The sequence below is a fragment of the Oxyura jamaicensis genome, chromosome 1, assembly GCF_011077185.1.
Source record: "Oxyura jamaicensis isolate SHBP4307 breed ruddy duck chromosome 1, BPBGC_Ojam_1.0, whole genome shotgun sequence".
NCBI classification, from domain to species: Eukaryota; Metazoa; Chordata; class Aves; order Anseriformes; family Anatidae; genus Oxyura; species Oxyura jamaicensis.
Window position 1 is genome coordinate 107,325,206 of NC_048893.1, and position 72,089 is coordinate 107,397,294.

Genomic DNA, 72,089 nt, shown 5'->3' on the forward strand with positions numbered 1-72,089 from the left:
CATGACCCACCCACAGCACAGGCTTCCCAGCTCTATCCCAGAGCTGAGTGTAACTCTGACTCTGACTTGGCTTCTGAATTAGACTAAAACAACCAAACAGACGTGCATTTCAACCTGTCACACATCCAAGGACACATGCATGTATCGTTTGATTGCCTCAGTAAAGTTTACGTCGACACTATCAACCACTCCTGGTGAGACAGGCAGACTCCTCTATCTGCACTTTATCAAGAGGAAGAAATTAAGACCTGGACCTACAGGGACTCAAAAATAAATGGATGTTAAGTGCCTCCTGCTTGTGAAAATCTAGCCTGAGGCTTTTTCCACATCTCCCACCCTGGCTGTATCTGTGTGAAGTGAAAGTACTCCTGTCTCTAGCTGCTCTCCTTTTCCCCTTGCCAAAAGCTAACACCTGCCGGGGTCTACCCAAATAAGTGCACAAGTTACTTCCCCCTCACACAGCTCAAGGAAAGTGGCATGGGCTAGCCCAGACTTGTTGTCTCATGGTCAAGGAAATCAACTGAGAGCATGAGTTCAGGTGATGGAGGGGACACGGAGCACTTTAAAGAGGTTTTGGTGAGCACAACTACCTCCAGCTACCTGCCCGGAGCTCTACTGAGAAACATCATTGAGGTCTGTGGGCAAAGATATTACTGTAACACCCACAGCAAACCTGCGTGGGCAAGGGCGTCCTCTTCCTCCTCTGTCCTGCTCCTAGTATGCCCCAGCCCAAGTGCTTCACCTCACTCCAGCTCCCTGCCCCAGGGTCAGAGAGGAGAACATGGAAGAGCACTGGATGTAAGCCCAGCTGTCCTACATCCCAGGCTGATGTGCCTCCTTCTGCTCATAGCAGAAAGAGGCAAAGGAGAAACCTACTGATCTGCTGCTAATCTTAGAAGAGCCTCATCCAAACCACACAATACTGGCTTCAACTTCACAATAATCTTCCAGCCCAGTGAAAGCGAGTCTTCTCCAAGCACCATTTACAGTCAAAAACTATGCGGTTTCTTGTAGGTGGAGACACAGTCAGTGCTTGGCTCAGCACACAAGGTTTCTGGTCTTCCTAAGCGTTTGCAGTAAGCACCTCAGGAAATGGAGAGCACCTGGTATTAATGATGTAACCTCACTGACAGAGGAAGATACACATGCACACAGACACAAAAGCATTTATAGAGGGTGTAGGTTCTCCTTTGTAATTTCTCAGTCTTTTATTTCAAGCATAGCAGCTATGGTATATCTTCCTGCTTGCAGTGGCAAAACATCTGAAACCACACACAGAATCTTGCACAAAAAGTGAATTTATCTCTTGTGGCCCATCTCATCAGAAACAAATAATAAGTATTTCAAGGCTTCTGCAGCTCCTGCAGCCCTCCTTGAAGAGCCTTGCTTTCAGATCAAGGAAACTGCCTTGTTCAAAGGTCACAGGGGGAAGTCTGTAAAAGAACAGGAATTCAAATTCAGCTCACTCAAATCCCAAAATGACTATAAGTCTTTAATTAATTTATTCTATGTAGCAAAAATGTTATGCATCTTATTATTTGGAAGTAGGGCCTTCTGGTTTTTATATTTCATCATAAGCATCGGCTCCATAAATACTTTCTGCATGGGACTAATCCTACGCAGTGTCTCAAGTCAGACTACTAAAACACATGTCTGCAAGATCAGGGCCTAGACTTGTTTTCAGTCAGTACTGTAAGGTATGATTTAGCTTCAGAACAGCTAAGCCATATCTCGGAAGGCTTTAGGAGGAAACCTAAAGGTTTGCCAGAACCTGAGCACATATCTGTCCTCCATTCTTTTCAAAGTCTCCCAACAAGCTCTATTAAAGCAATGTGTATTAGCTCCACTGAAACAGGTGACAAGAAACAAAAATGTATGATCAGTGATATCACAAAGTGCTAATTAAAAAAAAAAAAAAAAGTAAATTCTGCTTTATATGTGCTACTAAACTATGTAGCTCTTTTCAGTTGTTATCACTTGTTTTATGCTTGCTGGAATAAACTTAGAAAGAGGATGGTCATGTGAAGGCAAATTAACTGCAATTCAGTCAGAATGAGCACGGAACAGTAAACCTTGATTACAGCACCAAGTTTCATCATAAATAACGAAGAGAGTATAACTTACCAGCAAAACAGCAAAATGGATTAAAACTTAGCAATTTATAAAATGAATTTTTAGCAATTTATAAAATGAAGCTTCTAAGGAGCTATTTGCAGTCCTTTACTGCCATCTACAGCCTTCTGATAATGGTAGGGCTTCTAAACCAGCAGGCACATGTGGATCTTGATCCCCCTAAATGTTGAGTGTTCTGTGGCCATCAGATATTTTTTTTCCAGGAATAATATCATAAGCAAAAAGATCAAAATATTACTCATTTTGAGTCTAATGTTCACACTTTTCCAGCCTATTGTGCTTTATCTCACCTCTCTGTTGCTAATTGCTAATTGAATATGCATGTCAGACCCAAAGTGATTTAATATGCCAGAAAATATTTAATATGCTGATAAAAGAAACTGGTTTAGAAATTTCTACATACTGAACATGTCTTTGTTACATACTGATTTTTTATATATAAGTATGTGTTATTATAGTTATAGCACTGAAACAGAGTTTTAATAGAATGTATCCCTTGATATCTATTGCTGAAAAAATACAAACATCTTTTCTTGTATGCAAGTTTCCTGGATTCTAAAAACATGCTATAATACACTTTTTCAGTGGTGATGCCCATCTCTAACTGTGGTCTGCTCTGGATTATGGAAACATATCAGCTAAAACTTACTTGGTTTATTTTACCATCAGGGTTCAGAACATGGCAGAGTGTACAAAGTTATGTCAGCTTAGCAAGCCACCACATACCAGTGGTGAGCAGCCACAACAAACCATGATCTTCCATGAAACTTCCCCCACTGTGTGAGGTAAAACAACAGCCTGAATGGTCATTGATACAAATGAGTCTAACACAGGTGTGTTTCAGGCAATACCTCTTTGCCATGCACTGCATCTCCTCAGACTGGGAATAATTTAGTAAGCCATGGTAACTAGTTTATGTGGTCAATCCCTTCAGCTCTTTTAGAGTCAATCTGTCATGGCTGAGGATTGTAAAGAAGAGAATTAACAGGGTTTTTGCAGGGTCGGAATCATGGCTAGACCAGGAATACTCTAGGACAATCATAATGACTTTTCCTAGCCAAAGAAAAGTCCAGGGTTAAGAAGAGAAAATAGACATGAAAATGTGGTTTTGGAAATAATAGGCTGTTTTATAGAAATAAACTAAACGGAGAATAATAGTAATAAACTAAACTGAGAATATTTACTGGCTGTCAAAGAGCAAATAAGGCACTTCAGAACACCAGGTTCTGCCTTGAAGGGAGCAGCTCAAGCTCATCTGCACCATGTACATGAATGTCTCTAAGACCTGTTGTAGCTCAAGTGTAAGTCAGACCTGCCAGAAATTGAGTGACTGGTGGTTGGCTTAACCTTGTTTCTGCACATCTTGTCCCTCTGTTGCTCAGAGGTGACAGTCAGTCTGTAGATACCGAACACAATGTATGTGCCCACAACACGACAAGCTGTTGTTCCTGAAGTGAGTAGCAGAGCTGGGAACACCAAGCTGCTGTGGTATACAGCTGCCTGACCGGACCAGCCTTTCCCAGATCAGTGGTATCACCCCTCCCATAAGGCAGCAGCTCTTGGCTCCTGCTGTGTTCAGAAGTCAGCAGCGAGAGAGTTGTGACCTGCTGTCCTGCACAGATGCTTTTCTTGAGCTGCTGTAGCACCCTGCTCTTGTCTCTGCCCTGCTGCTTCATGTTTAAAATCCATCCACGCACCCTCCTAGGGACTCTTGCTTCTGGCACTAACCCCTGCCGTACAGCAAATATTCAAATAAATTGTTTCAATGTTTCTAGTACAGTGTAAGGACTTGGTAGGCTTTGGTCTGAAGTAAAGAATGAGCCTGAAAAGATCCATAATTTGAAGACACTCATTCAGGTTGATTAGCATTTTCTGAAAGATTGAGCACTGTCTCCCTTGCAGTGCATGGGCCAGATCCTGTCTTCCAGACACTTGCAGCTATAGCCCTGTTGATGCAGCTGGGGAATAGCTACTGGGTCAGCTTTATCTTAAGAGCCAAACGCTTCTTCTGGTGTCTGTTCAAATCACAGTGCCTAATACTAGTTCCAGGAATCTATTAAGAGGCATGGGTTGACCTAGAGGCATATCTGACACAGAAAAAAACATCACATCAAGAAAATCATCAAGAAGGATTGAAAAACTGGGATCCAGTCCCACAATGGCTGGGGTCAGGAACCCTGGCCTGAACACTTGCAGGTCCCCAGGTATCAATGGCAACAAAAAATATACATTTAATTGTTAGAGCAAAGGTCTCTGGAAAATTTATACGCTAGCATAGGGATCAAATAGGGAAATGGGAAGAGAAAGTGACCCATGACTTGTCTAATACATAATGTTTTTATTGCACTGGCTGCTTCAAGCAAAAGGTACGTAATAGTACATCTAATCCCTGCTGCCAGTATGTGTCCTTGCAACTGTTAGTACAGCTAAACAGTAGCCAAAAGTAAAGATCAAGGACACACCAATATTTAAAAATAAATAAATAAATAAATAAAAAGAGGTAAATTACATTCCCTGACACCAGTTTTTATCTTCAATATATTGCCCTCTCTGAAAGAGTCATTGCAAAAAGAAAGGAGGTTTATGGCTATGTACATAAATGTGCATATGGAAAACATGCAGGACAAATTGCTCAGGTAAATTAAGAGATTATGTTACCGGAGATGTTATAGTTAAGAATCATACCATACAAATCATTGTGCAGTGCTGTGGCAGAATTTTCATGTAGCCAGACTGACATCTTGTGGCTTGTGCAGAACATTTAACTATGCACCTGAGAAGAATTAACTTGTAAATTATTACAGCATGGGGAGATATTTTCCTTTTTTTCAGCAGAATAATATGTGGCTCACTCAAGACATTAGACGTTTCATTATTTAAGGTAATAGATAAACTAACTCTCATTTCAGTTTCTGTTTTTGCATGTAATTGTTAACGTGGTCTCCATTTGCAAGTCCCAGTCTTGCTGTATTGAGTTGTATTTAAAGTCAGTCACTCAAAAGATGGATCTAGCAGTAAAATTTGTAAATTTGGCTCAGCACTCATGCCATTTTGAAGATTACACATAACTGTGGATCATTGTTACTTTTCTTCTTTTTTAGTGTCAGAGTTAAAGTTTATGAAACACCAAACCAGCCCTTTTTGGTCAACAGACAGCTGCCCTTACATCAGTCTCTAGTGACCAGCAGTAACTGCTTACAGAAGAATATGGTTTTGCCCAATAAAATTCAAAGATCTGACAGATCTCAACTTTACAGTATTAGTGAGACACCATCCTCACATCACTTATAATCCACTCTGACTGCCAAGACCATAAGATATTTTTTTTCTTTAGCCTGTAAGGCAAAGAGAGCAAGGAGATCGAGGATGATGTTGGAGCAAGGGCAAGGAAGGACTGCTGGAGTTCTGTCCAGGAAAGACTGGGTAAAAGAGTGTGTACAAAGAGGGTCGAAGGGCCCATCTGCACTGTTCCATGGTAGCCAGCACAGCAGATCCTTAAGCTACCAGCAGCCAAGCCAGCAACATGTGCAGCCTCCTGCCCCTGCTGACTTCAGGGCCAGGGAGCTCAGCTACTCAGCTCTGGGCATTGAGTTATTCCATCTCCATTGGGCCACCCAGCACCACAGTGGCTCAAGATGAACTCTGATCTTTGCACTGTGCTCCACTTTGCTGTACAGGATTGCTCAAAGCTGTCATTGCACCAGGTCTGGAACATCAAGCCCAGTAACCTTCAAGGGCAAGGAAGAGTTAGCAAGCATAAATAGTAAAACAGGGTGAAAATTGAAAGTAAGAAAGACAAAACCTGACATAAGAAAGCCAGTAATCCTCTCCTCTCTGTTTTTCATGGCTCCATGGAGATAAAAGCAGCTCTCAGGCCTGCAGCATTGAGTTAAAGCTCTGCGCTGACACTTGATACAGTGCTGAATGTCCCCAGTGTCCACCGTGTGAATTCTTACAGACATTGAGGAAAACAGGGCTTGCTTGTTATGAACAGTTCAGAACTGCTAATACAATAAATACCCTGTACCTTAGGAAAAGGGTCCTCCAGAGAACAATTCAAAGCAACAGCATACATAAAGCTGTGAAATAGACAGAGCTGTCGTCTCTTTCTCTCTCCTTGGAGGATGCAGAAGGAGCCAGGAGACCTCTCTCCTGACCCAGGACACTTGAGTGACAGTCCCTGAATTTAAGGACAGATGTCCTAAAAATGCTTACAAGACCTTGCAGGTTTGACCCCAGGACAAGCATGTCGACCATATGCCTTCAGGCATCCCCCACACAGGAGCTGAGTGTTGGTGTAGTCCCCGATGACAAGTAGCACCAACACAAGTAGAATGCTCTGCTAATACAAGCTGGACTTTCCACCCACCCCACCCCACCCTCCACTCCCCCTCCCCCCCTCCCCCCCCCCCCCATTTATTTTTAATATGAGAAAATAGAAATGGAGGAATTAATGTCACTGTGCTGAGAGAGGTATTTCTTAGGGCAGAATGGAGCCACGCACCCAAGTAGCTCGAATGACTTCAGCTGAAGTTACAAAGAAGAAGCGGCCCAAGCAGAACTTGAGCAATAAACTTAGTCGAATCTCTCCCACACAGCTCCACTCATGTACCTCAAACACAGGCTGGATGCAATGTCCTTTCTGTCCCAGATGGGATCTGCTTTTCATCAACAGCTGACATTCACACCAAATTGTAGAGTTTAACATTTATCCCTAAACACATAAAGCCTGCTAATAAAAATGGACTGGGAACTATTTGGTTACGGTTACTAAGGCACCAACAGGCAAGAGTGGGAGTTCACATCTCCCAGCCTCAGGCTGTTCCCATCGTCCCCGACACGCTGCTCTCAAGCTATCTCTCCTCCAAGCTTCCTTGCACTTTAAACAAATTTCCACTAGCCTCTGTCTCTGAAATGTCCAAAGTCCTCTCGCAGGAAAGAAAAAGGGTAGGAAAGATGCTCCCTCAACATACTCCCTTCTTTTTCCCACAGTGTGATTCTGAAAGAGTGGAAGTGTATAAAACTGGATTATTTAAATACAGTGCAGGGTTGTGAGTGTGAGGGGATACCTTGTCTGTGTGAGGTCTGCCGGCTCTGCTCTTGGAGTTTCTGTAGCCACATCTGAAACCGTGCCTGCTAGGCACTTGTTTTCTCCTACCTTTAAAACCAAGTATAATAGAGGGAAGAAGGCAAGGTCATTCCATTGCTTATTTCCCATTTGTCTTGATAGTCCCTTAAAATATACACATTATCTAAAGACTGAGAGATTCGCCTGACTTTATTGCTAGGCAGCGGGCAGTGTTTGCAATACAGACGCCTGCATAGATGCAAAGTGCTCAGTCTTCCAGACTGTCGGGTCAACACATTTTGTGGCTGGTAACAACCACAGAGAGTAATTATGAGCAGTGACAGTGTAACTGATAACTAATTTCAGGAACACTTTGTTCCAATAGTGGCAGCTAGCACACAGGTACGTGATTACAGCAACCCTCCCTACAGGTCTTCAGCACTCACCATATCTAGAGGTGTCAGATTATGGTAGATGGCATCTGCTTATCATTAACTATGGTTGCAAGAAATTCTTGAGACATTTAGCGACAGGTCTGTATTGAGATCCATAAACTTCTCAAAATCTGAGCAACCATGCCAGCCACAATTGTCAGCACTGTCACTGCAGAAGCCCAAATCAAGTCACACACTCAACGCTTCTTCATAGTAGGGTTTGAAGCTGCAGAGGTCAGTTTTAAACTGAATAAATTATTCTGAAATATTACTGAAGCTGCTAGGAACTATGGCTGTAACTGCAGCAAGTTTTTCAGGATGAAGCAATAGTTTTTATTAGACATACTGATAAAACTGGAATAAACAGGCAAGCTGTGAGGCACCCTAGCTGAGATTCTTCTGAGCCAAAAGGGACTTATGTGCCCCAAAGCTTGTCCAGTTTTTCCCATCAGTCTAGCAGAGACCATACTTCTCCACAGAAACCTTCTCTCACTTATGGGAGATCTTCCCAGCAACATGATTACTGTTAGTGGCAGCACCACAACAATTCAAGAACTTCTTCTGGTCTGAAACCACAGACAAAATGGAGACACACAAGCTCTTTTTCAGAATGACTGCTATGAAAAAGGCCTCTGCTCTATCTGCTTCTCACCACAGTCCCCATCTTAGCTAACTAGACCACTCTGTAGCAAAGCTTTTTCTTCAGCTCCCTTGATAAATATTACAGCACCAATGGTAGAGGACATAATTTTTAAATATCCAGACCCGCACTGTACCTATCTGCGAAAAGACAAAGCTGTTGAGATCTGGTCCTGTCAGCAAAGTCAGTGCCTATACATCTAAGAGGTAAGACAGTCTGGGGAAGAGAACAAAGCCTAATAAATCTGTAGTTGGCAAACGCTGACTCTTAGAGCCTCATGAAGATGTTTAGGTAGGCTTTGCAGGCTCTAAGAAGTAAGCTCATGAATGTGGTGTCTAGTACTTGTCATATGTTATTATTGTATAGAGTATTGCATAGGGGAATAATTACGTTTCCTTTGAGATACCATGAATTATACTGGTCTGACCAGTATAAGGGACAGCATGCTGTTTTTTTGATCAATGAATCATCTGACCAGGTGAAGATATCCTATTTCTTGTACTATAAATGTGTACAGACTTTCCCTCACATGGACTTGAAGAAGTTAAGCTCAGATTAGCCCTGGATAAAGGAAGAGGCAAAATAAAGATCTTCAGCTTCCCTCAGCACCAAAGTAAAAATTGTTACTGGGAAGATCCACCGGCAGTCAGCACCACCTCTGTGCAGCCCTTTCAGGGCTGTATCCATTACAAGCAAAGCCCCAGGGGTCAGATCCAGCCTCCTCTATGCTCCCCAGGTAAGTGGCATTGGTATTTATTGGAGTAGGTTTTCAGCCAAATACACATGGAGTTAATTAATGCAGCCCACATTGCCGTTAATGACAGCCAAGCACCTAACCCTCCACATGCAGCACATCGAAAACGTTACCCTATGAAACTGCAGCTTCAGAGTTATTGTACTTCAGTTTGTACAGTTTCCCTTACGCTGCACTGAATGGATTTTCATTCTGTGTCCAGGAGCATTCCAGTTCCTCCAGTAGCAAACAATAAATGAATCTTAGGAGGCTCTGGTGTACTTAGGAGGCTCTGGTGAACCTATCAAAAGAGGCAATTTATTTCTGAACTTGGCACTCGGTGCAGCATGCCTTGTAAATGTCAATTTGTGTATGTGTGAGCATCTGACACTACTCAGCAACACATGGCTTGGGCCAAGAATTTGACTGATTCTGGCTGATTTGCAAGCCTAAAAATATTCTCTTTTATCAATATCCATTTTTGTGATTATTTGCATGCTAAGAAAATTCTAAGCAGGCAGTGGTTTCATGGATCAATCCACAACAGCTCTGTGGAGATCAAGTACGTGATGACCTGCCATAAACTGTGTGATGACACTGTCAAAGTCATTGCATAAGAAATGGCCCATATATAGGCATACTTTGATTTTCACTGTTTGTCTGTTCTAATCCTGCAGGAATCAGAGATATTTTAATCTCTTTTATTGTTTTGTATTCATTTACATGCGGTGCCCAAAGGCCTCTGGCAAGCAGAGAGAGCTATATAAGTCAAATGCATTGTTGTTACTACTGCAGTTCCTACCATGGGCCCAGTTCTCTTCCCATTGACGTCAATGGCAAATCTTCCAATAACTTCTGTGGGAGCTCAATTAAGCCAAAAATCCATGATCACACCCTGTTTTGTTTTATACTAAGAGTACTGTGGGCTCCAGCTGAAAATTTTAGCTCTTATTACAGTATGGGAAACATAGGGAACTCTGTAAGAGTTGTTGATAATAAATAGGTGCATTTACTTGGCAAGCTGCTCCATTTATCATTGGAACATGGAAACAGTGGGTGCCAAAAAAGATCTTCAGACATACCAAAAAACCATGAAAATCTCTAACTGTTTTTAGAACAACTCAGAAGAGTTATGTGGGTTTATATGACAGTTTTGAACTTCATGAATTATCTGATAATGCTGCACTGTGGTAAAGCAATTCAATACTCAAACTACCCCATTAGTTTACAGCTTGGGAATACTATTTTTACAATTTCATCAATCCTCTTCATTTGGTGAATCTCAGTACTGCCCTACCACTTTTAGTTTCACCCACTGAGCCCCTTTGTTTATTTCTTTAGTGTTCATTTCTTTCCTTCCTTTCCCTAGCCTTATCACCCTTTTTTTCCTTCATTTTTATACTCCTATGCTCACCACTTTTCTTCTGTGTTTGCCGCCTCTCAAAGGCCCCTCTCTCTGTTAAAAAGGAAACTTAGCCACTTACTGCCACTCAGCTCTTCACACCTGCAAAACTTTTTCTGCCAATTGCCAGCTTCTGTCCTTCAGGACCAACATATATATGCTGCTCCTAACTCCCACTTTTATCACTCCTCCATTTTATTGATTCAGATTTTGTTCCTTTTCCTTAGCACTTCAAAATGTCCCACCTAAATGTATTGTTTTTCCACAGTTTCTTTTCCTGACATGGAAGTTCCGTCTGCTTTTTCTGCTAGACTCTGCAGCCCATAAATTGTATTGACAGCATTGATCTCTTGAAATCCAAAGGGTAGGTCAAAACAAGTTGGGTGGAAACCCAGCTAAAACTCCAAGTTCAAAGCATGATGGCTAATTAATGGCTCAAAACTGAACTGACAGCCAAGGCATTCCTTGGGGGTTTATGCGGGAATCAATGTTATTTAACACAGTTATAAATGATCTGAATGATGGGATTAAGTGCACACACCAAGTTTGTGGATGACACCATACTGAGAACAGAGGTAGATATGCTGGAAGGACATGAGCCACCACACAGAGAGACTTTAACAGGCTGGAAGAATGAGCCAACGTGATTGTTGTTTAACATGAGGTTAAAATGATAAATGCCTGAGGTTTAATGAAGACAAATGTGAAGTCTTACAGCTGGGATGAAATAATCCCAACCAGCAGCCCAAGCTGGTGAGTTGCTGCATGCGGAGTAGCTCTGTAGAAAAAGCTATGGGAGTCTGGGTAGACTGCAATCTGAGTGTAGGCAAAGATTGCAGTCTGCAACCTCAGCAAAGGCAAACTGTGTCCCAAGCTATATCAGGAAGAGTACATCCAGCAAGCCAAGGGATGCAATTATTCTTCTCACTTGACATTCATCAGGCCACACCTGGAATACTTTCCAGTTTTGCTTTCTCCCTTCTCGAAAGAGACATTGAAAAATCTGAGACAACCTGGTAGCTAACAATCACTGATAATTAGAATGCTGGAAAACTTGATGCAAAAGGAAAGATTGAAGGAGTAGGGCTTTCAATCCTAGAGAAAGTCCATGGGGAATATAATCACAGTCTTCTAACACCTAAGGACACTTAGAGAAATGGGCGCTAAGGGACATGTTTTAGTGATGGGACTCAGTAGGTCAGGTTGAGGGCTGTTCTTGATGATCTTGAAGATATTTTCCAACCTAGATGATTCTGTGACTCTATGATTCTAAGAGGTAATTTTAGAGAGGTAGAAAGAGGTACGGAGAAGTATGCACTTCACATGGATGCACAACAAGGCAAGATGAAATGGGAACAAGTTACTACAGGAAAAATGCCATCTAGATAATATATATATATATTCACTATGAGAACAACTGCACATTAAAAAAGGTTGCTCAAAGAAGTGGTGGAATCACTGCTCCAGATTTGGCTTGACAGGGCCAAACCTAAGGTCCTGTTTTCAACAGAGGGTTGGTCTAGATGATGTCCAGGAATTCCTTCCAGTCTAGGATATTCTGTGAAAGCGTCAAGGAACAGAAACCTATCAGATTCTGGATGTCTCAGAATGAGGCTTAGAAGCCAAGCCAAGGCAGGCAGGTGATAAAATAGACATAGGAAATGTTCAGTAGGTGAAAGCAGGTGAAAGTAGACAACTTAGTACACTTGCAGAACAATGATCTCTCTAGGCTCTCCTCCCTGATGAACTCAGGGTTTATCTCTGACAGGAATAATTGAGAAATGGATGAGTTGTTTTTCACCCTACCACAGTGCCCAGGAAATTCAGCCATGGAGCAACACACTGCAGGGTTAGATATTGCCCAGAGAGCAAGAGATGGTTGCTGTCTGAAAGAATTTGTTCATGTATAAGACAGTGTAAGCCAAGAAGCAAATGAAACATACAGACTCCATGGAGAGTGCCAGAGACATAGTATTAGTCAACATGACAGCATTGCTTGGGAAACAGCTCTGGGAAACAACAGCTGAATAGTTGATGGCGAGGATGTGAAGCTTCAGTCAGCAGCAAGTAGCACTAGATGCAAACTGAAGCCTTTGCACTCACTGTGAGCTGAGCTACCAACAGCCTTGCAGCTCTCATCCTGCTGCTGAAAAGTTTCTGGAGCATGTGCTGATGAAGGCCTAAAGCTTCATTTCTGGTGGCCCTGAAACATCCCTACCACCTTACAGCCTCCAAAGGCATCTTGCAGATAATACATGGATGTGGGTTAGTATGGGCCATTTACTGAAATCTCTGTAGCAGCAAGGCTGTGGTGGTGGCAATCCTATCTGAGAAATGTATGCAAGTGTTCAAATTGTGTGAAATGTTATTATTTATTTTTTTCCCTAATTCCTGGAAGGTCTGAGGTCTATCTATGAACCAGCAGAAAAGTCAGACTGCAAATTAGGGGAAAAGGAAGATTGTATTTAATGTTGCACAATGATGTCTCAGCATATGCCACAGGCACTACACCATTCTTTATGCTTCACCACAGACTTTCAATAAATTACTTTTACAAGTTACTTTCTTTTGTAAGTCTACAAAAGTGATGGTTGCATCAAGAGACTTCAGATTTCTGGCTGAAGAGGACTAGGTCTGTGCCAAAATCATTGTGCTGAAACACAGGGAGTGCAAAGTGCAGGGGATAGCTAGCAAGGTGCTTGAAAGGATGTAGGCATATCCCCTACCCATTTTTCTGACAAGACTGCTCAGTTGCTGCTAATAAGGACAACTCCTGTCACTCAAGGAGGAGCTGCAGGATCCACCTTCACATGTGCTACAAAAATTTCTGCCAATGTTGGCAGAAGGCTTAATGGCACGGTTAGTGCAAGTCAGCATTTCTTAAATCCAAGCAGATGTCTCCTTTTAACTCTCTGCCTTATTGCTGTGCAACAGGTCATCTGAAACAATCATGCAACTTCCACCAACACTGAACAGCATTAATTTTTCACTTCTGAGGTATTTTCAGAAACAAGAAGTTTCAGGAAGCACATCACTTGAGATACTGTGCAATCTCCTTTGCTGTTAGGAACACATTTTAAATGAACGACCAAGTGAACGACTGTACACATGGCCTCAAAATTATCTGTGTTTTCTTAGAAGCAACATCTGCAGGTTTAGAAAAAAATCAAAACAGCCACACAGGAAGAAAACACTGCTAACTGGAAGAAAATAACTTCCAGGACAAAAAACTTCATGACACTGTATTAATGAGTTTAGCAATTTGTACATGATCATCATCATGCTTTTAGTAGGTTCTTCTGGGAAACTAAAAAGAATAAAGATTATTTGCCATTATATAGCCGTATAAGAAGATTAGCAGCCCTAGTTATTGCAGGCCACTTTAGATGTGTTTACTCAAAATATTGCTTGTTTTTATTTTCATAACATTTCTGAGAAGCAGGGAAATGAATCATAAAGAAGTTAAGTGACTTGCTTAAAGTGAAATTAAAGCAAAGGAGAGCCTTGAACCCTCTTGAGTGCTACATTAACCACTGCACCATCCTACCTTACACTCTAAGATACACTTGGTGTCACCTCCAGCATGTAACAAGAGTTAGAAAGCTATTCTGTAAAATGAATATATTTCTGCTTATATTTAGTCATGGTATTTTTCTTTATCCTGAAGTAGATACTTATACTAATTTCTACCCTTTGTAAGTGCTGCAAAGCCACATCTGTTAAGAAAGAATGAGTTAGATTCTGCTTTGCATCATGTATCAACATGTTTTTCTGTTCTCCATCATGGCTTAACAATTTTCTGTTCTGTATCATGAATCAATACATACCAAATGCAAGCCTATAATCCACTGTCTCTCCAGACAGCCTCTGGAAGAAAGAGAGTGAAAAAGATTAACTAGAAACAGAATTTGAAGAATGTGTGCTTGCATAAATGCAAAACAAGACATGGTTTGGCTGCTGGAAATTTATGGTGATAGTGAGGAAGTCAAGGAGAATTCAGCTTGGATTTCAAGAACGTCAGAAGTCTGCTGAGCTGGCAGGTGGACAAATATGCCTTGTAAACTCAACAAAATTCCATAAAAACTTCTGTTACATAGACATGAGGCCATATCTTGCCATCTTTTCTGTGTTATTTTTCAGAATATGACCTCAGTAGTGTAGAAAGTCTTCCAGTGCCTATTTTGCATTCAGTTTTTTTTTTTTTTTTCTCTCCCCACTGGAAAAGAAACAAAGTAAGAAAGATTGTGATTGCACATATAAATGTTCGATTTGTTCTTTCAATGTTACAGGATAAATTCACACTTTCACAGCTGCAAGTCTGGGGCCAGAGTTTTGGGTTTTTTTGGTTGGTTGGTTGGTTTTGTGTGTTTTTTGTTGTTTTTTTGTTTGTTTGTTTTTCTGCATGGCTGAGCTTTTAGGACAGCAGCACATCTGAAAACCCAACAAAGATGGAAATTAATAGTAGACAGAGGTGGAGACAACTGCATTGGAATAGGTCGTACAGTTTTCCTACGGGCACAACAGCAGACCCATGAGAAAGTCAGGAAAACAAACCATAATGTTTAAAAAATATATAAAATGATAAAATAAAGCACAAGCTTTACCTTCAAATCTGTATTGACCCTGACGCCAGCTCCTCCATTAGGAGCACTTCAGTTTTATGTCATTGAGGGCAGGGGAGGGGTGGAAAAGATAAATATTTATTTGTATTAGCAGACATAGTATGTCAATTATATTTATATCCTTTTTCTTTTATACTCACTTCGATGCTTACTCAAATGGTAGGAAACAAGAGCAAACACACTTCAGCTCATGGTAATTACAAGCACAATATAAGTTGCCATCCATGATAAATTAGGGACTTAGTCACAAGATGTTATGGCAGGTGCTCAGAGAAATAAACATTTTGAATACTTCACAAACTGTCTTGGGGACATGGAATTCCCTGCTCCCATCCCAAGAGTTCAGATTTCTATGAGCTAATCAAATCATGGTATTTTTTATAAAGATATCACAGCAATGTGGTACATTATGTGGTGGTTTTCTTCTGTGCATAACCACAGATTGCCACACATTGCAAACAACTACAAATTGTAAGAGCTGCTGCAAGTATTTACAGTATTAGTAGTTCCTCAGACTAAAGAACCCTGAAATATGGGATCATATAGGCTTAAAAATCATCTTTTGAGAAGAAGAAGCAACCAGTGGACTCAGCCGACAGACACTTAATACTTTATTGTACTTTAATCAAAGTCCAATTAGTCACAAGATAAATTCAAGCAGATTTCAGCAATAAAATTGATGTTTTGGTTTTGTCTTACGCAACCAAAGAGCAAAAGAATAATGTTTTGTTTTGTTTTTGGAAAACATTTTTTGTTTGAGTTAAGGAACATTTACAAAATTAACTGCCAAATTTGAAACTATTTGAAAAAGAGAAATATTTTAATTGGCTTTCAAAGGTTTTCTGATGTGGCAAATTTGTTATCTTTTCCATCCAGGCATTTAAAACCATTGTCTGACTGAGAGTTCTTTCAGGTACTGCATTAGCACTGTCATTATTATTACTAATGTAGTATCTAGACTCTTGTAGTAGTTCTATTAAATGTTTTCCTGATGGTAGACAAATATTGCCACCAAATATTCTTTAATGCTCTCTTAGTTGGTGTGCATTAAAGATAAATAACTATCAAATGATACATGTGACTTCATCTAATATTCTTGGTAAAATATTTATTATGTCTGTGGCTATATGCTGGTCTCGCTCTTTCTCCCACTCTTTATTTTTCACAATTTAGTGATTAATGGTTAAAAAAGACAAAACCTTTGCCAATTTGAACAAATAGTTCTAGGGACTTGATACATCTGGGCACAATTCCAAATTCATGGAGGCGCCAGTAAACTAATGAAGAATGTTACTCATCTGTTCTAGCCACACAAAACCAGGATTTCATCTAGTACAAACTACACGGGGTCAAGCACAGTCAACATTTCGTTTGGAGTTCTCAAACTATTCCTGGGTGTTGGTGACTCACCAGGCCAAGTTCAGTGTGTCTCAGTTTGGTCCTACGATGCACTACTCTGGTACATTAGTTAGAAAAGACGTAGATTTTTGAGTCTTCAAGGCCGATAAAGATTACGGTATTTTTTTTACAGTTGTTGTGAGACAAGCTCTGCTAAAGACAGCTGTCCTAGACAAATTCCAGCTCTGCATAATTTATGCCCACATAAGTGACCTATAAAGATTAAGCATATATGGTTTAATTTTTTCCTTCCAGCACTGGAGCTGAACCCTGTAGCTATGGTAAAGATAGCTGAGGTACTGGAGACCTACCAGCACAGCTGATAAATGCAGTGTTTTGTGAATGAAAGCAAGGGATCTCTCCTGCAGCCTAGAACCAAACAGGTCGTGGTAGTTTTGCAAAGGCTAGGGATGCCAATTTCCACAGCCAACAGTGCATCCACAGATGATAGGGCTTAGGGTCACACATGGCCACCCCTGACCAGAACAGCGCAGCAAGGACGATCAAAAGAAGGAACACTTTGCATTCCAGTCAGCTGGGACTCTTCTGTCTGGAAAAGATGTCTGAAAGTGAAGTCTACAAAATCACATTATGACATGCTTCCTCTACCAGTATAGAAAATATCAGGCATTCAATGAACCTTGTAGGATCCAAGTTCTGGACAAACCAAAGGACATGTTTCATCATGCTGTGTGCATGCTTTCTGCAGAATGTTGTGGATACTAAAGTTTTACATGAACCAAAGGGCAGACAGCAAACACACAGAACAGAAAGCCACAGTTAAGGATTTGTAAATACATAGAAACTGCATTTGATGCAGAAATCTGGAAGTTGGGGAAATATTAAGTAGAAGTGCCATATGTGTGTAGACTACTCTCATACTCTTCTCCAGGCATCTGGTTTAAGCTCTGTCAGGAAGAAAACCTGAGACAGATCCACCTTTGGTATGACTCTATTGCTTTTGCCATGACTGTTCTGGAAAAATAGAAAACCCTTCTGCAGCTGGTGGTGCAAACCAGCTTCGTCTGCTTGCAGTGTCTGGCACAGCTGAGCACAATGCTCAAATTCATCTCTGCCATCTTGCCTTGATGATCTGAATCTTATTAAATACCATGAAATAAGATGCAGACAGTGAGGAATGGTACTAAAATCTTCAATGTTAACATTCCTGATGAAGCATCAAGTAGACACCTGTAAGAGTTTAATGGAAACAATGTGATAAATTTTAATCACTTGCAGATCCTGACATTTAATCTATTTTGGTTTCTATTAGATATGACACCATGATAAAACTTTTCACCTGTTTGGTAGCAGACATAATCTTGGATAATTGGATATCTTAACAGTTGTTGGTACAAGTATCTGTCTCCATTGGTTTGTAGCTGGGGGTTTAAGCAACGCCTGCTGCAATGCTCCTTGCACATCATTGGTAGGTCAGCACATACATACATCCAAGCACAGTGCTGGATATTTCTTCTGATCTCTCTGAGAGCAGCTAGCTGCAATTGTCAAGGGAATATTTAGGATGGTGTACTTTGCCTTAAAAATGTGCAGTTTAAATGCAATGGAAAAAGAGCTCTGAAAAGATATTAAAAATTAACATTGACAATGGTGTATGGAAAGAGATTTAATTAAAATTTATAGATGTCTTCTATTTAATGTGAAACTCAGGCCTCTCTGAATCAAAATAATCAGCAGAAGATATTTTTAACAGAAAAAATACTGTGGTGGGCATTGTCTGCCAAGGCCCCAAATCAGTAAAATAACTTATGCCTGTGGTTAACATGTTTGCTGAACTGGATCCTTTGTGCAACACAAGGAAAAGCTACTAGACTGGGACAGGCAATAAACCATCTCTTCAGCAGGAGACATTGTAATAAACTGCAGGCAAAATCTTTCTAAGACACTATTACATCTGTAGGATTGTATGATTTTTATTTAATCTGTGTCAGATGAACACTTAATTTGCAAAAACAAATCCTCTGTTATACACATAAGTCAAATACAATATTGGTCTGCAGTCTGCACTGTAAATGAGACAGAGACCAGCATAGTTGCAGAACTGAATCATAATTCAGAGGCATTGAGGTTGGCCTGAAAATCTTATTACTGGCACTTCCTGGCAGGTGCTTAATTTTCAACCTGATGTCATACGACTTTTGCAAATAACAGGAAATGGCTTAAGGAGCTTATTTAGTTGATTTGGACTTTTTGCCTTTGTCATCAGAAATATTTCTATAGGCTGCTTTCTTGTATCCCTGCACAAATTCCTGCCTGTGCCACTACTAAATTCTATGGATACCTAGGCATAACCTGGTTTCAAATTTATTACACTTATTGACCAACGGACACCATTGGTGCCTCTTTGCACTGAATCTTGGACTGTGTTGCAGCACCCTCACAGGGCAGTAAAACACTGTTTCAAACTTCTCCAGTGTATGTTCAAAATGTCTTCAGAAATCTTAAGACTTCTCACCACATCCCCACTGCTCTTTCTCTTTTGTTATACACTGGTGCACTCCTGCTGACACAACTCTGCTGGCACAATGTAGGAGTGCATGCAGCACAACCTGCAGGCAGGCAGAAGGAGGAGAGCACCCACTACTTGAACATTGAGATGAACAAGCAGTTTCTCAAAGACAGCACTAGGAATAACTGAAAAACCCAAATGTAAGTTCAGTATTTTCCAGAAGAAATAGCAGAAACAAAAATAGTAAAAGTCCTCTGGCTGCGCGTGGATGCACATGGGTGAAGTACTTTATGATAGCAAATCCCAGTCCGTGTAATTTCTGTTGTGACTTCGTGATCTGCTGTTCACAGGATGTCATCCCCTTGTTTTGGCGGACTGACAAAAGCAAAAGAGGACAATAATTGAACCAAGTAGAAGGGGAGCAGAACTATTTAGGGAAAAACTAATCAGAATAAAGCATAGGCCAGTCTAAAGATCAGGGCATGTGCAATTACAGCCATTAGTAAGCAAAGCAGCACCAGAGGAGCAGATCAGCAGGTCAGAACAGTTGATGCTGAGGCTGTCCTTTAGTGAGGTATTAAGGACTCAAAAAGGGTGGTGAGACAGCTGAGTTTTGCTAACTAAGGAACTCATTTCTCAAACAGCATGACCTAGAGAAGAGTTTGCCTGTGACACCCATCACCTTACTCGTGCAGAGGTTCTAAGTTCAAATCCCATGAGGCAGAGGTGGGACCAAACCTCCATGTGCCCTGCGTATCAGATGTGAGGACAGCATTGCCTTCAAGCCCATCTCCACCAGTTCCTTAAGCCAACTCCTTTGTTTCCTTAGTTCCTGCTAGAGGTGTTCCAGACAGGAATGCACTGCTCCAATTCTGCTGAATTTCATACAAAACCCTTTCAAAATTCCTTTAGGTTGAAAAACAAATCAAAGAACCTCACGTTCAGTACAACCCAAATGAGGCTCACTTCTGACTTTTGTTTGCCTGGCTCAGTTGTACACTGCCACAATCCCACAAACACGGTGTGAAGCCCTCTTAGAGCAAGGCTAGTATTCTCTGTTGTACGCTCACCCTCGTATCTATTCACACTCCAGTGAAACGAACAGCACTAGTTCTTCTCTGCTTGCTTCAGGAGGCTGTGATTTGCCTTCTGTGCATCTGTACTGAGATAGACATGGTTCAGCTTTTGACAAGGTCTGAAGAGAACCTTTCCTCTCAGCAGAGACCCAGATCAGCTTTATTTAGAAATATGTCGATGAATCACTGTAAAGGCTGTATAAACAAAAGCATTCTTCCTGCTGATTTGAGGCAGGACAACTTAGTAACATATTTCTGTAGGAATTTAAATCTCCAGTTATTTCTGGAATTCTGACTGCACTGCCAATTACATTTGTAATTCAATAAATAGTGATTTTTTGTATATTAATTAAAGGCTACAAGTCACTCACTTTGTATCCCCTGTCTAAAGAGTTGCACAAAAACATTTGTTTTGGATGTCTTTGAAGCTTGTTTTCCAAGATAAGCAATCAATGGTTAACAAACATGAATGGCATTTTTAAACAGAATTTAAGATGAGAAAATAAATAGATTTGTTGTTTTTTTGTTGTTGTTTTTTTTTGGGGGGGGGGGAAGGTCTGTACATGGACAGGAAAGTCTCTGAATTAATTAAATACGGTAATTAAAATAACAAGCACAATCCTGGCAATAGAAAATTTAGTACAAAAAGGAAGGAAAACATTATTTCACCATCTCCTCTGGAGCAGGCAAGGTAACATAATTCTACCTCTATTTTGCAGATGAAAACTATAATGCACAAGTCAGCAATATTCAAATTCAAAAATTCAAGTAGAACCATAAAAGCCCAAGTAGACACCCAGAATAGCCTGGATCCTTACCTTGGGCTGAGTTTACCTGACTGTGCCACTGTTTACGATTAGTGATAGTGACAGAGACCCTTGGGGAGAAAGGCTCTCACTATAACCATGGGTAAGGACCTATAACTCCACTGGTTCCCAGTTCATGAGCACACCCTGGCACAACATTTGCTGCCTATTCGGCCAATCCGACATCTCCCAAAACCGTGACATATGATCACAGACATAAGGGGAAGGTGATGACGTAAACATATGTCCCCCAAGGACTAGAGTAACACCACCAAACTCTTTCACAGAAATAAATGATAGCTATCAGGAGTTATATGCACTTCTTTGGGGCCTAGAAATATGCATTTAACTTAAGGAAATACCAAACCTAACTGTCTTTACAGCAATAATGTATTTAATGCAATTTCAAAGACTGTGGATGCCATTTCTGTCTCTCCCACAAAAGTCATGTCTCATCTATTAGAGATTACATGGTGAAGTTTATCTGATAGTGGTCCTAGTATCTCTGATGACTTTGTTTCAAGGAGAGGCCAAAATATCTTCAGATTACTGTCCCTGTGGCCACGAAGACTGCAAATTATATTTCCTAAATGATGCCTAAAAAGCAGGTCTGTGTGCCCTGCATTTATAAAGACACAGTGGCAGTGCTGGGTTCTTCTGCCCTGGCATCCTGTCCCCCTTGGCAGGCAAAAACAGAAGTTTAGCAAAAAGCAAAAGAAAACAGCAGCACACAGAGATGTTCTCTCTGAAGAGATAGATAGACATTCCCAGCCTGCTGCGATTTGCTTCTCAGAAACACCTTCAGACAGCAACTGTATTTAGTTTCATGGAGTCTCCATGAACCTGTCACGGTCTCTCTTTGAGCCTGTGTAATCTCACAGCACTCACAAAAGCTTTGACTGAACTAGGAAAATGTACATAAATGAAGGAGGTGAGTCAAATACGGTGTTCATATTGTGCACTGTAGGCATCCAACATGGGTAGATGCAGCTCTTGTGACAGGAAGAAGGGAATCAGGTCTGCTTTTCAGGTGGAGACCTCAACAGGGAAGCCACCTCCATAAGAGAGCAATGCTCTACATGTTTTCTGACTCCCCTGGTGTCTTCACATTCACCACAGAATGATTCTGAAGGCTTTGTCACAATTAGTTAAATGCATGTGTGCAAAAAAGATTTTAATTTATAGTAATTACAATTCAGAGTTTAAAAAATTAAATGAGAATATACCAAAAAGTACATGTTTTTAAGTTATGCATTCTGATTTAACAAATCATTTCTAAGACAAAGAGAAGGACTCACTTTGTTTTAAATTTAATTATTATTTTAGTCTCTTTTAAATTTTTGGATTCTTCTTCTGAGTTCAGTGAGTTTAACAGAGCAAGTGTTTAACATGTTTTGACCATGGAACCAACAGGGTAAGTTACGCAGAAGAAAATTATTTAAAGCTCCATAAATCAGAAGAGAATTTACAACATTCTGCTCTATTTTCTGGGAATAGTTTGAATATGAGACAACAAATATATATTAAAACAAAAAGCATATTTTAATATATTACAAACGAAAATCTACTGTATTCTCGCAGAGAGATTAGTCCACTACTTCACTGTCTATGCAGCATCATGGGAGTCCTAGATTCAGATGTTATATGTAGTAGTTATGTGATGTTTTCCACAAGCTGATTGGATGAAAAGGAGTAGGGAAATGAGGAAATCTCAGAGTACTCTTGCACAAACTTTAACATTCCAGTCAGAAATAAAGGTTCCAGACTTATTGCAGACTGTCAGAAACTCTTTCCTATTTGAATGGACACACATGTATTTGTAAAGGATGTACATGCATTCTCATAGGATTTTAAGACAACCATGAAGAATGTTTCTTGTACGGACATGATAAACTGAAACACAATATGAAAATTAAAAGTCTGCTGAAGCAGCAGCACAGAATAGCTGTAGTAGGTACAACCACCCATCCTAAAATTGTTGTTATTGCATTGGCATCTGAAAGATTAATCAGAAGTTAAACCCTAAACTCTAGGTAAGCATGTTTGCAATGTGAGCAAAATATAACTGTGGCATCAGGTTAGGAGCATGGTGGAGAAATGCATCGTTCTTCTCTCACAGGTGTTAGAAATCAAAATAATATCTTACTTCCAACACTTTCCTTTGGAAATCTGTCACGAGCCAAAGCTTCACATTTTTTACAAGTTAATTTATTATTCGTTTTGCAATCACTTGCTGCATGCCATATGCAGTGTTCTGTGAAACAAGCTAGTTGATTACAAAGCCCTGAAATAAACTCATAACCATGTTCAGAAAAAGAAAAAAAAAAAAAAAAAAAAAAAAAAAAAAGAGAGAGTTTCTTATGCTCTGTCCACTTTAAAGCAAGGTTTGGAAAGGAGAACTGGGTTATGGTGAACCTGGAACTCCTCAAGACATCAGAGGACTTTAAAGCATACATCCAGCACTTCCAGATGGGAAGGTCTAATGCCCGGTTTCTGAGATATCTTACAGATACCATCCAAGTCCTCAGAGATCATTCTGCACACTGCAAAAGCAATGTCCAATAGAGCATGACTGGCAGGTTGTATTAAAAAGAAAAATGAATATGAAGTCAACAGTGGGGATGAGAATCTGACTATGACATCAATGTGTGTGGAGCTTATACAATGCCTGCACCACTCCTGGCTCCTGTCTGCCCCTGACCATGATATTCATTACGTCTGTTCATATGAAACATTGTGCTTGGTTTACAAAGGGTAATGAATTCTCATTAAACCTCAGCCTGGTGTTCCTTCCCCTCCCTCTTGCTAGAACAGTATACAGACTTGAAGCACCAGAAATACATTGGTCACTCTGATACCAAGATGAAAAACCATTTTCCAAAATAGGAGGAGGATGCTGGAAACACAAGCAAAACCTATCAGCTACAACACAGCAAAGATGACAGCGTAAGTGACATGGCTCCAGAGGACACAGACATCATGAGGCAGCTGCCCTGAACCTCTGTATCAAAGTGGGCTGAGAGGAGCTGATTGGGAAAATGAAAATGCCTTGTGACTTGGCAGTTGCACTTCATAACTCTATGTATGCTCCAGAGTGCCTGCTCATTTGCCAAAAATCCATCTAAGAAAAAAAAAAAAAAAAAGACCACAATGGCTATTTTCTATTCACGATGATCTGTCCTCTGACGGGTATCTGTTGTGGGAAGAGGGACGGCTGATGGACTGTGAGGGCCATGTAAGGAACGAATTGTGCAAACAGTACATGTGGGAAAGGACAAAGGGAAACTGTGCTGTGAGCTTGGGGACGCACCAGTCCCTGCCCATCCTGCATCAAAAGCAGCAGAGGCTTTGTTCATACAGAAGTGAATCATTTGCATAATCTCATGTTAAATTAAGCATGAACATAACTTCAAGCACGTAAGATGTTAGTGTAATGTCTATACTTGTAATGAGTGGGGTTGTAATGAGTTTAGGAGACAGCAATAATTTTTCAGGTGAATTTATTTTTTTACCTGTCGTATTTCCTCTGTTTGAACATTTTGCCAAGCCAAGTTCTGAGGGTGTCTGGTGCTGCTCTTTGATGATGTGTGGGTTACTGCATTATTTTAAAGACCAGTGACATTAAAAGGAAAATGTCTGCATTATGCAGAAGAACATGGTAGCTCTTTGGGGGAAATTCCTGTAGAATTTGGAATCCTTTTGCCTTGCCATGTAGTGATCTGCACTCCAGTTAAGAAGCAACTGACTAGACACGTGATCATATCATTTTAAATTGCATTTTTGTTTTTTTTTTTTTTTCCTTTTCATTAAAAATCTTCTATGAAAACTTGTTGGCACATCTTTTTAGTCTGTACCGCATGCCATTGCTAGTGAGGACAATCACAGTAGGCTGTAAATAGAGAATCCCATTTAGAACATAAATGGTAACAGACTGGCTCTTCCTCCCTCAAAACCGCAGAGCAGGACTGGACCCCAAAAACTCTGCCACTTCCATTGATTCATCTCCAAGTGGCTTTGCATGGACAGTAATAAGCATGACAGCAGTGGATGGGGAAGAAAGCATGCATATTAAATGAAGCGGCTGCTCTCAACACATCACAAACCAGATCAGGCATGCTTTTGGCTGGCAGTTTTTCTCCCAAGGCACATTAGACTCTCTCAGGTTTCTCTTTGTCATGTCTACCTGCCATGTCAGCATCCTCCCCCTTAGCCATGGCAATGGAGCTGCACCTTTTGAGAGCTTCAGCATTCTTTTGTGATCCCAAAGAGATGTCTGCTGCTGTGCCAAACTGACAATGGAGCTGATGTTTCGTTCACCTTTCTTGCAACTTACAGGAGACAGAACTGGGTTACTGCAAAAGTGTTTGCAGGGTAATGTTATGAATTTGAATATTTGTTAGAGCACACAGACCATGTTGAAAGTGGAAATCATATGGAGAACTGACATTGTAATATGCCACTATCAAAAAGGGGGGTATAGACTATATGGATCCTTGTGAAAACCACCAAACCACCTATAGCAGACAAAAAAAAAAAAAAAAAAAAAAAGGAGGATTCTTGGACAGAATTAGGTGGATCTGCACTGACGAGCTAAAAGGTTTAAAGCCATTTTTAACAGACTGATCTGACCGCCTGAATAGAGAATCCTATTTAATTTAGATGAGCTGAATTTTCAGTGTTTAAAACTAAACACTCTTGCAAACATAAGACTTAAAACAGGGTCTGAAATCAGGACCTTCTATTCTTCCTTTTTCATTCAAATAGGAATAATCTCAGGCATGAAGGAGCAATGGTTTCAGTGAGCTGATACTTTTATGTTTTTTAGCAAGGCACTATTCATTACTTTCACAGCACAGCTGGCAATATTTTCCTAAAAATACAATATTGAAGAAATTGTAACTGCTTTCTGTTTGATAGCAATGGATGCTCTAGCTCTGAGTTGCTTAGGAAATGATGTTTTACCTTGTAGCTATAAGAAGAAATCACTATAGGTTACTTTTTAAATGTTACTGATTCTGCATTTGTCAGCAGCAATGACTTGCATGTTCTTCATCAGAACTTCTTATAGTTTTGTAGTTTTTGTAGTTTTCACTTTAATGGGCTAAGGGTTTCAGTATCTTTTCAGGTTTTTTGTGTGTGTGTTTTTTTGTTTATTTGTTTTTTTTTCGCTTTATTCCTATGCCTGATAAAAATTCAGTTATTTTACAGCAGTAAGAAGGTAGGTAACATTTTCTCCATTGTTAAAATATTCTTTCATAAAAATAATTTAATATCTATAATAATTTTTGTGTTTGGTGTCTTCTTCTGTAAATTGCTTTCTTTATGTAAGAGATATGCAGTAGGAGTGCATATAAAGCCCAAACCCAGAAACAAAACCAGTGAATTTAGAGAGTAAGTACATCTATGTCATAATCTTGGATCTGAAGTCATTTCATTTCCCTGCTCTGTCACAGATCTCTTCAACAACCTGAACAAAGGCTGTCCATCTCTTTGAGCCTGAATTTCCCTATCATTATAAATGAGCAATAGTCCTTCCCTGCCTAAATAAATTGATATCATTTATACACTACAGACTAGGAGAGGTCAAGTACTATATTTATGAAGACTGTGCAAGTGCTTAAGAAAATGAAAGTACTTTGAATGTTTAGGATTACTGTACCAACTTCCCCTGCATAAAAAGAAAGTATGCCTTGAATGTTTTACCCTGCAGTGCAAAAGGATAATACCCCTCAAGGTACTTTTTCATTGCATGAAATAGCTCTATACTGAAGACTTCCTTTCTAAATGAAATAATGTCAATACCATAAACCAAGTTAATGTGTTTATTTGTTTTTGTTTTTTTTTTTTTTTGTTACATTTACTATTTGAAATTAAATCCATCAGAAAATCAGAAAAAAAAGGATGATAGAAATGTATAGAGTCTCCTTCATTATATGCAGACATGATTCTGTTAGTAAACCTGGATTCTAAGACGTCGTCAGGTTTGAATGGACAAATTGTGACACTTTCAAGAGTGTATGTTAGACACTCCATAAAGATATTCTGTGTTTAAACGGTCTCTAGTTGATTATATGCAGAAACTGCAACACTGAAATGGATTGTTATTTTTGGAGGTCTTGACTTCAGAATATCAGTTTCTTTTTTGCTTCTGAAAGATCATTAACAAGTTCATGTATTTCACTTAATATTTGCAGAGTTTGGGCTTTTTTTAAGAACATATACATTTGAATCGTCATGCTGCTAACACTGTAATTAATCAGGAGACACAGCTGTAAAAGATACTCAAGATAGTTTGATCTCCATTGTAAAGGACAGCTATAAAAGCAAGACTATTCCTGATTAAATAAGTGATCTTGAAATAGATTTTGTGATGGTGCTACTCAAACAGGAAAGAGTATCAGTTTAAGAAGCGTAATTTGGGGCAAGCTAAAATTTGGTTTTGATTCTAAGAATGTGAAGTTCTTAAATTTCAGGGAAAAAAATAGACCAAAAATAGCTTCTTCATTCACTCTTCTGTCACTTTTACAAGATTTTTAAGGCTACTTTGAAGTTGCAAGAAAAGACAGCTTTATTACTCCTCTCATATTCACTAAGAAAGAACAACAACAACACACACACACACAAAAAAAAAAAAAAAAAAAAAAAGGCAAGGAAAGCAAGGTAAGCAAGCGGGAAAATAGAGAGTAATAGAGACACACAGAGCTTGGGTAAGAGGCTGACGGTCTACCACATATTTCCAGGCCAGATTCATCACCACTGCATATATGATGCAAGTCACTAGTACAACACTCTTCCAGCTGGCAGTGGCCACCAGTTCAGGGTTTGGGATTTCACTGCATATGATAAAATTTACCTACTGCTGATTTCCTTACTCATTTTTTTTTCTGAACTGCTTTGACATATTTGTGCCTCTAATTGTCTGACTCCTTTTGGTGGCCTATTTCCACATCTACTGCATTCAAGTGCCTTATTTTACAATGGAACGAGATAACAAGCCAACGTAGGATCATGCAGTTAATGTAGTCTCACTAGCACTTGCTCATATTACAAGAAATTTAAGAGATTTTATTCAAGATTGTTAAAATTTGGTAAGTAGATTACTCCTCCTTTTAAAATACATTTAATGGGAAAGGCCACAAGTAGACCAGAAAGCTAGCTCCATTCTGCAGGTAGGTATTGGTATTACTTAAAAACCTGTGTAAATATTTTTTTAACAAAATCACATTTCTAATTAATTATAATCAAATAAACACCTAAGGCCAAAAATGAAATGTCGCTGCCAAAGGTTTCATAAGCATCTGCAGTTCCCATAAAATGTTCAGGCTTTCACACTTCCCTGACCCCTTGCAGGTGGGGGGAGACAAATAATAATGGTAGTTTTGGTGCACTGGTACTAAGATGTGAATGAAAACATATGAGTATTTCCTGTGCATAGTCAGAATTGGAATACTGTATTGGATGTATTGGAATGCATCTTCCTCCAGAAGGTAACAGCTGTAAGTTGTTTTAGATCTTGGAGGAATGAAATGAAATTCTTCCATTAAAGGCTACAGAAAATGTTAACATTTTTAAAATGTTCTGGCTAACTTAAGATGTGTTACTTAGCTGTTTCTCCTCCACAAACATCATTCTCTGAGTGTCAGGAACCATGTCCCAACTACCAGAACCAGAAAGCTTTAACAACTGTTCAGTCACAAGCTCTTTTCACAATTGCCTACTTCCTTTTACCTAGAGATATAAATTGCTTGGAAAGCTGTGACTATTCAGCTGTGACTGAAGCAATGCTTGGATATAAATATGCTCTCAGCAACCAGATATGGTATTAAAACAACTAAAAAATGGTTGAGTTTTCCTCCATTATTGTTAACCACCAAAACACAGCTCTTACTCTTGAAGACTGCAGACACAGATTTCAAAGCAGTTGTTACAGGTGACCCTGGGAAACAGTGAAAGTTATTTCACACTGATCACTTCTAATGGAAACACAGAAGAACTATACATAGTAGAAGTTACCTTTTCTCCTCTATCTGAAAGTGAAATATTCTTCACCATCAGAGCTGTCAGAACTTCCTAGCATGTGGGACAAGCCATCTGCTGGAGATACAGGACTTGAGAAAGTGAGCAAATGCAGTGGAGTAAGTCACCCAGATCACGAAGTTGCTCTGTTGAAGAATTTATTGAATACTTAAACTCTCAGGAGAGTCGGGGAATGGTGGAAATGCTGGAAGTGGTCAGGTAGAACCAGACTGTACCAGGTAGTGCTTTAGAAATAGGACTGAGCCCGTGCTTAAATTCTATGGAAAGATCTATCTGAGGTTAAGACCTGGAATAAATGTGTGGAAAACTATTATCCAATTACTTGTTCTCCCAGGCAACAGTGATGAAATCCTGTAAACTTGCCTCTGTTATGTACTGAGACCATAGGGTCTATGTCAACACTAGTATTGCATGAAGTACGTGTGTGATACTGACATTTATTTACTTGTTCTGAGCCAAATCCCTCACACCATTCCTCATACATAAAAACACATGCAATCCTAACAATAATTGGATATATTTATACAGTTTAGAAATCTTTGCCTTAAGACACCCAAGAGACCAACTGAAACTGTTTGAAAAGAATGTATGTGTATATACATATAAATATAATATATATATATAATTTCTAAAACTTCAACTGGTCTTGCTTGACTAAAAACAATTATGTTGTGCAATCATTTGGCTCCATTGCTTTTGAAATACTGGGCTACATGAGGGGCAGAATAATTTTAAGGTCCAACTGGTCAAATGAAGGAACCTCTTTTGCTGTTACAAGAGCACCTTCTACTGCCTGGGTAATGGCATTGTGTTAGGAATGCTAAATCTTACAAAGACAGGTCCCTCAGAACATTAAGTCTCACCACAGCCTTCATAAGAAATTTTAAAGTATGATTGCATGTACAATGTTACAAAGGAAAATATGTAGATTTCAGTCTAAAACTTGTATTTTTAGAAATAAAGATTCTTGGAGCTTCAGATCAAAATCTCATATATTTTCATGTTTATACACTTATCCACACAGATGTTTTTTCCCAATTTGAATATGTCATGGATTGTACTTATGTTGAATTTCTTGGTACCGTTTCAGTTCATGAAGCATGGCTGTTTGTACTATTTGTAATTTGCTGGGGTGGAGAATCACATAGCCCACAAACCACCTATTAATAAAGCATCATTTTTAATTACAATATGTTTCCAATATTTACTCATATGTATTTTATGTTCCCAAGGAAGAACAGTGTTCTGCCAATCTGTGCATTAAAAGAACACCAGAAGTTGTTTACAACCATCAGATACACTTTGCCTTTATAGATTCATCTGCCAAGGAATAGTGGAGCTTTTTCTTCCTTTTATTTTTTATTTTTTTCCTATTTTTGTTCTGTATCTTTTTGACAAATCTGCCCAAGCTGATACTAAGAATCCTCACCTAAATGTCTTTTTCAGGGCAAAAATAAATAGCCATTCAAAAGCTGTATATTAAGGACTACATTCATTAATTCAATTGCAATAAGACACGAGAAAGAAATACTGACCTTAATAAACCTCATGGACACTAAAAGCGATGATTCAGCAATTGAATACAAAACAATAGGCTACAGAAGTCATCCATTAAATCACTCAGTGGTGACAATCTTTTGTGTTTTGCAAAATATTTGTGCTCACCATGCTATTTACAGCCTTTCCACGAATTAATTACCTGTTTCTCCATTAATATCAGGAACAACTGCCACTAAAAAGTACTGTAGACTCTTGTGCTAATGGTTGGCATCCTCGCTGTTTCCTTAATTACCATTAGAGAGGCTGTATCCTCTTCAAGGTCTGTTCACACTTTCTACTGAACCTCCTAACTCAAATCTCATCCTGATGTATTTCCATTCCTGCTCTTGATATTCCCTCTGCAAGGTCTCTCACACACACAAAGCAGTTTCACCATGTACACCCACGTTGCCCTTGTAATTAATTCCTTCAGTGTCCCTTCACCCATGCAGAGAGACCTCTTCCCAGGGTAGGCTAGTTTCACCTCCCCAGGAGGCCTTAGGGGATGACTTTCTAAGTCTGCAGTCTTTACGGATCATCTTCTTGAAATTAAACATCCAGTTACAGGAAATAATACTTTTAAAGACACCAAATTCCAAATATTTCTAAAAAAAAAAAAAAAAAAAAAAAAAAAAAAAAAAACACTCAAACTCCCCTCTCTGCTAACTTATATGTAGATAACGTGGGTTTTTGTTTGTTTGTTTGTTTTGTTTTGTTTTGTTTTGTTAAGGATAAATGTAAGGAAACTTGAAAAATCTAATCCAGAACTGAGTTCCAAATGGTTCCTATTTCAGGCATGCTATGGAAAAAAATAGCATACATGAATACTGTAGTTCACATGGTCACCAATGGATGAATAAAAAAAAGAGATTTTTGTTTTCTTTGAATACCAGCTTGGGACTGGCATTGCAATAATACTGTGTGAATGTGGTTTTATTCTGACATTTTTTGATGTTAAGCCTTCCAGGAGCTCTTCCATTAATATCGTCTTTAATGCTTTGCATAACAATTTAAAGGTTATGGTACTGTTTGATTAGGATGCAATAAGATAGCTTCTCATATATATTACTGTCACCCCATTGCACAAACAGTTCACCACTGCATCTAAGCACTAAATGAGAAGACTGATTAAATATTTGTCAGAAATGAACATTCAGCACAAACCTTAGCACCTCATTTTTGCATAATATTTTCCCTGATCAAAATTCAGACCAGTTTAGCTGTTCTCCCTTTTCTAAGAGTGTCTGGATAATATCAAATGGTTGCACTTAGGCTAATTCTGCTCTTGTGTGAGGGAATTCATTTTGACATCATGCTAGACTTGGCATCATTTTCGGGTACATACCACTGGGGACAGGTGGAATTTCAATAATAACTCTTGTCTCCTTGGTTGTGTTATAAATCTAACCTGTGGAATCCAAGCAGATGAAGAAAAAGTGTGCTGAGGTAAACTGTATTTTATAGAGATTGAACTTTTTTATTGAGTGTATACCTTAAATCCTATAGGTAACATTAGTTTAACCACTTTTTATGTTGTGAATCATACAGAAGAGTGATTTGTTTTTATAACACTTCTTTCTTTTGCCAGCTTCTCAAATTATTTTGTAAGGGCCCGGATATAACACGAATTTTATAGAACTTTTGTGGAATAAAAAATTCAAGGCGTTACTGCAGTTTGTTTATTTCTTTAAAATGAACTATAGTATAAAGCTACTTACACTGCACTTAAAATATTTCCCCCATATGCTCTTAATAAGCAGCACTGCTGCACCGTGCTGGTATGAAATGGATGAGGGTGACCATCTGGGGCCATTTCTCACACAAAGGGAAATGGCTGAATAATTTAATCATTTAACATGACTGCTACAATTAGCCAAGATGTAACATAGTCATATAATTACTCCAAATATAGACTTTTTGAGAATTCGAAGAGCTTGGCTTGCTGTTTATAAAAATAGTTTTATTCCCCCCTCCCACAAGCAGTTTAGCAATAAGGGCTCGCGTCCGCTCCACTCTGTCTATTTTTGCCCCTGTGTGTTTGTGCATTGTGTGTTGACAACTGTAGCATGTTTGTACTACAAACTGTGCTTTGAATGAGGGCTTAAATCTGTTCAAGTTTCCTAATGTGAAAGGAATGTTGGCATAGCTAGAGAGAAAAAGAATCCCTTTTAGAACGCTTCCTGCATGGAGAAAGAAACTTTTTTTCTCCACAGTAAATGTGATTTGAATAGAACAGAAGGACCAATTGTTTTTCTCTTGTTCTGGCACATATGTTGTGAATCGGGTGTGACCATATTTAACTGCAGCATCTATTCAAATTGGTAGCAAGTAATTAAGCACTAAATAACAGTTTTATTTGCAAAGGAGCTTTGGTACAGCCCTTGCTGTAGATTTTAACATGTACCCTTTGAATAAAATGCTTTTCAGTGTTTATTTATTAAAATACAATATATAAATATATATATATATGTATGTATCCTTAAAAGATAACTCAGAAGTAGGTAATGTAAGTGACAGATGTAATAACGAACTTTGATTGCAAGGAGTAATCTTTTTTCTTGGTGTCTTTGGTGAAGACAACAAGAAGTCAAGCTTGAACTCAAACGAAAGATACTTAGAGTAGGCATTTTCAAAAGTGCTTTCTAATTTTAAGGACAATGTGGAAGTGTAATAGATTGCCTATTATTTGCCTTGTAATAGATAGCCTGTAATAGATTCTAATAGAATCTACATCGCTGATATTTTAAGGACACACCACATAGGTATCTGTCAAGAACAACCATGGTGCTGTTGATCCTCCTGTAGATGGGGGAATGGACTGCCTAATCCCCTCATATTGATGAAAGTGGGAGTAATGGTAGGTTTAAGCATCTTTGCTACTGTTTCACCAGAAAACGATTCAGGCCCTTGCTAGAGGCCTCTCCAAGACTGTGTCAAATACTCCACACATCTTTGGATGCCTTCAGCAGTATGTGCATCCCTGCCCTTACTTCTCCCTCCCCACTCCACAGCTCCCATGCACCAACATTTGCAGATGGTCATCCAGAGAGAGCCAGAAGCTGCCCTTCCCTGTGCCAGAGCTGCAATAGTCCTCCTCCCCCACCATCAGGAGGGAAAGGCTGGTTTAGGTATTCTGGATGGATGCTGCTCAGGCAGGTAATTTGGGGCAATGAGGGTCAGTCAGAAAACAAAACAGTTTCTTCCATCACTTGTAGGTATGGGAAGATAAGAAAATGTATTAGCAATGTTTGCCCTGTTCTTATGCTCTTGTCCAGGCATCTCCTCTTGTCCCCAGCTGGAGACAGCTGCTTCCCACCCATCTCACATCAGTGGAGGAGACAGCATGGTGGGCCCAGAGCCCCACAGGCAGTGACAGCCCATCATCGATGGCCCAAAAAAGCAAGGGAAGACATAACTCATGCCAGGCCTCATCCAAGGGTTGCCTGCTGAAACCAGGAATGACAGCAATCCTGCACATGGACTGCTGTGCTCTTGCAAGCCTCCAGCCCCTCAGAGCCAAGGGTCGAGCTCAGAGTCATGCTAGGTCTCCATGGAAGGCCTGGGCCAAAGATATCCAAGGGCAGGACTGCACCCCTGCTGCGCTTGGCACTGAAGGTGGGTGGCCATGTAACCAGTGCTGTGGAAATGCAGGTGATAGTGGAGAAGAGCACTACCGTGACTGGCTGCCCTTCCTTGGCTGATGACTACTGAACACTACAGAACACTCAGAGACCCTTCAGCCTGAGCGTGCCTTTCACATGCCTTGGGCAGGAACGGAGGTGCACTGCACTTCTGGGCACAGCACCATTCTCCCAGCCATCACCCAGAGCATTCAGAGCAAGGAGGAGGCCCCAGAGCAGCAACTGCAAAGAGATATCTAGTAGGGCCACATCAGCTCAGTCCTCCCTAGGAGGACTATTTCTAAAGGCAAGGTAGTCCTTACAGACAGACTTGCGATGTGCATCACTTCTCCAGAGCTATAAGCCCAGTGCTCCAGTTTCTCCATGTGCTCATCCATCCCCAAGTGCTCCCCTCCCACCCCATCACCTTAGCAAGTGAAAGGTACAAAATGTACAGAAATCTGCACGTTTCCCAGGAGCGCTGGCACAAGACAGTATTGGGCATGAGCAGGAATCCTGGAGGATCTCCCAAATGGATGCAGCCTACACCCCAACTCATGGTATCCCCATCAAGGACTGGCACTATGCTGATGAGGAGGTTCCAGTTTAGATTCCTCTAAAGTGATGCCCATTCACAAAGACTGAAACCTCTCCACGAGCTGCATCAATGCACAGTGAAATGGAGGTAATCAGATCATTGTAAAAACACACTACAGTTCCAGAATAAATTGCTAGTGTTAATGCAGCTTTAACACCTAGATGTCAGGTGAGATTCTCTTTTATTCCTTTGTATCTTCTTTCCTGCCATATTTTTTTTTTTCTTTCTGTGAATTTCTCACAGCAAAACATAATAAACATTATGATAATAGGGATAATATGAAATCTATCTGTAATTTTTGGAGCAGGCCTTCAGAAGCAATAAAACATCACCAGTAACAATGAAGAACAATGTCAACATGCAGATCTTCAGAAAAACTACGGCTAGTGCAGGGATATCCATGGCAGGTTTTTGGTGATCTTTATAATTTACATATATATATACACACACACAAATAGTAACTTATATACACACACCTTCTTCTTAAGTTTCTTTTCTTCCTTATAATTTGCATTATGCAATTTAAGTACACTAAAATAAAATTAAGGTTATAAAGTGAAGCATTCAAAAGTTAAGGTATGTAAAATTTAATTTAATCAGGGCAATTTTAATTCAATGTCCTAACACTATGTATTATATTTTTGTTGTCTAATTGCATGATCATTCACTGTTTTTTCTCGTGGGAAAATGTATTGGATTGTTTGTTTTTAAGTCTATTAAAACCACAGTTATTCTATCTTCTGCATCTTCTTCCTTTAATGTATTTTAATAAATATCATCAAATTGCTGCTATTAATGCATAATTACACAGAACAGTCCTTTAAGTAAGACTTTGAAAGTAAGGACTTTGGAAAATCTCAGTTGGCAGTGAGCTACTTCTGTCACTAATAAATGTATCTATGTTGCATGTATTTAGTAACCAAAGCTCTTCATTCATATATTCCTTTTCTGCAAGGAGGAAAGAAAGAAATCTTTGTTGCGATACCAAAAGTACATAGTACATCGTCTGCTTGTCTACATAGCTCTTCATTTCTAGAAGTCTTTTCAAGCTAGCTGCTTGATTAAGGACCAAATATTTGAGTATGTTTGCTTCAGATATGGAATATTGGGACAGAGATGGAAAAGTACTGAAAAGGTGACAAGTCATGCATAATTTTGACTTTTAGAGAAGTCATTAATGTTTATTATCTGTATCACTGACATTTCTAAAAATGTCACTCATATTACAATCTCAGTGTGACATCAGAAAAAATATTCGGGGGAAAAAAAAAAAAAAAAAAAAGAATTTTTAGATAAACTTTATGTTAGTGAAATGTCATAAGGTCAAAAAAAGATATGGAGAAAAAACATTTCTGTTTATGTTATGGAACAGATGAGACAAATAAGGTTTGTTACTTGCATGTTTTCTTAAGTAAATTCTTTCAGTCTCCCTGAAAGAAAATCTGCATTTTAGCTGGTATGTGCATCAAGCTGTATCAGTATGCACATCAGTATGTGCATCAAGCTGTTTGGTATACTGCAATGGTGCTGCAGTTTATCTGAGATGGAGTGTATCTATTTGTCTATTCCTTCCTTCATTCATCCGCTCACTCCTTTTTCCAGCAGCCAGGCTGTCTGACTCCAGCAGATCTTCGGCCTCTCATCCCTTGTTACTGCAACCAGCTGCCACATACCTGATCCACCAGCACCCACTGCTGTCCTCAGAAAACACATCCTTAGCAAAATCCATCTTTTTCTGAACATCTTGCCACTGATGGAAGATTTTTATCCTTACCTCACCAGGTCACAGGGCCTGCAGATATATAAACTCTGCCAGTTCTTGATCTTTTCCCATCTTTCTTCCACTCCATTACAAGGAACTACATTTGCACTAAAATCAGACTTTTGACTGACTTCTGAAGTTCTTCTCATTTTATCTCAGCAAAGTTCTCCTAGACCTTGAGAAAAGTCATATGGTTTTAAGTTGTGTATTATGAAAACATGGAAGGGAAACTTTTAATAAAATGTTAACTTTGGATGCAGCTTATGTTGCATGCAAATAGTTCAAAGGAAGGGTTTATAAAGTTATATATAGTGTGTGAAGAAATATGACTTCTCCTTCTCATTAAAAATGTTTTTGCTGTAACAACAGTCCTTATAAAGTAACTGCATTTTGATGCTTTTGCTTCTCTTGGGAAAACCACTCCTTTGCTTGCTAAGTCCACATCTGCACAGAGCCAGAAACTACAGTGGAAATAAAACATTGAGTAGCTGGTTTATTTTTATTCCTAGGTTTGGTTTTTTGTTTTGTTTTGTTTTTATTTTTTCCTTTCAGACTGGGAGACCTAGGAATTCTGGGAAGACACTGAAATCAATTATTTATGGGGAAAAAAAAAAAAAAAAAAAAAAAAAGTCTTTCAAAGGTTATCTTTCTAGCTGGTTAAAGTACCACTGTTCTCCTCAGTTTCTTGTCCAGTTTTCTTTAGCCAGAACACTGCTGGTAAGCAATGCAGGGCCTAGTTAGGTAGACAAATGAAACGAGAAAGGCAAAAAGAATGGGAGATGATGTAAGTTGATGTGCAATTACAAATTGAATAAGATTCTGTCTCCTTTGCAAAACCATTTACATACATATCAGTAATGCCTAAGGGTTAAGAACACAGGTGTTTGTTGTTGTTTTTCCTCTTCCAATGGGTGTCTCATTGGCTCCGCGTGCAGACTAGCCAGCTTCAAAAGGCCTGCAGGGAGCCCATAACTGTCCCAGCTGCAGTGGCCTATGCCACACCTGGCCCCTGACTACTACCAGATGGATTCATCACAGCCAGCTGACTGTGGAATTTATTTATTTATTTTATTTATTTCCTGCTTTTTCTGCCACGGAGATGCTTGTAGATGGAGAACAAGCCTCTCTCCCCAGGTATGACTTCTTACTGTGGCATTAGCAGCAGGATAAATTTTGTGTTTATCCTTATCTGCCACGCTGTGTTGCACACAGCTATCTATTTATGAGCTGTGTCAGCAGGAGGCACACAGCCTGGGGCTACTGCACTTCTTTCCCAATTACATCTCTGTGCCAGCGGCAGAAGGATGCAGGGGCTGTATTTGGGCACCCTGGGCACAGCCATCCAGCTTGTGACACCGCTGTGCCCAGCTGTGTAACCTCTTCCACAGGAGCGGAAGGTTCGTTTCTTGGGCAAAAAGGAAGCATAGTTAGATCCAAATCTAGTGGGAAGGCTTTTGACATTATGAAGTATTCATGTCTTCAAGTTCAGCTGCAATACTGGTTTTTGGTTTTGCTTGTTTCTCTGTTTTTTCCAGAACCACCCATTCAAGAAGCTCTAGAAAGGAATGTTGTGTCACCTTTTTGTTTTTTCTTCCTGTTTGTTACTAAACCTGGAACTCTGATGTTCTTCATGCTAGGACAGGCAACTCAGTTTTTCACGCTGTCATCGGGAACACAATCCTTAGCACAGAAAGAAAGGGCAAAATGGTCTTCAGGAATGAATGCTCACATTAGCATTAACTAGGAAAAAAAAAAAAAAAAAATCTAATCTTCCAATTATAACTCCACATGGGGATATTTGTAAAGTCTTAGGCAAATCTCATCTCCTCTCTGCCTCAAAATCTCCATCTATAAACTGTAGCTAAGTGCAGGAGTTAACTATGTGACAGGTGGGCAGGGAAAAATAACTGAGGAGCAAATACCTGAAATCCTTCTTACTCATTTTATACACTTATAAATGCATTGTTCCAATTTGCACTACTTAAATGAAAGAAGAATGAATGGTACTTTGAAGAATTACATCAAGGTCAAATATTGTATTTGGCCTTAAAATGCAAACTTCATAGCTCTTTTAGAAATGCCTGATCTAGACAGACAATTCCAAATGCTACATTTTTCATATTCTGCAATATTCTTCATTAACTGCTCCAGGACTCATACAGAGAAAACTGCACACACTGAATGCAAGGTTCTTATTAACACTTTGACCAAAGTCATATGATTTGCCATTCTGCTTTGTAGAAGTTTGGAAGTTGCTCTTGCTTTGTTTTCTGCTGTAAGAGTTCTGTGAGTGAAGTACCACTTACATATTTGCCACAGTTCCTGAGGATTACACATGGGCTATGTAAGTAATAACAATCAAGGTGCAGTAAATTTCCTGAGGATTAATGACTGGCTGGGAGGAGATGAAGGTCAGCAGCACAGCCAGGGATCATTAACCCAAGCTGGTCATTAATCTCAAGAATTTACCTCACAACAAGGTCAGTTTTGTTATTTTAAGCTGTAAATGAGAAAAATGTGGCCAAGTGGATTTTTATTTGATAGTTTTAACTGTAATGTCTAGGATATTTTAGAAAAATTAATTACAGTCAGGTGAATTAGGTAATCAGACCACCAGTCTATCTTTCAGAGTTTGATTAGTTCTGGTTTCTTTAACATATGTACTGAGCTATGACAGGCAGAAAGGATTTATAACACTTTTCTTCGATGCGCAATTGTTGTAGACCTATTAGATAGTGAGCTTGTTTATGTATCCATTTACAGGTTTTGTTTCCATCCCTAATTTTATCTCATAGAGTTTAACATCTTTCAAGATTTTTGTTTGACTGAACATCTGTTTAAGTTTAATAGAGTTTTGAAAGTGATGTTTCAAAAATCTGTTTGTAAAGTGAGAATATTATAGATAACTACAGATTGTCTATAACTTAGGGAACATTTACTTCCAGATGTGCACTACTCCCTCTAGTTGAAAAACATAATGGCAATTTTGATGTATAACTCTGTAGCATTTCTGTATCATCTTTGTAGATATGCATCTAATTTGTATGTCTGTACACATCTGGTGGACTTAAAAGTCTTTAAATTCTTCTCGATTAGTTAGGATGCAGCTATCAGCTCTGTTGGCCTCGGCGTTCTGCTTCAGGAGTGCAAAATTCCCCACACTTTCTGGAAATAAGTCTCCAAAAAGCAGATGCTTCCTGGCCTTGTCTTTAGGCAGCAAAGGCACCCTAGGAGATTGAATGTGCCCAAATGCCTCACTCCTGGCACATTCTGATCTATTAGTAATACAGGTGGCAGTTGAAGAAAACACAATGACTGTGCAAAAAGAAAACAAATTGTCATTTATCTTATACCATACAAAAAAAAAAAAAAAAAAAAAGATCTTTCAAAAGCAAATAATTATTTCCCTGTTTCAATGTGCAGTTTGCCTTGTGTTTTAAAATGTTTCCTCTTGCTAGAAAATTTGTCCCTGTAAGTTCCTTTTCAATTTCTCAGCCTCTGCAGTTTTAAATCCCCACTCTTATTTTCCTCTTTTCTCCCAGCTGAAAGAGACCAAAGAGGGCTTTGAGTTTAGTCCCCCAAGTCTACAAGGAACTCTGCAATAGGTGCAGACCTGCAGAGCTGTGACTGCATTTGACCCAACTCACCATAGACCACAAAACGCTTTCCAGCATTTCTTACAAATGTTAGCTCCACAGTGAGAGACCAAAGCCAAGGTGTAACGTGCTACACAAAGAGAGCAGGAGTGACAAGGATCAGTTGCAGCCATTTTTCTTGCTTGGCTTGTTTCCAGATGAGGTCAATATGCAGTGCTTTAGAGCATGGCTTACCAGCCAGGCACCTTGAAGATTTTTAATACAATTCTAAATCACCTCATTTATTCTTACTGACATATGTTATGTCTCTACTTGTAACGTATTTTTAGCATTTCCTTTAAAATACATTAACAGGTGTGCATGTGAAAAAAAAATAAAAAATGGGCAGCTTAAGGAGACTGTTGCTGGATGAAGATTTGAGTGCAGTCCAATGAAAATGTTACATTATATAGCCTTACAAGCCATGCTCCCCACCCCCCCCACCCCACCCCCCACCCAAAAAAAAAAAAAGCAATCTTCATATCTCACATTTTGACTGCAGGCTGGCTCTTTGAGCCAGAAAGAAGCTAATCTTCAGGCTCCTTCCCACAATATATATTAGTTTATTCTTTCTGACATTTTTTTTTGTCTTCTCTTTTTTACTTTTCCTTAAAATAATAATAATAAAAACAGGAATGTGCTTAAATAAATGTTAAGTTAATCAAAAACCTGCAAAATCCATGAAATACAGGATTGTGTCATAATTTATGAAGCGCTAGCAGATGTTTGTTTCTATAGAAAGCTATCGCAAGTGTGGAGTCGAATCCGTAGTCCTTAGCATTAATGTAGAATATTTTAGTGGCAGTCTTGTCTTGATTGTCTTGTGCTGTGATGAAGTCCTTCATTATGGGCCAAATTCTGATTCTTTTTTTGACTGAACGTGTGACTTCACAAATGTTTCTACTAAAATAGCCTTATATGAATACTCATCAATCATCCACAGTATGTACAGCTATAGAGACAACATATTTTGCACATTAATGTTTTTTTCCTACGGTCTGTCAAGATGCTTTATTTACATAACCCTCAAGAAAATCTTTCCTCTGATGTGCCTGATAAAATGTTCTATCTAGTACCTATTAAGTTTGTTATATCAACACTCAGAATTTTGGTAGACAGCTGCCTAAACTCCCCCTTTTGAATCATTAATGTAATGGAGTCATTATGAAAGACATTTCAAGGTTGTTTTGAAATGAAAATCCTTTTTAATATCTCTTTATTAGATTTTCATATTAAAATACACACAGGGAAAACTGCCACCCAAAATGTAATTACATGCAGATTTTGTTTTGTTTCATAACAGTCACACTGACTATCTGAACACATCAACATTGTCCAGAAAATAATATGGATAAGACTCTGCTGGCAAAATGTTCATAATGTATCCAAACAAAAAGATAGAAAGATGCATAACATTCAGAAATGCAAGAATCGCAGCCTGTTAATCTAAGATCAGTGTCAATGTAATCAGTACCAGCAGTATCAGACAGATGAAAGTACAATCTTCTACAGGGTGGGTATCTTCCCTGATGTTTTAACAAGTGTGTTGTATAATAAAGGACACTGAAGCAAGTTTTTAGGTGAGAGCTAACTGGGGGGACCAGTTCTGTGCTGGAAGGATGAAAAGCAATGGCCACAGGTTGAAACAAGAGAGGCTTGAGCTGGGTATAAGGAAAACAGCTCTCACCATGAGGAGAGTCAGGCAGTGGAGCTGGCTGCCAGTGAGGTTGTCCAGGCTCCATCTTCAGAGGGTGTCAAGACTGGCCTGGCAAACACCCTGAACATCCTGGTCTGCTTCCAGAGCTGGGTCGGCTCAGGGCAGGAGGTGGGACCAGAGACCTCCTCCCCACAGAAGTCACTCCTTCATCTGGTAATTAAATCAAAAGCTTTTTAACAGAATGAGCAAGATTAAATAATGTCACCTCAAACTTTCTCGCAATGTTTGGATGTCCTTTGGATAATCAAGAATGAATTAGAATAACTAAGATAACTCAGTTCAAATGGAATCACCTTGCCCATTGAGTTTCTCCCAATATTCCTGGTGCAACCTCCTTCATCAAATCAACAGAAAATGTTTGTTCTCTATAAACAACTCTCAGTAGTCATTCTTAATGTAGAATAACCCCATCAGAATTAAAGCTAAGTGCATAATTGTGCATATTTTTTAATAACCTGGCTGTTTAATATATCTTTTTCTAAATAACCATTTGTGGATGGCTGCAAGCCTTGAGGCAAAAGGGTTGGTGTCTTAAATACCTGTTCCTTAAATAAATTGCTTGAAACTGTTGGCTTCAAGTACATACTTTGAAAATTAGTTCTATTATTTAATTATATACTGTGAAAAAAGTCTTACTTGTGAGTTTTATGGGTTCCTGAGAACTTGCTTAAAGTTCCTATTTCTTCAGTCCATGCAATGTATTTTCAGCATTCAGTTTTATAAGCTTCAATCACATTTTACTCTTACTCTTCCCTTTTCAAGCATTCTAATCTATTCTCCAGAAAGTCAGTTCTTCCCTAGCTTCAACAGCTTTGCACCAACCATTTATGAGCTTCTTTACAAAAATACATGTTATATATGTATATACATCACGTAATATACATGTGTATATATGGAATTGTAAAATGTGTGCACATATATAAACACCAATATATAACAGTATTACAATTTTTCTGATTTTATTTTCTTTCCTATTCTGATGTAAGCTGTTCTTATGCACATATATTAGCTTTGTTAAATGCTTATCTCTTGCATTCGCTAAACAGATTTTCACTGATTTCTCCACAAAAGCAACTGATCTTCTGACGAGTGACAACTGATTCACTCTAAAATGTACTTGCTGAATATGTAACCTGAAAGATATTTTTTTATATTGTATACAGTGTTAGAAGAAAAAATCTTATAGCAGCTGTGTTTTTCTCTCATGTCGCATTGGTCCCTACAGATGTACACACTTCATTAATAATATAATTTTTAAAAAAGTCTATGCACACATTCACACATTCAAAATTGGTGTTTCTTTGGTAAATTCCTTGCCATGATCCTAGTGAGCATGACTGCATTAATTTTGCTGTTTGCAGGAGATGCTAAATGAAACTCTTAATTTTCCTGTAGATGATTGATTCTAGAGAAAAATCTTTTTTAGATACCAGTGCTACAAAATAGTCTTATTTTCCTTTCAAAACTAACAGTCCAGAATGGAAAAAGGGGAGAGGAAAAAAAAAAAAAAAAAGGAAAGGAAAGAAAAGAAAGAAAGCTGAAATGCCCTTAAAATAGCTGAAGAAGACAATCTGTCTCTTGTGGAGATCAGACATCATTCCTAAACTCTAAAGGAGGCAACACTGGTAACTCAGTTATAAAAGAAAGCTCCGCTACAACTCTACTGCTTGAGCTGTTGTATTTTAAGATGTAACGTAAATCAAAGGACTTGATAATTTGTGACTTCAAAATCCCAAGTCTATTTTCATTTATTTATTTATTTATTTTGCATTAGCAGTAGATTTTTCCTTGATTGCTGGCTTAAATCCAGTTAAAATAATTATATATGACTACCTAAACCTTCTTTTTCTGCTCAGTTGATTACGGTGTTATTCATTTTCTCTCCTGAAGCATTGAAATACTTCTGTACACTATTAATATGTTTCTTGCCTTCTCCCTGAGGTAGCTGCATTTCAATGATGAGTGATGTAATTCCTTCAATATAATAGTTTGTAATTGGTTTGTTAAGTTTAGTATGCACTCTGGGTTTTTTTCAGGAAGGGCTACAAACAAGTATCCATCATTCTTACTCCCTAGTATGTCATCTCTGGACCTTTCTTAGCATGTTTAGAAATTCCACAGTTGTGATTAAACATTACCACGCCACAGTGTATTGAAGCAATGTCATGATGTAAGGGCAAGAATTTTCATCAGTCAGTAGGGAAGCAAGGAAGTGAACAAAGATTCCATCTACTCACTGCAGAAATACAAAAGAAAGAGCAGTATGTAAAAAAACAACACTGACTCATGTAACAGTATCTGTGGAGAACATTAATTGGAGTATAAACTCCAGAGTGTGGCCTTTGGTATGGCCAGGGAACTCAGTAATGCAATGAGAAAGGATGAGAAAGGCAAATGTCATTTGGGGGGGGAATAAAATAATAATTATCCGAAGTCTTGGGAATGTATGTGTAGAATATGCTTTAGACCTAATTGGTTAAATACCTGTCTCAAGTAAGGTATATTAATACGCAGTGTCAAAAAGAGGTTAAAAAAAAAAAAAAAAAAAAAAAAGATTGATCGGGAAAAAGCTACGCCTTAGAAGCTAGAAAATACCATGTACAATAAGAATTGTTAAAATCAATTTGAAATAGTCTTAATGAAGATACTAAAAATAGAGCAAAAAGTTTTGCACACGTTCAAAAAGACAAGAAAGAAAGATGCAGGACCTCTGTATCACTAAGCTGGGACAGAGATTAAAAACAAGAGGACAGGTGATGATTTTGGCCATGATGGCAATGGCAGTACATCTTGCTACATTACTGCAGTGTCTGTCTCCATTTTTAAACAAGAAAAAAGAAACACAGTGAAACTACTCAGACTCCCATTCAACTTTTGATGTGGTGTTACGTGGAAAAGTATATACTAAGCTGGAAATGATGACATTGGCAGAGGAAACGTGAAGTGAACAAGGAACTGAATACAGATGAGCTACTCATACATCAAGTTGAAAAGGGGCAGTATCAAGTTAAAAGTAAGTCACTAAAGGTGACTTCCTGAAAGAACGGTCTTGAGGCTGAATTTACTTAGTGTTTTTATCGCTGTCTTTGCCACCACTCTGATAAGGGCATGAAGTCAGGAGACAACACACACAGGAACAAGATGACCAGAACACAAGCAACAGACGTGCAGAGCAGACCAGTAAAAATAATAAAATGCTACAGAATTCTCACCTTATAGTCAACTTTATATCTGGAAACCATTGAGGAAAAGCCTAAGGAAAAACAGATGAGCACAAAATGGTAAGAAACCACTTTTGTGAGGAGAATGCAAACATGATCCTGTGGTGTTCTGGGGCAGACAAAGAAACCAGTTCATTTTGCAAAGCACCACTAAGGCATTACTGGGAATGTTTTGTAGAAGTCACATTCAGGGTTAAGTCAGACTTGAATTCACAGGCAGAAAGACTAAAAACACGGTAAGAGAAATGAAGAGAATGTCTTATGACAGGAAACCTTTAAGAGCGCGTCTTACATAGTAAAGCAAAACAAAGGCTGATGAGAGCCTTTCTTCATCTACTAATCCATCAAACACTGTGAAAGGACCTGTTTAAGCTGACACAGTTGCCAGAAAATAAATGAGTATAAAGCCTATCATCACCACATTAAGGTTGAGAATTACAAGGTTTCTAATCATTACAGCACTGAAGTGTTGTAACAGCCTTTCACTAGGAATACTGACCGTAAGAAACCTGGCTACTTCTATGAAGACATTTGCTCAGTTTACAAAAGAGGTTATATGATGTAGTTGCCTGCTGGACCCCATAGGTAAAGCAGTTTCTTCCAGATCACTCTTAGCAGCTCTCTCATTGCAGTGCTCCTGCTGGCACCACTGCCTCATGTGCACAGAAAAAAAAAAAAAAAAAAAGAGTATTCACAGGTCCGGCACAGGTCTACATCTTTTTCTAGGACACAGAGGGCCAGAAGCAGCCATGTAATGTTTGAGAAGTTTATGACAGAGGTCTCTGAGGGCTGACAGGCAGCCAGGAAGTTATGGGTTAAACCTCACTGTGTGAGAGAATCGGCACTGAATTCCAAGTGGGACAGAGCCATACAGCTCAGTTAAGGTAAACAAATGGTTATGATTCCTGTCAAGAACAATTTTTCATCTCCATAAAGCTTAGTTTAATAACATGGCATGGGCACCATTGAAAATGGGACTATTAAATTTCCAACAATTTCCCCAAATTGAAAGAGAATCTGTTTTGGCAAAAACAGTATAGTTGTCTACCAAGAAAAACATTTTAGGTAGTTATATAAGCAATAAAAATAAATGTTTTATAAAATTCACCCAGAAGGACTTATAAGTATTAAAACAAACAATAATAATTAACCAGTTTTCATGAACTATAAAACAGCCAAAACCAACAATTCATACAGCTGAAGAAGGTGAAGTCATTCCTTCTACTGCACTCCAAAGCTTGACCACCTGTAGAGATTTAAAAAGATATATATCCAAAAATTCATTTCCCTAATAAGGACAGAGTGCAAAATTCTGCCACTTAACATGATTTCATTTTGCCAAAGTAACGGATTTTTATGCAAACTTAATATGTTTTGTAATTACGTGTTCTTCTGGAGCAGAAGCAAATTGTTGGAAAGACGGATGAAATAAAGGAGCATCTACTGGATTTCATTTTGCATTAAAAACCCCAAAACTGTCTCCAGCCAGGCTCCTGCTCATTACTGCTTCCTGAAGCAGTCCACCTTTCTCCACTGATGAAGAGAATTTTGGAAGAAGAAACAGGTTAGTGTTAATCTCTGTTAAAATGTTCCATTTTGACACAAATATGATAATTTTACTGTGAATCAGTCAAGGACTTTACACTGAAAGGAAGCTATTAGTATCTTCTTGTAGGCTAGGATCTCATTTAGCCTACCTGCAGACACCACGTTGAAAGAAGGAATAATTTACCAGAAGGAATTTGGGACGGAGCACAACTGGGCGATAAACTAGGAGGCAACAACAGTTAATTTTGTTGGCAAAATGAAGGTTGGGATGGGTTATGACAGTATTTCATAAATGTATTTGGGGGGAATGAATCTCAGAATCCCAGAATCATCTAGTTTGGAAGTGACCTCCAAGATCACCCGGTCCAACCTCTGAACAAACACTAACAAGTCCTCCACTAAACCACATCCCTAAGCTCTACATCGAAACATCTTTTAAAGACCTCCAGGAATGGTGAGTGAACCACTTCCCTGGGCAGCCTATTCCAATGCCTAACAACCCTTTCAGTAATTAAGTGAAAAGTACATTTTAAATTAAAAGGCCAGGTCCAGGAATAAATTCACTCTGAAAACCAAAGTTGCTTGAACTTTTGAATTTTTAGACCTGGGTTTTTGTGTTAGGCAGTGGTGTAAGGAACCTAAAGTCTAAGATAAAGCCTGATAATTTCATTTCTGTGCTAGGACAAAAATGATCCTTGAATTATAACCTCAACATTGGATCTCTGGTTATGGATTTCTGGCCGATTGTGTTGATTTACCCCCACGGAGGGGATGCAGAGCAGAGATGCCAAGTACTAGGCGACCACGCTGCTCTGTGCGTACGCCTAATATATTAATTATGACTCCCCGTAAGTTCCGTTGGCTGCCTGAGAAGACACTGACTCTGAGGCTAACGAGCAGGGTGCTGAAGGCGAGCCACAGGACGCTGTAACGTTACCGGTGTGCCCCCCGCGCCTGACCGGCAGCCATGGCTCTGACAGGCACGCACGGCCCCTCCCCCCCCGCCCTCTGAGGCGCTGAGGCCACGTGACCGCCGCGGCCGTTGAGGCGAGCCCAACGGCCGCCGCACCCGCGCTAGGGGCGGGGCGAAGCCGCCGCCGCCCTCCCATTGGCTGTGCCGGCGGCGCTCCGGGTGGCTCCCCTCCCCCTCTCCCATCCGCCTCCTCAGGGCCGTCCGGGCGCGTCGGCGCATGCGCGCCGATGGCGGGCCCAGCGCTCCCCACGCCGCGGTACGAGCACGTGGGGCGGTTCGGGGAGGTGTACGCGCCGGCCGAGGACACCTTCCTGCTGCTCGACGCGCTGGAGCGCGACGCGACGCGCCTGCGGGACGCCGGGTAGCCGCGGCGGGAAGCGCGCGGGGGAGGAGGGCAGCCAATGGGAAGGTGGGGGGCGGGGCCTGTGGAAGGGGGCGGGGCCTGGTGAAGGGGGCGGGGCAGGGGGCGGGGCTTGGAGTTCAGTCATGGCCGTCGTTAGAGAGGGATGGAGAGCTGGGTCTGTTCAGCCCGGGGACGAGCAGGCTGAGGGGAGGCCTCGTCAGTGTGTGTAAATGTCCGAGGGGAGGGGGTCGAGATGCAGCCGGTCTCTTTCCAGTTGTGCCCAGCGACAGGATGAGGCAGTGGGCACAAACTGAAGCACAGGAGGCTCTGGCCCAGTATGAGGGGGCACTTCTGTACTGTGAGGTGGCAGAGCGCTGGCACAGGTTGCCCAGGGAGGCTGTGGAGCCTCCTTCTCCGGAGATACTCAAAACCCACCTGGATGCCATCCTGCACAACGTGCTCCAGGTGATCCTGCTCGGCAGGGGGTTGGACCAGATGATCTTCAGAGATCCCTTCCAACCCCCCTGTTCTGTGATTCTGTGCTGCAGCAAAGCTGTAATAGGTGCTGTAGAAATGCGGCCTGTACTGCTGATGTTGTGTAGTTAATGGAAATTTTAGTACTGGGCACAGGGAAATGTGCACCTGTCCCAGATTGCCCTGTGATAACCAGGAATTGTTGATATGGGCACAAGTAGAGCTGGCAGTCGTTATGAAGCAGACCACACAAGGTGGGCTTTGAGGGCCATGTTGTGATCAGCAAGTATTTCAGCATGTTAGGGAGGGCACCTTGGCAGCAGGTTTCATCACACTGTCTAGAATAATCCTCTGTGTGTTGTAGATGGTTTTATACGTTACAAAAAAACCTCACCCAGAATTTTCTGTCTTCAGAATTGCCATCTGCCTTGAAATAGGGTCTGGATCTGGTGTGGTTTCAACATTTCTAGCTTCCATTATTGGATCCAGTGCACTCTACTTGTAAGTATAACAACACTTACTTAAACTGTTAGGCAGTGATAAAGAATACTTTGTCCTCAAAATACACACTCTTCCATTTCACAGTCAGAAGCTATACTTTTCACAAAGAAATGCTAGCTCAGTTCTACAGATACAAAAAATCAAAGTGAAGGGAGCCTAAACTATTTACTTCAGGTTCTCTAACAAGTAAGCAGTGGTGTGGTTAAACTCCATTTTTCCACTTCTTACACAAATTGCTGAGCTTACACTTGTGTTTTCTGTGTTGAATCCTAAATCTTAGCGACTGAGTAATCTTACTGAGTTCTGATGACATATTACTTACCTGATTGTTGGCAGTAACTGAATTTTATTTGTGACTGTATGCATGCATACTTACACAGAGCTGGCATTGGTAAACTGGTAAACATCCTGTTAAACGTTTATTTTCACATACTTCAGGTTTCAGATAGTCATTAAAGAATTTCCAGGGCAGTGTTGAGTGATGTAACTGCTTTTTTTCCTGGGTATTTTTGCTATTACTTGCAAAGCAGAGGGTATTCACTGCAATTGTGTTAGTTAGCATATAATTTGCAGTGTTAAACTTCGAGATCAAGTAGCCGTTAACTTACATTTTCTAACATTTTTATTTAAGATGTACGGATATCAATCCGATGGCAGCTTACTGTACACTGGAGACAGCTCTGCTCAACAATGTTCACCTTCAGCCAGTCATTACTGACTTGGTAAGACAGATGTTTCAGTAATACCTTCTTCATAGTTTTCATTTTACTTTTTAGAGCTACTGAAAAGTAACCATAAAGTCCAAAGGAACAAATGTTTTCTTGATAAGCACAGATGAAAAAATGATGAAAGACCAAAGTGCAAGAATAAAACAATGCTTTTATGTCTGCAGTATGTGTCTCTTGCTCTTCTACGTTTCATGTAACGTTGTCTTAAGACTGTTTAAATTGTTCTGCTTCTCTCGCGCTTAGAAAGTTCCTGAGTCAGGCTGAAGTGTTTGGAACCAAACCAAAGTTGACAGTGCATTGCACTCAATAAGAAAACAAAGTAGACAAGGATCTACGTGTACTTTTAACTAATCCAGTATTACTGGATTCGTTCAGCACAGATGGACAAATAGCTTGTTTTCTAGAATGGTGATGTAGCTGCATAACAGAAGATTGGCTTCAAATTTGGTTTATTGTCTTATATAAAACTATTCAGAGTTTAAAGAAATTTCTTAAATACTTTCTGGTTACTCCTAGGTCATCTCGGTCTGATTTCCATTATTACCTGGTGAATGCTTAAGTGTTTTGCAACTGAATACCACACACTTTGTTATTTTGTTATGTTTTTAATGTTGTTATTGTTAGGTTGGCCTGTGTGGCAGATTAAATTACTAGAAAGATATCCAGGACTATGTAACTATTTTTTTAAAAATTGAAATAATGATTCCTTATTATTAATTTCATCTGTAGGTCAGCGGATTGTCACCAAGATTAAATGGGAAGGTTGATCTACTGCTCTTTAATCCGCCATATGTGGTAACACCCTCTGAAGAGGTAAGAAAAAATAGATTTAAAATCCACAATAAAAATTGTTCTGCTGTCAGAGGAGATGGCAAATCAAATAAGCTGTGGTACAGAAACTCAGCTTGTAGTTGTTCAATTACGTTTTCTTAATTTGCAGTGTAGGTTTTTTGTTTGTTTTAAAATAGGAAATGGTTTTGTGGAACCAATCAATAACTGTACAAGTTGTAACAACTGTTTTAGGGAAAATGATTTATTAGAACTGATAGTAAGACTACGTGGGAATAAAGATTGCTGGAGGTTTCTCCATCAAGCTTTGTTAGACACGTTTTCCATTGAAAACCTTCTACAAAAATATCTTAGCATTTTTGTTTTCCTCTGCTTCCTCAGACTCTAAGCATTTGTGAGTCCAATTCTGAAAGAGTCAAAGGATTCACTGGCCACCTTTCTCTTGGCAAATGAAGTCATGCAGCATTACAAGAAAATACATGTAAAGCATGTGACAAAATGCATCTCATTTAATTAAATGTTGAAATAGAACTTGAAACAAAAGCAACGCATTCATCTTGCATGGAGTAGTTCTGAAGGAATTTTGCTTCCTAAACCAATCTGCTGAATCAAAGTTGTCAGAGCTCTAATGGCAGATGCCCAAAGGCAGAGATCACGATGATGTTTCTCTTCTAAGTACCACCGACAGCTGTATTATTCTGTATTGAGTAAGATGGTCTTTGCTTTCATTCTTTCTAGGTGAAAAGCCATGGAATAGAGGCATCCTGGGCTGGTGGCAAAAGGGGCAGAGAAGTAATGGATCGAGTTTTTCCACTAGTAGCAGACTTGCTTTCACCAGGAGGATTATTCTACTTGGTCACAATAAAAGAAAATAATCCAGGTGATCGCTCTCCTTTGACCCTTGTGTGCCAAACTAGACTTAACACTATTCATCAAATTGTTGATCACAGCAATGTTCTAGAGGTTATCAGACCTCAGTAAACATGAGCAAAGAAGTACCCAGTGTAATTTTAATCTAACATGGCAATAGCATGTTACTTAAGATTGACAATTTCAAAGTCTGAAATCTTCTGAACTAGGTAATGAAGCTTGGCCAACCCTTTCTTACAAAAGCGTTGTAAACTTATAGGTAAAAAAAGCCTTCAGCTGGAAATGAGAAGTCATTTATTTCTGACCTGTATAGAGAAGAGATTCGGAATTGCTCCTTCTGATCTCATCCTTAATGGGGTGTACATTATGAGGTGGTTTCAAGGACAATGATTACTCTTTCACTGTTTGGATTGATTAGGCAGCTTTTGGGAGAAGGTGTTATGAATTTCAGTGTTTCCTACAAATTAGTTTCATAATTGAACTTTTAACTGTTACAATATCAAAATACTAAACTGCAGTTAGTATATCGTAAACTTCATTTCTTCCAGGTGGAAGACTATTTTGAATAAAAATTACTGTCTGAAAGGGTAAAACGACGAATTATAATCTTTGCAGCCTATGTTTTGCAAACATTTTAGCATTGCCTTTTATAGCTAATTTCTACATAAACTTTATTGTAACACTGTGCTTTCAATTACAGATGAAATTCTGGAAATCATGAAGAAACATGGCTTAGAAGGCACACGAGCACTTTCCAGACAAGCAGGACAAGAGATGCTTACCATCCTCAAATTTAGGAAACCTGGATAACTGTTCTTACTACATATACCAGGCATACAGGAAGTTGAATACAGACCATTGAAGCTGTCAAATCATTTCTCACACTCTTAAGGTGTATCCTCACTTCCTGATTACTGCAGTGGAACTGATCAAGACTGTGCATTTGTTTTTATTCTAGAGGTCAACCAGCGTTTATCTGCTGTCAGAGGTACAGCTGTCTTCTGGCTCTCCACAGGACAGTTGCAGGTGAACTGTGAAATACCCTTCCCCATCACAGTTTGCACTTCACCACTTTTTCCACTCTGTAAATAATAATTTGTATATTTGTCTTTGCTTATTAAAATAATGTACCTGATGTAATGCTTCCTGTTTTAATAGTTATTCTATACCTGTGCTGGGTTAAAATACTTGGTGTCCCTCATTTTGATGTAGTATGAAGCACTTTCCTTTTGCAAGTCTAAAAGCACAGTTACTGAGTTTGTTTCTGTAGTAGAGAAACCACGTACTTCTGAACAGAAGGATGCAGGAAGTGCATCTCCAGAGCTGAAAAAAGTAAGCTACTGCTGTCCTGATGTTTTTTAGGGGTTGATTGTGCTCCCTTCTATGCCATTTTACAAGGAGGGTTTGTACCACTGTAGAGATGTACAGTTCTCATCTGTGAAAAGAAAGGTATTGAGGGAGAAAACCAAACATGAAATGCTGTTAAAGGGCTAGTTACTGGATACCTGAAAACAATGAATACATGTAGAGAAGTAGAATGAGTCCTCTCTGAAAATCATTATATGAAACAGGAAGCTATTTCCTGAATGCCAGATCCTTACAAAGAGCTTTCCTCTGCAGCTTCCTCCCAGTGAAGCGCCCACAAAAGCGTTACCCCAGGGGCATTATGGTGTGAGGTGGGCGCAGTCCTAGGAGACGCTGCTCACGTGCAACACAAAGCTAGAGCCATGGTAGGCACACAGCACTGCTAACACTGTCTTGGAGAATGCTTTCAAAGAAACTGTTCATTAACATTTTGCAGCAACAGAACTTTAAATTATTAGCTCTCCCTTTTCATGGGAACTAAAGTCGCAACTTTTGTGTAGGATGCTGGGGCATTGGAAAGACTATTCCATATAAGACTTCAGAACTAAACATACGACTCTCTACTTGCCCAGCCTGCACAAACATTAAAAGCTTTTCCATATTTGGAACTGACCACCCAAAAAACTCATCTGGCAGATTGAAAAAAGGAGGTTATAGACAGGCAGAACAACATGCAAGAAATTTAAGTGTGAGGCCTCTTAGAAGAAACATGTGACTGCAAGCATAGCTGGATCATCTGAGGATTTGAGATACCGTACTGCAAAGTAACACAAGAAGCTGCTTTTGACCGATACCGGTCAAAAACTGATGTTTTCCTGGCATAAAGGTTATTCCTTACACTATCCTGAAGGGCATACAAAAAAGCATTGGACAGCAGGTGGGCACTAGTTATTGTTTTACATACTAAGGTCACCATTTTCCAGCTCAGAATATTACTGCCAAACACTACAATTCAGCAATTCAAGCAGAGCTAGTACATCCCTTTCAGTGACTTTTTTTGACAGTATGTTTTTATATAGATGCATATGAATGTGAATATGTACACACAGGAGGAGGGTTTAGAAAGCAGTTTCAGTCATATAAAGGCTGTTGCTTGATATTTGTTATACACCAAACTCCCTGCTACTTGAAACTAAGTCTAACAAAGTGAGTTTTATTGACCAAAGTGGGGCTAGACTGAAGTCTTTGATTCTTAAGAATATCTTGTCAAAGGACTGCCAAAGGTGAGAAACAGAGATGAAACCTTGTGGCCAGCTGTGAATGAAATGGTTCCATAGTCTAGTTTCAGTGAAGAATTTAAGCAGTTTGTGTTCTTGCATCTTACCAACTGGTCAATTCTAAGAAGTTACATTTCAATTCAACAGCCCCCTAACTCTAGAACCTTTTATAGTTGACAGCAGACCCTTAGATAAGCAACACTTCTAGTTTTGTTCAGTTCTCCCTTACTATAAGGAAAGGAGGTTTGCTAATCACTGATTTTGCTTTTATGAAGAACTATGGTTTTGGTCTTAGATCTGTACTGCTGCTCATCCTTAAGACAATTCTAGAAGGATACGATGTAGATTTGTACTATTAATTTCTAGAATTCTGTCACACAGAAAGCAATCCAGAGACTACAAAGACTGACAAAATTCATTTATTCCTCCCCCTTTATTGACTTTTCAAAGAAATCCACCATGGAACAATACTATCTGAGATAGAAGATATTATTATGCTACTGCTGCTTAAAGAAAAAAAAGAAAAAAAAACAAAGAAAAAAGACTAGTGGAATGAAGACAATGTTAAATTCTGATATATCTGTTATTTGCTTAGAGCCCTTATTATGGGACACTCAAAGTAGAGGGTAAATTCAGTGGTATTTTATGTGCCAGCTAATGAAGACAATAACTGCAATAATGGAAACACAAGAACTGATCAGTGTGTATGTCTTCTTAAAGGCCAGTCTGCACTACATAGGCAGTGGTTTTCATTGTCATGCAGGAATGATTCGGCTGTCTCTACTCACTTAGGCTTCAGAGTACTCACGTTTTTAGGGTGCCAGATTGCTTATTTCTTTTTGAGAATATAAGATGGTTAAAGGTGAAAGCTCAATCTATAAACGTTGATTTAGAGCATGCTATGTTTAAATTTTATATTTTAACAGAAAGTTATCACCCTAATTCCATGCTTTAACATATAACAGCAAAAATTCAAGTCTTTATACCACCTATGTTAAATTCACCTGTTACATTAAGAGGCATGATCTGGCTTAAGCACATACCACCATGTTAGAATATACCTAAAATAAGAGGTTTTAATCAACTATGTTGTGGTTTAAACACCACTTTTCAGACATAACTCTACATTACTTTTGAATTTTTAACATACCTTAATACCTTAAAAATATACAAATTAAAATAAATTATTCTTATATATTTCTTTATATCAAAGAAGAATCTTCAAACTTTTACAAAAAACAGTCCAGAGGTAAATATGTGTCATATCCCACTAGTCAAGAAGTTAAAGTAACTGACATTACTTCCAAGTAGCTTGCTTCTTTCAACATACGGTTTATTGTCCCTTCTTCCTTTATGACTTTGCTCACAGAAATAAGGCAGACCATTTTATTTCAGAAAAATGTCTCTCGACAAAGCGGGCAGGTGGATTTGTTGCTGGATGTGAACCATTTGTACTGAAAGAGAAGTATGAGTTCTTAATATAGGAAAAAAGAACAGTTAAAAATCTTTTCCTCTTATGTATTTGTGTGTGTGTGTGTGTACACGAAGTACACAAGCTTTATACTGAACAAACAAACAAAAGAAAAACAAAGACATTCTTGTCCAGTCTAATTTTAGACAGAAGTAATGTTTTCAAAGCTGCATGAATTCCTCTATTGTATGGCAATACACATGCCAACCTGTACCTGCATACTCAGTAACCACACAACCAGTGCCTATGATTACTTGGATAGAATTAACTGTAAATTATCCAGATCAGCAGGATTTACTGAAGAGCATGCTGTGTAAACTAAATTTAAACTTTGCTGTTCCCATATCTGAGCTGCTAACATCAAAATGCCGTTGCTACACCCTACATAGATGTAATGGCCAAAGCCTTAGAATACAAAATAGTTATTATCTGTATAGTGTAGAAACTCCTCTCTCATTACGTGCCTTTGCAGCTTAGTACAAAATCATGCAAATTATTGGGAATTCACTTAATCCCAGATAATCCAACAACAAAATGGGAAACCGATGATTGCACTAGAAGTACCTTGTTCAAACTATTAATGAATGGTTTGCCTACTTAGAAGGATTTAGTGTAGGTACTTACCAAGCAAGCTGAATGAAACTTCTTCTTACATGTTCTGCAAGCTTTTTTGGGAAGAGAATAGTTGGAACCATGAATGACTGAAAAACAGATCATGCAATCTTCTACACCCTCAAAACGTTTATCCACGTTATTTTTCCACAAAGATAAGCCTTCCATAATACTTCCATTCTAACAGAGAAAAAACAGTTATTAATCTACTATAGAATTCCTTCAGAGTATTTTTACTGTTATTCACAAGCACATAAAGGAAACAAAGCCTCTAAAAAATCTGAAATTATAAACTTTAAAATCTGAAATAACATTCAGTAATTTATAAAGCCAACTCATGAACTACAGATAGTAGTTTTGAAATCTTTTGAAATGCAAGTAATTCTCACAGCAAAAGGAATGCACTTCTCATTTCAAAATTTTCATTCATTGTTTTGTTCTAGCCACAGATGTGCAACTAATCAACCACCAAACTCTTAGAATTTCACGTACTGTGTTTCTTTTCCAAAGTATAGTTGGAATGGCATAGGGTGAACACTGGCCCATCCCTTATGAGATCTAGATTCTCATCTTTGGCTGTGGATTTATCAGGAATTACTAGGCAGGTAAAATTACCTACCTCTTTGTTTTAGCATCTGGAGAAAAGCAGATGATAAGAGTGATCAAATCTATAAAGTCACATTTGAAATGTGATGAGATTCATTATATAAATCTAAGTACTATATTACTAGGAATATTTTTCTAATATCAGGACTAAGTTTTCAAAACTAGGGGCTTGCTCTAAACTCACTTGATGCGTTAGATATGTGCTTAACTGTAGCATCCAATTGCGCCATTGCTGAACAGCCACACCAACTCTCTTTCCACTCTCAACTGTTATGGACCCCAGTGGGTAATTTGTTGGAAGCTGTATTATCAGTTCAATAAATATATCATCAACTGAATAGGTAGCAATGACTTCCCGTGCAGCAGACCGAGCTTTCACCTATGAAAAAAATGCAAGTATTAAAAATGTCCACAACCTGAGAGATTTACATGCCATTTCTAGCCTTACATTAAATAACTCTCTTAGACCAGGAAAACATTTTTCTCAAAGAAAGTAAGAAATATTCTCGTATCTTGGCAATCTGAAATTACCAGCCATTTTTCCAATCTAGTGGCTGATTATATTTTTTAATGAACCAAACAATCTTGCATTTACTGGAGTCCTCTACTTTTCCAGCATTCATAAAACCCATTTTTTCCAACTTATTCTAATATACACCAATTTACTATATAGATTGCAAGCTAAATTACGTTCTCATCAGTCATATGGAACAACAAAAATGAAATCATATAAAATACTGTCATACAGTCTTGTTCTGAGAAGCAACATTTCTCTATAGATGTGCAAAAAATAATAATAAAAAAAAGAACAAGAAGTCTCACTAACCGTCATGCCATTAAATAACTGTGTGCTAGTTTGAACAGAAGATATTTCCTGTGAAGAAAGCACGCTGCTGACATATTTGCTTGTAAATTTATCTACAACATTGAAGACACGTTTCTCACAGCTATTCCACCAAAGCCTAACCATGGCTGGCAAGTCTTTCAAAGTTATATGATACACAGTACAAGCCAAGTGTGGAATTTGGGATGACAGGGCTCCAGTTCCTGCGAGAGAAATAAAAGGATGTTGAAATACTATTAACAAATTAGTCACAAATGTTGCTCCTTCCACATCATATACAAAAAAATATGTATATATATATAAAAATCAATATAACTGTGGTAATAGGAAATTCATTTACCTGCTCTCCTTCTAACTTCATTACTATAACTGATTGACTCCACTTTTCTCTACGACTCTTGTTTCTTAGACTAACACTTCATAGCTGGAAACGCATCTTCTAACTTAGAGATGAACTCTAGGTGGACTACCAGAAATCAAGAATAATCTGGAAATTGCAAATTGCTCACTTCGGAGTGATCAAGCAGTAAGATGTTTGGAGCACATTTGAGGTTTGCAGAGTTCTATGGAAGTATATAAACAGATAAGGAACATCCTTCTTTTGAGATGTTGTTTTAGTAATTCCCCAAACTACCCTACTTCTACATTTCTTACTGGCAGCCAGATAAACAGTTTGGCAACATACAATGATATTCAAGCACAAAATTAAAAAATGAAAACCCAGTATCTTTGCAGGTACATAAAAATGCATATAAACATCTAGAGTAGAGGGGTACATAAAATAGCATTTTCAATGAAGTATTTTATTTTTTTTTAAGCAGAAAGGCATATTTAAGCCTCAACAGTATCAAAACTCTCTCAAAATGCACGAACACCATTTTTTACTAACCTTTGACATCTAAATGAAGCTCTTCAGTAAAGAAGGTTTTTGTATCCTTATTCGGAACTTCTGAAGTTGGCCCAGAAAAGACAGGGTTTTCAGGCATAAGCCTGAACAAGTGATAAAGCAGTTTATTCAAGCTTTTTGTTCTTCTAAGGTATTGTGAATAAAGAACTCGTAGCTGGGTAGTATTAAAAAAAAAAAAACACACAAAAAGCAGATGAGACTTAATAAAAATAGTTTTCTCTGCAAATAATACAAATAAGTTTCTGTAGGGAAGAAGAGCGATCCTGAGATATGGAATCTGTGTTTAGAAGAGAGATTCAGCTCTCTGCAAACTTCTGAGCAACTAAAAAAGCATAAAATGTAGCAAGCTTGTTTGAAAATGACAGAAATAAACAACTATTAATGAACGTTGTTTTTTTTTTTTTAATCAACTCCAATACTGCCATCCCTAACTATAGCATACAGAAACCTAGATCTATTGATGCTTTCAGAATCCCACTAATTCCACAAAAAATGGAGGTAGGAAGACACATAATTAGAAGAATAAAAAGGCTGAATGAAACCTCAAGGCTCAAACCATGTAAGCGTATTTAGAAATGCATTTGAAAGTTAAGTGCTCTGAGCATATACCTGAGAAGAAGCCGCTTTGAAGAACGTCAACGTTAACTTCCAAGTGAGCAGATATCCAAGAACAAGGCAGAACTCATCACTCAAGGGCTGAATAACCGCAAATTCTCCAACTGGAATGCATTCTAGGATGTTTTCTAGTAAGAGCTCTTGAGTGGCAAGGACAGACATAAGAGCAGCTGGAGGCGATCTATGGAAAGATGTTACCTGGCATTATAAACTCAAAACTTCAGTAGAGCATTAACTGAATTTATATTCACAGCCTTCCTAGCAACCTTTTAGTAGACCTATGTATATAGAACATCTAAGGAGGTCTTTTATTACAGGAAAAATTTACTTTCAGATTGGCACACTAGTGCTAAATTATACCAGTTCTTTTTCCTGAGACAGAGCGTTGGTCTCTTTACCTTTCAGAAGAAGAATATAAACTGAATGCTGATCCCAATCTGAAAATGTGAATTTGGTCTATGGCTGAGCTGATTTAACCTATGTCAGGGGATGCTTCAATTTCTATTTTGTCAAGTCACCAACAAGAGAGCAATCGAACAATGGATCTCCTAATCATTTAATGTGTTGGGTGTGGCTTTTAGCAATGCAATATAACATCTTTTGCAGTTCTGTAGTAAAGCATGCTATTAATTGCTGGGCTGAAGATTTTTTATTTGTTTTTGTTTAAATCAGATACTGTATTCCCTCTTCAAACCATTGACTTTATCAGATTCAAGATGTATAAAACACCCGGGTCAATTTTGGAGGTCTTTACGTTTAATTTAATTCATGGATAAGTTTGTCTAAAAAGAATACTCCAGGAAACTGACGTTACTTGTGCAGCTAGAAATATTCTCAGTATAGCAGTCCCATATAAAAACTCTTGAGATTGTACAATGGAACATATATGCTCCAGTTACTTTAGTAACTGTACCCAGGAAACTATTAAAAATGTTATTTCCAGTTTTAGCACAACAGCAGATTTAATCAATTTTATTTTTTATATTCAATATTTATACCCCTACTGTCAGAACCATGTTATTTTTCTCTTTTAACATTTTCTGGCAGACACTATTCTGCTGCAAATCAACTTTTGTAACAGACAATAAAAACAGGGAAAATGGTAGTAAAAAAAAATGAGGAAAAAATACACACAATGCTGATTCTTCCTCTTCATCACCATAGCATTTGAGATCTTCATCATCAAATTTAGGCAATTCAGGCATTAATCTACAGAATGCAGAAAAGAAATGAAATTTCATTTTTACTATGTTCATAGTATGTGTGTAACGTACTGTTCTTTGACTATCAATGTCAACATTACTGATAATCAATATAATCAGGCAAATACTAATTAAAACCTTTTTGTAAAGTAAAGAATCTTTAGGAGACATGTCATGCAAAGTTGGTTACAGATCGACAGCAGCCAAAGAGCTTGTAGCTCTGTTCAGCTTTTCTGCAAACTTTTTAAACATCCTGAGTCATGCTAAAATAAATTTCCCCATCTCAGAACAAAGCTATACTGGGGCATTAAGTTGTAGCAAGTACAATGGTTGCTTCTGCTCAAGTCAGCTGCTCTGCAATCTGAATTTTGAGAAGTCAAATGCATACTGTTTTTCAAATTCTGTATTCTTTCTGTATTAAAGATAACCAAAAAAAGTTCACAAGAATACCACTTTTTTTTTTCACTTTCTTACCTAAATTAGAGAAAATAAAATGGTCATGCTGTTTAATGATACTGTGGTTACAAGATCAAACTTGGAATGTTTCCAAGATCAAACTTGGAATGTTTCAGTTTATATTTCAGGACATATAAGCATTAAAATAGGTGCTAAAGAAATAGCATTCTAGTTACAACATTGATATCTATGTAACTATGGTACAGAAAATAAAATTGTATTTTCCTGTACTGCAGTAAAATTTCTCAGATTTAATCTGCTTTTATAATTAAATTTAGCATTCATAGCTTTAGAGTCTATACTCTGATCCAGAACACAAGTTGCCCAGTTAAGTATTTTCTCCCATAATGACACATAACTTTACTAAACAAGTACATGTTCTACAGTATATTGGAGAAAAAAAAATAATGAAAAAAAAAAACAGGAAGGAGGTGAGGAGAACAAGAAATTTGTTGATTCTTACTTATACAACATGTGGTAGACAGAAATCTGTACAGGTCTAGCCCGGAAAAGCAACAATGGAGACAGTGTGTTTAACAGAGTCTGTAGTTTATCTGGAAGATTTGTTTTCTGGCCTGCAACAAACTTCGCTGGCAATTTATGGTTTAACAACTGGTCCTTTGAGATGTACGTTAGAGCTTCGCCCAAAGATGTTAATACAGAGTTCTGAAAAGAGCCTTCAGCTGCAGTTTTGGTTTCTCCTATTTAAAACAGAGACAGGTAAGCTGTGATGCAGAATGTTCAATGATACCATAAAAAAGAATAATTAGAAACCACTCACATTGTGCTTAGAAGAATTCATCTAATATTAAGAGCCAAAGAATATATTTCCTTTATTAATTAACGTGTTCAGGAAAGCACTATTTTTTAATGAACTATGTTACGGTAATATTCCTAGAAATTGAAAAATATAGCCCAGCAAGCTCTATTTCAGAATAGGCTGATAAGTATCACTAGCTAACAGCCTCCTTGCCAGTTACCATATACTTGCCTGTGACTTTCACCAACAAAGGTAACAACAAATTGTGAATTCCTTCAGAAAAGAATTCTTTCCATTCACTGATCAAGTTCACAGGAAGGTTTTCAGTAGTCTCAGGAGCTGCAGCTTCAAAGTAAGCACTAAGGGCAGATGCCAGGTCACAACTGACACAAGCAAAAATCTGCACAAGTGGGATATGATAAAGCAAATGGTTTTCACATGTTGTCTAGGAGAAAAAAGAGGAATATTTCTTAATCAGAAATCTGCTTTGAAATGTGTTTTTTTTTCACGTTCCCCGTCTATAGCCTGAAGTGTAGTTTCACAGAAGACTAAGCTGCAAAGACTATAACTATTTGAAATAAATAAGTCTGAAAACGTAATCTGTACCTCAATAAGACATGCTAAAATTAATTTCTAAGTCCCACCGATGTTTCAAATTCTAGATTGCTTCCCTTATGTGACTTTCTTTATAATGGCAGACAGAAACTGCCACCAAGTGGATTTGAATAGAAATGTATGCAACTGCAGACAATCTATTGCACTCGTAGAGCCAAGTGAGCCTAAACTGCACATGAAGTGAGCTCACTTCTCTCTCCCAAATATAAAATCAACATCATGCCTGTATTTCCAAACTGTAGAAAGAAACTAACAATGCATTATTGGAAACTGGAAGTTATCGAAGTGATTATCAGAAGAGTATTTTGTTTCCCCCAAAGCAGCTCCTTTTAATTTTTATAATTACTAGATTCACCCCCCCACACCAAAAAAAAAAAAGAAATATCATTAAATCTTAAAAATATTCCTAAGCAATTGATTTATGCAACAAGTTTTTCATAAAAGTTCTTTCAGAAAAAAACTTAGAAAAATAAAGTTTTGAGGCACATACTGCTCAGGTAAGATTAATCTTGAGACCAAGAAAAGCCACATGAAAGTTTCCACACCCTGGTGATATTTTCCACTGTCTAGCTGATTTGATTTTGGAAACAGAAGATTTGGCTGTCTTACAACTAGAGGCTTATTTCAACCTTCTCTATAAAAGCAAACCTCAAACTAGAGATTTAGTATTGTTTGAGCTTTGCCAAAGCTCAATGAAAAAAAAAAAAAAAAGAATTTTGTGCAATTCTTTTTAACATTATGTCAAATATTTGCTAAACTGAGATGACTACGTTCCTGCCACATCCAGGGAATGATTTAAAAAGTCAGCTGTATCAATAGCTGTATCAATGCTGAAAATGTGACATAGGCACTCATGTGGTATGTAAAGTTTATATTCTTAGTTCCATTTTGGCATTGAGATACAAGTTATCCTTGAAATGATCCTTACTACAAAGTACTAGGAAATTAACACACACTAGATGAAAAAAAGTTCATAGAATCACAGAATGGTAGGGGAAACTTTGGAAGAGACCCTTCAGGATCACCTAGTTCCAACCCCCCTGCTATGGGCAAGGACACCTTCCACTAGACCAGGTTGCCAAAAGTTACAATTGTTAAGACAACTGTCATTCTGAAAAGACATTCTGATTTCCATTCTTCTTGGCAACCCTTATATATTATTGTTCAAACCTAACTGCTGTATGTCACAGCTTCTACAATGTTTCACTGATATCCAGATATCCACCTTCCCATTTTGTACAGATGTTCACATGAACAGGTGAACTTTTAACATACATCTTTCAAAGTCTGAGGATAAATTGTTGACCAGAGAGCCCACTAAGGTAATAAAAATGTAGTTATTTCCTAGTTTGTTTGTTTTTTTTTTTTGGAAATTCCTCCTTCCTTCCCCCTAGCCCTAGCCAAAACTGGTCGAGAACCTTCAGAGGGCATTAGGGGATTTTATTATGAACTGCAACACCATGGTTATTAATAGTCTCTTTCATCTTACCTCTAACCAAGCCAGCATGGAGCACATGATAAAGTCCCATTCATTATCAGCCAAAGGAGCTGTGGAATACTTCAGCAGCAAGGGAAGGTAACGGATCATCTCTATGTTGAGACCCAGCAACTGAGCACTTGTTTCTTTCAGATTGCTGAAATAAAAACAGAGCTAAAGCTAACATATTGTCATGTTGTAACCACAACTACTTATTTTCTTGCCTTTGCTACTCTTAGGACAAACTAGTCTTGTACCAGGCTCTCTGCCCTAGGTGCTTCTGACACTGTATTTCAGAGCTAGGATCCCACCTCTGCTACCAATCCTAAATAAGTCAATCAACAGGTACAAAACATATAATCAGAGGTACTTGCTCATTTGCATGTTATATTAACAAATTCCTAAAATTGTAACACAAACTGTGAAAATTAGCAATTTTAACTTAATCACTGCCACAAAAAAACACATTTTTAAATTAAAAATTGACTTAAAATAAAAGCTCTCAAATGCCCCAGTACTGTATATTATTCTCAGACTGTGTTGCTTGTGCTTTTCTAACTTTACTCCAACAAATAAACATCAGTGTATTTTTACTCCTTGTTGGAAGTTTAGCTTTCCAAGTTACATTTTCAGGTGCAAAATTAAAAAGACACTTAAGTTTGGTACCCAAGTCTTCTTTCTGCTATCTAAATAATAAATCCAAATTTTGAACTGAGTATCTAGCTGCACGTGCAAAACTGGTCAGTTCTGTACACTTTGGAAAACAGTTAACATCTAGATGTATAAACAAGCTCCTGGTTTTCCAGCCTTCCTTACAGGCTTAATGTCAAACTAGCGTTCTTATATCTATTTATCTTCAGATAATTCCCTTCAGTATACTTATTAGATACTTAAAGATGGATATATTAAACTGAGGGATGGCGTTCTACAAAGGCTTGAAAGTATAATATGAAAGCATCAGATTACAGTTTTAAGTTACAAATTGATTTTGAGTTAACGACCACCCTTTGTTTTTAAACTCTTTAGAAATTGAAAAAAAAAAATTATCAAATTGTCTCAAAGTTGTACCCACCAGCTAAAGAGAAAGCTGTCCTCATTATTGTTTTTCCAAGACATTATGATTTTTAGTATCCCAGGTAATAGATGATCACAATCAATACGACTGTCATTCAAGCAGGAGTTCAAAATGGAAAGACACCCAAATGCTCCTATGACATAATAAAAACATCCTCAGTAGGTCTTAATTATCAGGGCAGACAAACATTAGAATGTTTGTCAATTGATTGGATACTTTAATATTAACATCATGACATAGTTTGGATAATAGCTAAGCTTTTTTCTTTCAACACTTAGCCCACAGATGCCCTTGGTAAATCAAAATTACTGTACCCAAACCAAAAAAAAAAAAAAAAAAAAAAACTAAAATCACTAAACCAAAAACTCCTATAAGAGTCATACTTGATTTACACAAAAAGGAAAAATACCTGGTAAGATTTAAATTTAATTGTGCTATTAAAAATGTAGTATCCCAAACAGATAATTGGACAGATAATTAAGTAAATGTAAACACAAAGTATGAATTCCAATACTGTTGCAAGAGTCATAGCTTTAGTTTCACAGTGAAATACTACTGTTGCATTAGCATTGTTTTCCATTTTTAAGGAAAACCGCATGCACCCAGATCTCTTGGAGAACAAGAACATTTCTTACAGGCACGATAACACAGAACTGAGTTTAAGTATCACATACACGTTAACAAAAAAACACACACTTCAGTTAAGCAGCAATGATTTACAATAAATTTACCAGCACTTTCCTGCTCTGAAAAAAAACTAAACCTTGAATGGTGAGCCCACATCCTACGTCACACTTAATGGGAAAAATTGCGTATATATTGTCTGTTCAGGAACCCCTAGCAAAATGAGAAGCAGCAGAAAGGAAAATGCAGACCAGAGTTACAAACGAGTACTCTACAAGGAACAGAGTAGCAAGGGAACAGTGAGGATTCTTCTTCCTATTTTCTGTTTAAAGTTTCAAGGTCCCATTTGGTTGGTTCACTGGTTCACACAGAGCCAGGACAGCTTAACAAAGTCTGAAGAACAAATGTTAGGGAAACTGTAACTGCAGTAAGATTCAAGATTCCTCTCAACTGCTGCATGAAACAAATACTGAAAATTTTCACATTCTGAGGACATTCATTTGAAAGAGCTCATCTGAAAACATGAAGACACTGCAAAGGGACAGATGTCAACAGTTTAAAATGACCAGTTTCTTCAATTTAAGTACAGTTCTGTTATGAAAACGAGCAAGTTTTCAGGTTTTTACAAGATTTATGAAGTATGTTCACGAAACCATGAAAGCAGTACTGAGAGAGAGAAGATACTGTGTACGTGTTCTTGTTTGTTTGTTTTAACTGCATAATAAGAATGTAGAAGGACTTTGTATAATTATTTCCAAAGACTGCTCTTGAAAAGCAGTGAGTTTGTGAAAATTAACATTTTTTCTAAGGGACATTCAAAGCAATGTTGTAACACATCTCAATCACCTCATTAAGTCATTTTTCAAAAGCTGTTAAAAGTGCATGCACAGGATCTCTGACTGAGCATACTATACTATCCCATGCACTGGATGAACTGTTCAAAAATTATACGAGCACTTCAAAAGAGTTTGGGTGCTGAAGCATCTAAAATCAATCACAACACTACCAGTAGACAACAGAAATAATTTGTATGCTATGTGAAGCCTAAATGATTAACTGAAAACTTTAATATTTACAAATGTGTCTAAATCAGATAGACTGATACTGCTGAAAGTATTTTGATACTGCCTCACTTGTTGTTTGATCTATCTTTCAAGTTCTATTTAGGACCAGGATGCATAGCCTTAGTAAGACAGAAAACCACTATGCCAAACAGTCTAAAAGAAGTATGCAAAATGAAAAGACATTTTTTTCTAGTAAAATTGATACGATTATAATTAACGAATCTTAGCTAAAAGCAAACATTATTACAAAGTGACATTCTTAAATTCTAGTGAAGTGCACTGAAGTAGAAAACATACTGACCATCAGTACTGGAGAGCTCTGTCTGTGCACATGTCATAAGTTTGGCCACGCAGTGGAAGACCAGTTCTTTCTTTTCTTCCTCAGTTAAAAAGGTTGATAAGCACTGAAGTGTATGCAATCTGCCCTCTGTTAATGGCAGAAACCTATTCATGCAAGCAGAATATCAAAAATAAGCAAACCCCAAAGTTTAACTACTAAACAAAATGTTAACTGGTTCATAATGAACACAGAACCACCTAATATTCTGTGATGTAACTAATTACATACATTACAGTGTTTCACTTTTGCACAACACATACATATACTACCAAATTTTCAGTCTTCACATGTCATTCATTAGAATCAGTATCATTTATCATCATCAATATTTGCAATGTAAACTTTGCATAAAAGGTCATAGGCAACAGCATTTAGATACCCTTCGCTTGTCTTAAAAAGATGTTTCATCTCACAGGATACCGCATTTTCTGCACGTATCAGTTTGGCCATGGTTAAGGACCAGAGTCTTCCATGTTCCTCTGACCTTCAAAAGAAGAAAGACCCCGGTTAATAACTGCAGATGAACAGTGTTTCACAACAAAAGTGTTTTATGAAGCATCAATATACAAAAGGAATTATGGTTGCACTTAATACTCTATACAAGGCAAAATATAAAGACAACTGTATTTCAATTCAGGGTTGTATTTCAGCTGAGGTTTTACTTGCTCTTACATACCTATCAAATACCGTTTGCTGAAGGTCAGCTGTATTACTAAGCGTCCTGAACTTCTCATATGTGATATGCATTTCTTCTAACATATGAAGATATTCCAGAAGCAGGTAAGGAGGATTCTCCAATTCTTCAATCCATTGTAACGAATACAACAGCTCTGCAACTTAATTAAACAGCAAAAATAACTACTGAATATACTCAGTGAATATGCAAGAAGTTTCAGCTTTTTTTTTTTTGGTTATATTTTAATATAGTTTTAATGCATTAAGAAGATGACATTTACACATAACTTCAGGTACTTCAGAGCATGAACTGGGTATCTGCAATTGCATCATAAAATACAACGAAAAAGTTACAATAATCTATTCTAGACGTTCAGGAAATTTTAAACCCTAAATCCTCTTATTTTTTTAATACACATTTCTTGCAGACAAGGCAATCAAGAATTAAGAAAAATTGCTGCCTCAAAATATCTTTACATTACATCTAAACACTCAAGTTATTATTTGACAGCATGGACAGTTCCCATTACCCATTCATTCCAATGCACCATACAGGCTTTGGCAATCAACAACTTTGAAGTTCATTGTAAATTTAAGCTTCTTTAAAATTAAAGTTCTGTTGAGACAGCATGTATATAATAGCAAAAAGCCCTAAAAGTGTAAGCACTACACATACTTTTAAAAGAGAACTAAAATAAAAAAATAATAATAATAAAAAAAAACACATAAAGGGAGAATGATTTCTGATTGTTATATGCCAAACTTTACCTATTCATTTCTAATTATCAATTAATGTTGATTTAGAACTAGTATGAAATCAAAATTTAAGTTTTTTTCACTATAACTTACTTATATTGTCAATTTTCTTTCTTTCAGCATCATCATTTCCATGGACCACACCGTTTTCCAATACAAGCAACACCATTTTACTTAATAAGGCTGAAGTACACAGATGCCCTGGAAGTTTAGTTGTGCCACATAGCTTAACATGGGATCCCAAATGCTCACAATTCATACTCAGCCTTCCTTCCAAAAGAGGTTTGTGCATCCACTGTAATATGTACGTAAAAAGCATATGAACAAATAATTGACATTTTAATGCTACAAAGAAATAGTAGTTAAAAATTCATACTTATTAAAAAAATAACCATGAAAGATACAAATTTACACCAAAAGCATAGTGGCCAGGATCACCCACTCCAGTATACAAAAAAAAGAAATGCGCAGCAGTAACCTAAAACTGCATTGTTGCCTTGGAAATAAATGTGTGCCTTTAGAACTCGATACGATATTACAAAAAATAGTAGGGTTACTAAAGATTGGTAGTTGGACAGGAAACTATTTCCTTCTCCCAATCTACTCATATCAGCATTTTGTTTGCAGTCAGCATATCGTGTTCCTCTGCAGATATTACTGTCTTGCAAAAAAGAATCTTACAGAATAATTAACTTAAATATAAGAACATCTTCCTGGGGTATATTCTGTCAGACAAGATTTCTGAGTTGTGAAGCAAGTTGCTGGTATTCCATGAAGAAAAGGATACTTTCACAGATTTTGATTTTCTCCAGCAGTAGGAGAAATGGGCCCATAAGAATACAGATTTTGTCCTCCAGCATAGGTTGAGGCTGAAAAAGCCACTGGACAGACATGTATAATCATAACTGTAGTGTTATGTCAAGGACAGAGACTTGGAAACAGGTAAGATTGACTACATTGTGAAAAAGTCAATTATCACTTTCATACCTCAGCAGAAAGAGACTCGTGCAATTTCACCCACTCTGTTCTGTTGGGTGTAACATGCTCAACATAAGCTCCCACCAGACAACCCGACTGTCTGTCAGCTTCCAGAAGTGTAGACAATAAATCGCTAACTGCAGAGATCAAAACCTGAAGGCTGAAAAAAAGGGAAAACGATGCAAATAAGTTTGGCACTATGCAGCAAAATCCAGCTCTTTTATACCATATATACAATGCTATTTACATGCTGTTTTAATTATGCTATTAGCCGCAGTTCTCACCTCTGACAGGCTGAAAAAAAGTAAATAATGCAGATGTATTACAGTGTATTATGAAATGGACATGTACATTACAATTACCTTTTAACATCCAAAGTGGAAGACTGAATTTGATTCTTGATCCACAGTGCAGATTTAAGCAAAAAGGTGCTGCTCTGTTTCTGCATACTCTGAAGTTGATGGACAAGTGACTTTACACCAGACATCCAAGTGTGTTTTAACTTACATACAAGTAAATCTATTATAGAAAAAAAAAAAATATATCCTATAGCAACAAACACATGTCTAAAGGTACTAGAGCAAGAAGAGAATTCTCTTTTCTATACAATTACGTATGATAACTGTCATAGGGGCAAATATGTAGGTTTCCAATTGTGCAACAATTTTAAACTCATGGTGATGATAAATATATATATATATATTTTCGAGTTACCTGTTAAGTGTGTAGCATCTTGCCTCTGAGCACACAGTTGGAAGATGGTAAGCAGCAAGTCTTCTGAGGATGGCATCAGTAAACACCCTTTAACTGAGCTGAAAAAGCTTGAGGCTACATCGCAGATGAAAGACACTGACGGTTCAGTATTTCCAGCTTCTGAAAGGTCTCTAGCTTTAGACAGAGCCGCTTGAAGTTTATCAATAATCTTTTCGACATAAGTTTCCCCAATCAAAGATTCTAGTAGAAATAAGGACAGTGTGCTTTGATAACCTGACAAACATAATCACTCAAAGACATCATATTAATATGCACTTGTTTTTTATTTACTAATATTGAAAGTAAAAATCTAGCAACAAAGTAGTTTCAGTCTAAAGTATGCCAAAACTCTCATTATTCAACAGCCATTTCAGATCACATAGCCAAAGGTCCAAATAAACAAATATCCTTTCTCTAAACCAACTTTAACAAAAGGCATGCCAACAGAGCAAATACAGAGTGATACCTCTATCCCTTTTATGTATTCCTAATTTCTGGCAACCCATTTTAACAAGCAAAACAATGCACACATGGTCCATAACCACCAATTTTTATATTCTGTTTTTGAAGGTAAATTTTAGATAGTATGGTTTAAAAGCTAGCATTATTTTACAGCACATCATCTAATAAATCCATCTACTGAAGTTCTCCTCAGTTTTTCAAACTTGCAAATCTGAATCTGTTTTTTATACATTGACTTTTGTTTACCTACACAGACAAAAAAAAAATGTGATGATCATGATGCACATGGTGCTTATGAAACTAAACTGGACATGATGTTTGGCTCAGGTTAAAAAAAATAGGAGGAATAGATATTTCAAATTAAGTACTCTGGAAGATCTCAAGTTCCTTCCGACATTCTACAAAATGTAAGTGCAGTATTTACATTTCATGAAGTCCAAAGAATAAATATGCTTACCATTTTTAAAGTGTTGTGACAACACCAAGCTCAGGACAGTCCACCTTTCTGAAGAGGCTGATTGTGTTGAGGCTGGTATGGGTTTTAAACCCAGGTGACACAGATCATCTGCCAGCATTACAAGTCTTTCTCCAAGCGTATCTCCTTTCAGCCAGTCAGAGACTAAGGAAAGTTTTGTTGTACTTGAACATGCCTGAATCACAGGAAAGTCATTCTAATAATCTTTTAAGGGTATTAACTTCTATTACTAAGCATAGGATTAATATTCAGCCATCAGAAATAATACATGAAACCTACAAAAGTAGAGTGGGAATCATATCACTCCACAAGAAGTCTTGTCTGTAGGTGCATATGCCTGTGATAATTCCCTCCCCCCCTAAAATAGCGACAGATGCCTAATCTGCCACTATTTTATGGCTTTCTAAAAAAATATACATGAGCATACGTAACCATTTTCAAAGCAAACACGCACACAGTGATAGTCAACAGAGAATGATGATTAGATGATTAATATAGATGATATACCTAAAATTATCAGTCTAATACCCAACCCCATTTTCTCTAGCTTAAAAGGAATGACCAGAAACAAATCAGAAATCTGGTTCAAAGTGCAAATCAATCAAAAACAGAAGGTAAAAAGATGCTTTTTAAGTATGTATTTATATGTAATGTATAATTTATATGTATTTATACGTAAATACATTATTATATAAATATATATATATTTATATATTTATATATATTCAAAAAATCATTTAATTTCAAAGACTAACCCCAGACTTAAATGGGGTTAAAACAACACACTGAAACTATTATTACATGATTTTATCATTACTTTAAGAAAAAGAAAAAAAAAAAAAAAAAAAGGTTAGTCTAACCCATATAACACAAAGCTAAAACCAGGGAAATATTCAACACCATGCAAAACAATAAAGCCTGAAGAGGTACCTTCTGAATTATCTGAAGAAAAATAATCCATTTTAAATCCATCTGGAAGGAAAACAGAATTGCATAAAAATTAACAGAAATTATTTGCTGAACTGGAAGTATTTAATATACATATATATTTTTGTTTGTTTTACAACTTTTCTGCAGAAGATAAGCACAAGTCGCTAAGTTGCAGGAACAAAATTATTGAATCACAGAATAGTTTGGGTTGGAAGGGACCTTAAAGTCCATCCAATTCCAACCCTCTTGCCAAGGGCAGGAGCACCTCCCGCTAGAATGATTAGTAGATTAGTTATTTGGCCTCTCAAGTCTCTCTCCACCACATAGACCAATAAAGGACTGTATTTAAGAGAAAGGTTGCTAACGACTGATATAAAAGCACACTGTACAAAGAAGCACATAAGAACAGAGATTTCCTGATGTTATTTATATATGTGTAAATATATGTATATATGAGTCAAATATCTCATAAGCTTTCAATCCAACACTGTAATGTCAACCTTTTCTAAGTCTACCTTTAGGCTGAGCTGATGTCCAAATTCATGTAGAATACCTTCCATTCCACAACCCCAAAATATTCATTCACCACAGTCCATGAAAAGAGTAGTAACTTCAATAACATCTAGTAAGAAAATTTACAATACCTTTGTTAAGTCATCAAGAATGACTTTCC

At 38.1% G+C, this 72,089-nt stretch overlaps 2 protein-coding genes and 1 long non-coding RNA gene across 4 annotated transcripts in view; 2 read left to right on the plus strand and 1 right to left on the minus strand.

Annotated features, from left to right (window-relative positions):
- The first annotated feature begins 8,826 nt into the window (after window positions 1-8,826).
- On the plus strand, window positions 8,827-24,603 carry LOC118157231. Its single transcript, XR_004746592.1, has 2 exons — window positions 8,827-9,011; window positions 23,163-24,603. It is a non-coding gene; the product is annotated as an uncharacterized LOC118157231 (long non-coding RNA).
- Window positions 24,604-47,628: 23,025 nt separating this feature from the next.
- Window positions 47,629-52,272, plus strand: N6AMT1 (N-6 adenine-specific DNA methyltransferase 1). 2 transcript variants are annotated; one of them, XM_035315564.1, is made up of 6 exons: window positions 47,629-47,793; window positions 48,664-48,750; window positions 49,382-49,472; window positions 50,208-50,291; window positions 51,006-51,147; window positions 51,838-52,272. In XM_035315564.1, the coding sequence occupies exons 1-6, from the start codon at window positions 47,660-47,662 to the stop codon at window positions 51,945-51,947; spliced, it is 648 nt and encodes a 215-aa protein (XP_035171455.1). In that variant the 5' UTR covers window positions 47,629-47,659; the 3' UTR covers window positions 51,948-52,272. The 2 variants fall into 2 exon arrangements, with proteins under 2 accessions (XP_035171455.1, XP_035171456.1); XM_035315565.1 differs by lacking the exon at window positions 48,664-48,750.
- Window positions 52,273-54,122: 1,850 nt separating this feature from the next.
- LTN1 (listerin E3 ubiquitin protein ligase 1) overlaps window positions 54,123-72,089 on the minus strand; it is a 26,726-nt gene continuing 8,759 nt past the window's right edge. The window contains exons 10-30 of the mRNA XM_035315557.1: window positions 72,061-72,089; window positions 71,417-71,458; window positions 70,469-70,661; window positions 69,511-69,750; window positions 69,159-69,315; window positions 68,806-68,956; window positions 67,912-68,113; window positions 67,064-67,223; window positions 66,767-66,871; window positions 66,349-66,491; window positions 64,357-64,492; window positions 63,297-63,441; window positions 61,424-61,637; window positions 60,896-61,133; window positions 59,909-59,983; window positions 58,769-58,955; window positions 58,142-58,313; window positions 57,235-57,455; window positions 56,593-56,787; window positions 55,815-55,982; window positions 54,123-55,173 (exon numbers count right to left, since the gene is read on the minus strand). The exon at window positions 72,061-72,089 is cut by the window's right edge and continues 757 nt beyond it. Coding sequence (XP_035171448.1) covers window positions 55,111-55,173; window positions 55,815-55,982; window positions 56,593-56,787; window positions 57,235-57,455; window positions 58,142-58,313; window positions 58,769-58,955; window positions 59,909-59,983; window positions 60,896-61,133; window positions 61,424-61,637; window positions 63,297-63,441; window positions 64,357-64,492; window positions 66,349-66,491; window positions 66,767-66,871; window positions 67,064-67,223; window positions 67,912-68,113; window positions 68,806-68,956; window positions 69,159-69,315; window positions 69,511-69,750; window positions 70,469-70,661; window positions 71,417-71,458; window positions 72,061-72,089 — 3,236 coding nt within the window. The 3' untranslated portion in view covers window positions 54,123-55,110. The remainder of the gene's footprint in view (window positions 55,174-55,814; window positions 55,983-56,592; window positions 56,788-57,234; window positions 57,456-58,141; window positions 58,314-58,768; window positions 58,956-59,908; window positions 59,984-60,895; window positions 61,134-61,423; window positions 61,638-63,296; window positions 63,442-64,356; window positions 64,493-66,348; window positions 66,492-66,766; window positions 66,872-67,063; window positions 67,224-67,911; window positions 68,114-68,805; window positions 68,957-69,158; window positions 69,316-69,510; window positions 69,751-70,468; window positions 70,662-71,416; window positions 71,459-72,060) is intronic.

Excerpts from the sequence above, each read along its gene's own strand:
- N6AMT1 (XM_035315564.1), top strand. The coding sequence starts at position 47,660 with ATGGCGGGCCCAGCGCTCCCCACGCCGCGGTACGAGCACGTGGGGCGG. Across the intron at positions 48,751-49,381 it reads GGATCCAGTGCACTCTACTT|ATGTACGGATATCAATCCGA; the intron begins GTAAGTATAACA and ends TTTTTATTTAAG. Across the intron at positions 50,292-51,005 it reads TGGTAACACCCTCTGAAGAG|GTGAAAAGCCATGGAATAGA; the intron begins GTAAGAAAAAAT and ends CATTCTTTCTAG.